The 72,089-nt window shown below is 43.5% G+C and overlaps 3 protein-coding genes across 9 annotated transcripts in view; 1 reads left to right on the forward strand and 2 right to left on the reverse strand.

The window, feature by feature from the left end:
- Positions 1 to 12,797: 12,797 nt before the first annotated feature.
- On the reverse strand, positions 12,798 to 14,467 carry LOC115191210 (immediate early response gene 2 protein). The gene has a single exon (XM_029749147.1). The coding sequence runs from the start codon at positions 14,265 to 14,267 to the stop codon at positions 13,659 to 13,661; it is 609 nt and encodes a 202-aa protein (XP_029605007.1). The 5' UTR covers positions 14,268 to 14,467; the 3' UTR covers positions 12,798 to 13,658.
- A 4,350-nt stretch (positions 14,468 to 18,817) lies between these two features.
- Positions 18,818 to 57,600, forward strand: LOC115191191 (syntaxin-10). 2 transcript variants are annotated; one of them, XM_029749126.1, is made up of 9 exons: positions 18,818 to 18,894; positions 21,295 to 21,370; positions 22,708 to 22,801; positions 39,251 to 39,345; positions 42,465 to 42,527; positions 42,658 to 42,759; positions 42,947 to 43,053; positions 43,805 to 43,899; positions 55,474 to 57,600. In XM_029749126.1, the coding sequence occupies exons 1-9, from the start codon at positions 18,860 to 18,862 to the stop codon at positions 55,548 to 55,550; spliced, it is 744 nt and encodes a 247-aa protein (XP_029604986.1). In that variant the 5' UTR covers positions 18,818 to 18,859; the 3' UTR covers positions 55,551 to 57,600. The 2 variants fall into 2 exon arrangements, with proteins under 2 accessions (XP_029604986.1, XP_029604985.1); XM_029749125.1 differs by lacking the exon at positions 55,474 to 57,600 and adding an exon at positions 54,450 to 55,454.
- A 7,565-nt stretch (positions 57,601 to 65,165) lies between these two features.
- Positions 65,166 to 72,089, reverse strand: part of LOC115191195 (nucleus accumbens-associated protein 1) — a 15,406-nt gene continuing 8,482 nt past the window's right edge. For 5 of the 6 annotated variants that reach the window (XM_029749136.1, XM_029749132.1, XM_029749131.1 and 2 more), the window contains exons 6-9: positions 69,152 to 69,271; positions 68,697 to 68,868; positions 68,443 to 68,540; positions 65,166 to 68,277 (exon numbers count right to left, since the gene is read on the reverse strand). In XM_029749136.1, the coding sequence (XP_029604996.1) occupies positions 67,958 to 68,277; positions 68,443 to 68,540; positions 68,697 to 68,868; positions 69,152 to 69,271 (710 nt within the window). In that variant the 3' untranslated portion in view covers positions 65,166 to 67,957. The remainder of the gene's footprint in view (positions 68,278 to 68,442; positions 68,541 to 68,696; positions 68,869 to 69,151; positions 69,272 to 72,089) is intronic. The other variant, XM_029749135.1, reaches the window with a different exon arrangement.

The following is a 72,089-nucleotide window of genomic DNA, read 5'->3' on the forward strand; positions in this document are numbered from 1 at the left end:
TCCCCAAGAGCTCTCCACTAGCTGTCTAGTCTCTCTGTCTTTCTGATTCTCCATCACATGTTTAGCATTGAGCTGCTTGCTTTACCAAGCCAGAGGAGAACATTCTAGAAACATTTTAGAATCTCTAAGACTTTCTAGAAACTCTAGTCTAGACTCTAGAAGCTCTAGTACATTCTAGAGCATTCTTTAGAGAGGTTAGCTAACATGATTGTATCCAGATGTTTTGGATTAAAACATATTTATTTTGCTATGATTGCAGTTCATAACTCGTAAAACTCGTAAAATGATAGATACTATATAGAGATATAAAAGTTTATATATTATAGAGAGAAAAACATACTTTTATTTACTTCAAACACTCTAGCTACGAAGCTAGAGCTCAGAAACTCTCCATTGAAATCAGCTACACAGATTCAAATTGCACTTTGTCACTGTAGCTCCACACAATATCCCACTACAAACTCTATGCAGATCTATCCAACATTCATTTCTCCTTTACCATTATAGTGCAGAGTAGTTGTGCCATTATAAATAAATAACAATACGTAAGTGAGCGCATAGAAATAGAATGTGTAGAACAGGCCTCCCAATTCAAGTCAATGATGGCATATCTACAGATTATATTTCTATGGGTCAGATATAGTGTCAGATAGTGTATATACAACATTTTAATATAGATGGATAGAAGTATATAGATAGAGGGTATGCCCACATCGTTTTGCTTTTGCACAATCACTCACAATATCCTTATCCTTCATAGCACATCTTTCCTTTATTTTTTACCCTCCTGCAGTGTTTTGTCCTCTCCTGCTCCCTCTATCGTTCTCCCAAGCTGTCCAATCCCATATACCACCCCTGCCCTCCGTATAGGTAGGTCCAGAGAGAGAAGGGGGGGCCTACATATACCACCCCTGCCCTCCGTATAGGTAGGTCCAGAGAGAGGGGGGGGGGGGGGCTACATATACCACCCCTGCCCTCCGTATAGGTAGGTCCAGAGAGAGGGGGGGGGGCCTACATATACCACCCCTGCCCTCCGTATAGGTAGGTCCAGAGAGAGAGGGGGGGGGGCTACATATACCACCCCTGCCCTCCGTATAGGTAGGTCCAGAGAGAGAGGGGGGGGGCCTACAAATACCACCCCTGCCCTCTGTATAGGTAGGTCCAGAGAGAGGGGGGGGCCTACATATACCACCCCTGCCCTCTGTATAGGTAGGTCCAGAGAGAGGGGGGGGGGGCCTACATATACCACCCCTGCCCTCCGTATAGGTAGGTCCAGAGAGAGAGGGGGGGGCCTACATATACCACCCCTGCCCTCCGTATAGGTAGGTCCAGAGAGAGGGGGGGGCCTACATATACCACCCCTGCCCTCTGTATAGGTAGGTCCAGAGAGAGAGAGGGGGGCCTACATATACCACCCCTGCCCTCCGTATAGGTAGGTCCAGAGAGAGGGGGGGGCCTACATATACCACCCCTGCCCTCCGTATAGGTAGGTCCAGAGAGAGGGGGGGGCCTACATATACCACCCCTGCCCTCCGTATAGGTAGGTCCAGAGAGAGAGGGGGGGGGGGGACCTACATATACCACCCCTGCCCTCCGTATAGGTAGGTCCAGAGAGCGAGGGGGGACCTACATCAGAGTGGTGTACCTACATCAGAGGGTTGTTTATCTACCCAGAAACCCCAGTGCCTCAGTGCCTTCTGTTTTCAGAGTCACATCTACCCTTCCCAGCTCGCCCCTCACCATCCCCCTCGGCCCCTCCTGTGGTTGATCAACATCAACCACACTACGCCTTAAAGAGTCCTAGTCGCTGTCTGTGGGCAGGTAGCAGTTGGGAGCAAGGCAGTAGGGACTGGGCTTTGCTTAGTTGGTTGGAACATTTAGTAAAGCGCAGGAAGAGAGGGCAATGGAAACTACTTTTGATATGGCGGCCATTTTGGGGATCTCCTTCGCCCAGTTTCACACAGTGTAGTGAGATACTGTAATTACAGGGGCGAAAAGGCAATGATTTGTTTACTTCTCAGGTGTCTCTAGAGATAGATAGCTAGATAGATAGAATCTACACTATATAATAGGCACGCTAAGGCAGTTAGTCAGTTATATCATATAATATGATATACATTTATAAAATCACATGAAAAAATATAGGCCTAGGGTTTGAGTTTCTGTATGGTTTGTTATCTGGCATGGGCATTTGTAATGTCTTCCCTTCTCCCCTTAACCTCCATTACAGACCACCTACCATTCATCATGAATCTGCCGCTGAAAACTACTTGCACTTGACACTGTGGGTGTCCGCTGATCAGGCAGGAAACTGACTATTCCATTTCGGCTCAACAACACCAACATGCTTGTCCAGAATTGTAACTGCGGATCCAAAATGGCCGACATCGACACACAACACTGCCGTTGAATTAAAGCATGTTGTGTGGATTGTGTGCTCCAACCATTATAAAATGAATGACCATTTTAAGGGGTTTATTTTGTTTATAAAAAAAAAAATCCAGAAGATTTGTGAAAAGGAGGATTTAGGAAGTTTCTAGTTTACTCTCAATCATTCATCCATCCTACGTTCCTATCCATTTCTTTTTTGTCTTTCCTTTCTATTTCTGATGTGACTTCTTGATCGACTCATCCGTTTGTCTCTCGTTCTCTCTATCATTTTTTCCTCCTCTTTGAGACAACAGACGTCCTCCGAAAGCCAATCCAAGCCCATTCACTCAATCAATCAACTGTTGTGCGTTTGTGAAATGATGTAAATGATTGGTGTGTGAGGCTAGTGTGTGTTGAACCAGAAATAAGGGCTCTCCTAACAAACTAAAGGGGTTTCATGTGCAGGTACAGTAGTGCTGCCAAAAGTCATCTGTATGTATCTCAAACCATACAGTGGTGTGGTCTCCCCTTGTACAGCACTAGGTGTGTGCATGCGTGTGTGTTGGGGTCAAAGGGTTAGAGGTCAAAGGTCAGGGTGAGAGAGTCTACGTGGGTGGGGGGGGGGGGGGGCAGAGCAGGGGGTACGTTCCGCTGAGGTGAAACGTTCTGGAAAAGAACAGATAGAAATGTAATGAATAGAGCTGACACGACACCCTTTTCTGTCAGACTGACAAGCATATCCGCTCTACTTGATGCATTTCTATCTGAATGTTTTCTGTAACATTTGCACCCTCCTGAACAGACCCCGGTTAGAAGTAGTGTCACAAGTCACATTATTTCACAAATGGCACTGGAACGTTCTTGGTTCATTTTCTAGCTCCGCCTTCTTCCGCTTGCCAATACAGCCTTCATTATGATGTCATCAGCTGCCATTTTCTCATTGACCTCCACCTGCATCCCCCAGCTCATTTTGGAGTGGAGGGTCACCAACCTCATCAGGGATGGGTTTACTGGCATGACAGTGAGACATTCCTCTGTGTCTGTGTGTTGTGTTCGTGTGTGTTTGCTACGTGTGTGTGCTTGTGCGTGAGTGCGTGAGTTCACACCTCATCTACAGTAAGTTATCTTCAGTGCCTTACACTGTACAGTAGGAACCAAATCTTCTTTGTAGATAGACAACACACACAGCACTGAATAACGCTTTCATAATGTTTCCATAATGTTTTCTCTCCAACTGTACTCTTTTCTCCATCCAGTATTGCCTCACCTCACCTACCATCCTATTCCTTCTCTCTCTGTGATCGACGAGTAAGGTCTGGAGGGAGGGCATGGGTGAATGAATAGGTGATCGTTGTGTTGGGTCTGTCATCATTCTCTTTCTCTCTCTGTACATTTGCTCTGTAAACTCTTCTTGTGTACATCTTCCATAAACTTTCTGAAACAATCAGACCATGTCCATCTATTTTCTCTTTTATTGCCGCTCAATTTATTTTTCAACATTTACATTTCAATCATTTAGCAGATGCTCTAATCCAGAGCGACATAGTGTCTACAACATCACTCCCACTCTTCAATTGTGCTTGAAGTCTCACTCAAGTAATGTCCATGTACATGTTCTACCATGCATGAACACAAGGTGGTGCACTCGTGCTTTAAACAGAGTGTACATTGGTCGACATAACGTAACATTCAAAGGCCTATGTGTATGTTGTCATTACATTGTTTTCGCAGGAGAACGGGTGAGTATCGTGTGTGTGCATGTGCATGTTTGGAGGCTTCAGTGAGTCTATGTGGACGTGTGTGTGTGTGTGTGTGTGTGTGTGTGTGTGTGTGTGTGTGTGTGTGTGTGTGTGTGTGTGTGTGTGTGTGTGTGTGTGTGTGTGTGTGTGCGTGTGTTTACGTGACAACACACACACAGCGACAACACCAAGATTCTTGACGACCGTGGGTGTGATTGATTCCCTAGAGATGTGTGGAGCGTCTTCTACTGTCACCATGGAAACCCTCAAGGCCCGTCACTCTTCATTCCATACAGTCTCCCAACCATCACATTATAATATCACAATACCATCAATTTGTCCCATAGACACTGATATGAAATCCGTTTTCAGTGTTATCCTCCTTATGGTGAAGCATAGGAGTGAGGTGGGGTGAATCTACAGTAGAAACCATACCATATCAGTCCAGTGCCACAGTAGAGAACCATACAGGACAGGAGTCATTTTAGGAAGCAAGAAGAGAAAATACACTACATAACTACATGGCAATTTAAGATAAAAAGAGAAGTATTTAAATAACAGATTTGCATGTGCAATGTGCATGCCACTACGTGGGGTTAAATAAGTCAACTTCAGGAATAAAATGAAAAAATAATATAAAGAGAAAAAATAAAGTATATATATGTATAAATATATATAGATAGATGTTTTTAAGAGCAATGTGTTCCTTTTTCTTCTATTTTTAAAAACAAAAAACTGGAGAAAAAAACTTGGACAAAAAAAATAGATAGAAAATCTTTAAAAAGAAGAAGAACTTTGGTGATGTAATCAAAGAATGTTTTTGTTTGTTACTTGCCAGTTATTTCACTAAAGAGGGGGAACTGCGACGGCGGGGCGGTAGACGATTTAACACTTTAAACAAAATGTTGAAACATTACATGACAACAACAAATATGAATAAAAGATATATAAAAGATAAACATGGAATGAAGGAATACATTTTTCCTTAATTAAAGAAAAACAAAAATCCCTTGATTGAGAGTCTTGAGAGCTGCCTGATGATTCTGGTTATGATGTTACCCGTTTATTCCGGCTATGAAATCTCTTTTTCTCTCGCTCTCTCTATCTCTCTGCTATTTCTACCAGTGCATTTTGTTACTCCGAACAGAACTCTTCCTAAGGAACCTGAATAAAACCAGAGAGAATGCATTCTACCTACCCTCTGACTCCTTAATGTGTCTGTGTATAGCACACACACACACACACACACACACACACACACACACACACACACACACACACACACACACACACACACACACACACACACACACACACACACACACACACACACACAGAAAATGCATTCAATCTATCCTCTGTATCCTTCCTTAATCTGCGTATAGAACACACACTGAACGATTTCAACCTATATCCTCTGTTTCCTTCCCTTCTTCCTTGGTTCCTTCTTATCCTCAAGACAGGAATGGTTTGGTTTATGGGAAGTCCAAAATACACACACACACCTATAGAGTATGGTACTTCCTCACATTGTTCAGCACACACACACACAAACACACCTATAGAGTATGGTACTTCCTCACATTGTTCAGCACACACACACACAAACACACCTATAGAGTATGGTACTTCCTCACATTGTTCAGCACACACACACACACACCTATAGAGTATGGTACTTCCTCACATTGTTCAACACACACACACACACACCTATAGAGTATGGTACTTCCTCACATTGTTCAGCACACACACACACACACCTATAGAGTATGGTACTTCCTCACATTGTTCAGCACACACACACACACACACACACACACACCTATAGAGTATGGTACTTCCTCACATTGTTCAACACACACACACACACACACACACACACACACCTATAGAGTATGGTACTTCCTCACATTGTTCAGCGCACACACACACACACCTATAGAGTATGGTACTTCCTCACATTGTTCAACACACACACACACACACCTATAGAGTATGGTACTTCCTCACATTGTTCAGCACACACACACACACACACACACACACACCTATAGAGTATTGTACTTCCTCACATTGTTCAGCACACACACACACACACACACCTATAGAGTATGGTACTTCCTCACATTGTTCAACACACACACACACACACCTATAGAGTATGGTACTTCCTCACATTGTTCAGCACACACACACACACACCTATAGAGTATGGTACTTCCTCACATTGTTCAGCACACACACACACACACACACACACACACACACACACACACACCTATAGAGTATGGTACTTCCTCACATTGTTCAACACACACACACAAACACACCTATAGAGTATGGTACTTCCTCACATTGTTCAGCACACACACACACCTATAGAGTATGGTACTTCCTCACATTGTTCAGCACACACACACACACACACCTATAGAGTATGGTACTTCCTCACATTGTTCAGCACACACACACACACACACACCTATAGAGTATGGTACTTCCTCACATTGTTCAGCACACACACACACACACCTATAGAGTATGGTACTTCCTCACATTGTTCAGCACACACACACACACACCTATAGAGTATGGTACTTCCTCACATTGTTCAGCACACACACACACACACCTATAGAGTATGGTACTTCCTCCCATTGTGCAGCACACACACACACACACCTATAGAGTATGGTACTTCCTCACATTGTTCAGCACACACACACACCTATAGAGTATGGTACTTCCTCACATTGTTCAGCACACACACACACACACACACACCTATAGAGTATTGTACTTCCTCACATTGTTCAGCACACACACACACACACCTATAGAGTATGGTACTTCCTCACATTGTTCAGCACACACACACACACACACACACACCTATAGAGTATGGTACTTCCTCACATTGTTAAGCACACACACACACCTATAGAGTATGGTACTTCCTCACATTGTTCAGCACACACACACACACACCTATAGAGTATGGTACTTCCTCACATTGTTCAGCACACACACACACACACCTATAGAGTATGGTACTTCCTCACATTGTGCAGCACACACACACACCTATAGAGTATGGTACTTCCTCACATTGTTCAGCACACACACACACACACCTATAGAGTATGGTACTTCCTCACATTGTTCAGCACACACACACACACACCTATAGAGTATGGTACTTCCTCACATTGTTCAGCACACACACACACACACCTATAGAGTATGGTACTTCCTCACATTGTTCAACACACACACACACACACACCTATAGAGTATGGTACTTCCTCACATTGTTCAGCGCACACACACACACACACCTATAGAGTATGGTACTTCCTCACATTGTGCAGCACACACACACACACACCTATAGAGTATGGTACTTCCTCACATTGTGCAGCACACACACACACACACCTATAGAGTATGGTACTTCCTCACATTGTGCAGCACACACACACACCTATAGAGTATGGTACTTCCTCACATTGTGCAGCACACACACACACACACCTATAGAGTATGGTACTTCCTCACATTGTTCAGCACACACACACACACACCTATAGAGTATGGTACTTCCTCACATTGTGCAGCACACACCCATTCAGTGAGGCTTCCCCAACCACCTTTTGCGTTGTGACTCCACAACCCCCACCCACCAACACACTCCCTCTCTTCTTCCTTCCTCACGTTTTATTGACATCGTCCCTCCTTTCTTCCCCCTCTCCCTCCTTCATCCTGTAATGTCCTTCCTTCTCTCCTGTCCTTTTTCTCCCCCTCTCCAGTCTTCCCCCCCCCTTCCTAATACGTAGGCGCTCGTTGGACAGTTACCTCAGTGTACACTCACACACACAGCACAGCACAGCACAGCACAGCGGGGGAAGCCACGAGTGATGTCACAGTCATAGAACATAAAGTATTCACAGCTTTGTCCACTCACTCTTTCTCTTATCTTCTAGGTCATTTACTCTCTCTTTCACATACTCGCAATCTCTCCTGTCAATAAATCGATCTCTTCTCCCCCTGCCTCTCTCTTACCCTCTCTCTCTCTCTCTCTCTCTCTCTCTCATACTGTACATGCACACACACATTCAGAATATCTCCCTCTATCAATAAATCTCTCCCTCTCAAATTCAAAATAAAAAAAGGTGCTATCTAGAACCCAAAAGGATTCTTCAGCTGTCCCCATAGGAGAACCCTTTGAAGAATCCTGGTTGGTTCCAGGTAGAAACCTTTTGGGGTTCTAGATAGAACTTTTTTACTTTGAATATGAGATGGAGAAAGAGAGCGAGATTTATTGATAGAGGGAGAGATTATAAATGTGTGTGTGCATGTATATGAGAATGAACGAGAGAGAGAGAGAGACAGAGAGAGAAGGAGAGAGACAGAGGGGGAGAATATATTTATTGATAGGAGAGACTGCGAGTGAGTATGTGAAAGAGAGGGTTCTTTGGAACCAAAAAAGATTACCCTATGGGGGACAGCCGAATAACCCTTTTGGAACCCTTTTTTCTAAGAGTGTGGCATGAACGACACACACACACACACACACACACACACACACACACACACACACACACACACACATCTCCCTTCCCCCTCCCAGTCCCACTGTTCCAGATGTGTTGAGTGTTTCTGCCCTGCAGCAGTCGAGTCTTAAAATACACTCCACCTACGCATTCCACCACTGCGCCCCCCGCCTCTACACTTCACTTCCTGTTTCTCTCACTCTTCCCGCTCTGCTCCGCCCAACTGCCTGCCTGCCTTGGCACTCATCTACATCACACATAATCACCACACAAAGAACATAGCAAATACACACACTCAAATGAACTCATACACCCTGCACAGTCACTCACACACACACACACACAGTCACAGTCAGTCACTGCGCAAACTGTTAGGATTCATACATACTCATAGACTTACTCACATAAACACACATTCTGTCTCTATCTGTCACATATGTGCGCACACAGTCACCACTGTACAAAGAAGACAACACAGTCTGCATGGTGCAACGGCAAACACATAAACTCACGTACTGTTACTATATCATAGTCATATTAACTCACATACTGTTACTATATCATAGTCATATAAACTCACTCACTGTTACTATATCATAGTCATATTAACTCACTCACAGTTACTATATCATAGTCATATAAACTCACATACTGTTACTATATCATAGTCATATAAACTCACTCACAGTTACTATATCATAGTCATATTAACTCACATACTGTTACTATATCATAGTCATATTAACTCACATACTGTTACTATATCATAGTCATATAAACTCACATACTGTTACTATATCATAGTCATATAAACTCACATACTGTTACTATATCATAGTCATATAAACTCACATACTGTTACTATATCAAAGTCATATTAACTCACATACTGTTACTATATCATAGTCATATTAACTCACTCACTGTTACTATATCATAGTCATATAAACTCACATACTGTTACTATATCATAGTCTTATAAACTCACTCACTGTTACTATATCATAGTCATATTAACTCACATACTGTTACTATATCATAGTCATATTAACTCACATACTGTTACTATATCATAGTCATATTAACTCACATACTGTTACTATATCACAGTCATATAAACTCACATACTGTTACTATATCATAGTCATTTAAACTCACATACTGTTACTATATCATAGTCATATTAACTCACATACTGTTACTATATCATAGTCATATTAACTCACATACTGTTACTATATCATAGTCATATTAACTCACATACTGTTACTATATCATAGTCATATAAACTCACATACTGTTACTATATCATAGTCATATAAACTCACATACTGTCACTATATCATAGTCATATTAACTCACATACTGTTACTATATCATAGTCATATAAACTCACATACTGTCACTATATCATAGTCATATTAACTCACATACTGTTACTATATCATAGTCATATAAACTCACATACTGTCACTATATCATAGTCATATTAACTCACATACTGTTACTATATCATAGTCATATTAACTCACATACTGTTACTATATCATAGTCATATAAACTCACTCACTGTTACTATATCATAGTCATATAAACTCACTCACGGTTACTATATCATAGTCATATAAACTCACATACTGTTACTATATCATAGTCTTATAAACTCACTCACTGTTACTATATCATAGTCATATTAACTCACATACTGTTACTATATCATAGTCATATAAACTCACATACTGTTACTATATCAGTCATATAAACTCACATACTGTTACTATATCATAGTCATATAAACTCACATACTGTTACTATATCATAGTCATATTAACTCACATACTGTTACTATATCATAGTCATATCAACTCACATACTGTTACTATATCATAGTCATATAAACTCACATACTGTTACTATATCATAGTCATATAAACTCACTCACGGTTACTATATCATAGTCATATCAACTCACATACTGTTACTATATCATAGTCATATAAACTCACATACTGTTACTATATCATAGTCATATAAACTCACATACTGTTACTATATCAGTCATATAAACTCACATACTGTTACGATATCATAGTCATATAAACTCACACTGACAGTCATCAGGGTGCTAAGAAGAGGAATGGTGAGTGGTAAAGTAATCATGACACACACACACACACACACACACACACACACGATCCTTATACACTGAGTGTACAAAACATTAAGAACACCTTCCTAATATTGAGTTGCACCCCCTTTCACCCTCAGAACAGCCTCAATTCGTTGGGACATGGACTCTACAAGGTGTCGAAAGGGTTCTACAGAGATGCTGGCCCATGTTGACTCCAATGCTTCCCACAGTTGTGTCAAGTTGGTTGGATGTCCTTTGGGTGCTGGGCCATTCTTGAAACACTCGGGAAACTGTTGAGCGGCAGGTAGCCTAGCGTTTAGAGCGTTGGGCCGGTAACCGAAAGGTCACTGGTTTGAATCCCCAAGACAACTAGGTTAAGAATTTGTCTGTGCCCTTGAGCAAGACACCTAACCCTAACTGCTCCTGTAAGTCTCTCTGGAGAAGAGCATCTACTAAACTAATAAAATGTTCAGCGTTAAAAACCCAGCAGTGTTGCAGTTCTTGACACACTCAAGCCTGGCACCTACTACCATACCCTGTTCCAAGGCACTTCAATATTTTGTCTTGTCCGTTCACCCTCTGAATGGCACACACACACAATGCATGTATCAATTGTCTCAAGGCTTGAAAATCCTTCTTTAACCTGTCTCCTCCCTTCATCTACACTGATTGAAGTGGATTTAACAAGTGACATCAATAAGGGATCATAGCTTCCACCTGGATTCACCTGGTCAGTCTGTCATGGAAAGAGAAGGTGTTCCTAATGTTTTGTACACTCAGTGTATATCACAGCATGCATAATCCTTTTATATTATCCATGAAAAGAAGGGCAGGGTGGGCGGTGTAACAATGATGCACATCACATCCTGATGCGTACATCATCCCCTCCCTCACCCCAGAGATGAGACCACGCGTCACTGCAGATCTTAATATAGCCGTCGGCTGGCTGGGAGATAAAACACGTCACTGTCCATGCCTCTCCGTAGTATTGTACTTCACATCATAGTGTACATCTGAAATGACACCATATTCCCTATATAGTCCAACACATGTGTCACACTCGTCGATAAAGATGGACCAAGGCGCAGCGTGTGTTGAGATCCACATCTTTTATTTTCAGTGAAACTTCAAAAAAAAAACAATAAACCAACAAGGAACCGTGAAAGCAGTGGAGCAACATGCACAACACAAAAACAATATCCCACAACCCAGGTGGGAACAATGGAGAACTTAAATATGGTCCCCAATTAGAGACAACGACAATCAGCTGCCTCTAATTGGGAACCATACAACAAAAAACAAACATAGATATAGGAAAACTAGAACACCCCCCTAGTCACACCCTGACCTACAACACCATAGAGAACCCAGAGGGCTCTCTATGGTCAGGGCGTGACAACATGCTGATGTGGCTATAGTAGGCTTACATATTGTATAATGATTTCAACCCATCCGTCATGGTAGTAAGGCCTACTGATCTATAGAGATAAATAGGACATAGGCTCTAAAGAGTGCATTTTGTCAATGCACTGCGAGTTAGTTGGTCATGATGAATGATGATTCAGGATTGTTACACAATTTAGAGCCCTTGAGCAAACCAAATGAACGGCTCCAGCTATTTATATATTACATAACTCCCATTAAACCTCATGTAACTGTCAATTAAGGTTATGAGAGGAAGTGAATCAGAAATATGTCACAATGAACCGGATATTGGTTTGTGTGTGTGTGTGTGTGTGTGTGTGTGTGTGTGTGTGTGTGTGTGTGTGTGTGTGTGTGTGTGTGTGTGTGGCAGCGGCTCTACCTACTCGTATTATAACCATTTGAGCCTGAGGAGTATTGCCTAATGCGGACCTGGACCACATATTGGGAAATATCTGTGTGGTTCTGTGTTATCTATCAGCTAACTCTATTTGCCCAAGATAAATGAGACCTGTCGGTGTGCAAGCTTTTCAATACTATTAGACGAGAGAGAAATAGAAAACCAGATCAACAAATAAATACATTTTTAGAATGTTTATTACAACTCTGATATAGATTTGATGTCATAGTAAAAAAATAAAAGAATCTAGATATAAAAATAGCTTATTTCACAGTTCATACAACATTTCATGTAGGCTACTTCTCTGTAGTTATTATCACATTTGCATTGTCAGTGCAGTATATTGAACAGGGGAGACTGGTGTCACTACTAAACTTTGTTTATATGTTACATATGCCATTTGACAATGTGACACTGTATGTTGAGCACCATTTCAGTACAGTCTCTGGCACAATCCCATTCATAGTCATTGATCAAAGTCCAGTGGGTGAATGTGTGCCCTCCCCAGCAGAGTGGGTTATTTCCCGGTGTGTCTCTGTGTGTTGACTGTTGACACGTCAACTTTAAACATCTGTTATCAGTGTCGTGCTTTATGAGTCATCCCTCCATGAGCTATGCGTCAGGAACTAACTGCCCTGGAACTTTTCCACTGAAACACTTTTTCTGTCTCTGAGTTTCACCACTTCCTCAAACTTTCCAAACACAGTCACTGAAATCTGCTCGAGTCTGGTCTCGTTCTAGTTTGTGAGTTGATCTTGCTCTCTCTCTGTTTCTTCTTTCTCTTGTTCTCGTCGAGCCACGGCTGAGACCCAGTTCTAGGGTGTAGCCTAACCTGGTCGCCGTGAGGCCGGAGACATCGCACCCTGGCCCCGATAATCCCATTGTCCCGCGGGCTCGCCAATGTAGGTCAACTTCCTCCTGACCCGTCACGTCCTTTAAACCTGGATTTAAACCGGCCTCTCCACCGGTTACCGGAGGTTAAGATCAGTTAAATCATAGCCTACCAACAACAAAGCTCCATTCAGAGCCGTTCTCACAGTTCAGAATGCTGCAATGGCCCGGTTTGAGTTTAGGGACAGGGTGGTGAAAGCGTCCCCGGCGCGGCAGCAGGTCCTTCGGCCGGTTCTAGGCACCCTCTCCTCCCCCAGCTCCAGTGAAAGTCTCGCCCTCTTGCTGGGGAGGAAATCGGGCGCGACGGACACCTTCCCCCGGCGTTTCCTGGAATGCCTGTCTGGGCTCACAGGGCTCCGGTTCTCTTTGTCCTCTACCGTCTTCTTCCCAATAAATGTCCTGGTCTTGCATGCGCCCTGAGCGGCCTCGGAGTCACTAGACATGGGCTCCTGGATAGTTGTGGTCAGCGGCGACTCAGGCTCTGGCTCGACCTGTGACACCTCCACCTCGACTTGTTCCTCACTGGCAGTAGTATCCATCGCATCGTCCTCTGGTGTGACCGGGACCAGGTGTGCGGTTCCCAGCTCCTCTCTCTCCTTGGCCAGGCAGGCGGAGTGGTACAGGTCCCGGGCGGAGCGCATGACCACGGAGAGCAGCAGGCTCCGGTGTAGCCTCATACCTCCTCGCTGTGCTCGGGAGGCGTACAGTTTACTAATGGACACTGCCATGATCCGTTTGGCTTCAGCGCTCACGTCCATAGTTCCTCTTCTTGGTAGATAACCGTCAATTACGCACTGTTCGGTTAACCCTTGGAACAATAACTTAGAGCGTCAAGCTTTAGAATACTAGTCGATACTATTCATACAATAGTATTCTATCTATAAATGAATCTGTACTTGTGTGTTGAGTTCTTCCTTGGTTTACAACTGTCACCAGCTGGTGCACAACAAGATAATGAGAAGTCCAGAGTAACAGGGCGGTGTTATATTTCCACTCTGACGTCATGAGGTTCGAGCTGCTTCATTCCTCCTTGGTGACAGGATAAACACGCCCTGCCCAGACCTTCCTGCTCAAGCTCAGTTTCCTGCAGTAGATACCATATGGCTGTCTACCTTACAGCATTACATGTATGTAACCTAGGCTACCTCCTATTGTAGCAACCGGTTATAAGTAAGCGTTTCCCGGTATAGTCTACACCTGTTGTATTCGGCGCATGTGACAAATAACATTTGATTCTATGTTGTACCTGTGTTGTTGGAAACGCAGAGATCAATATGCTGTTTGGGATTTCAAGAAACTCAATAAAAATAACAAGATGTTATTCTAGTAAATTCATTGTAATAATAATATACTAGACTACCTGTGTTGTTGGAAACACAGCTAGCCTATGTCATCACCAATATGCTGCGTGAGACTTCAAGCAACTCAAAATCAAAGTAAATAACATATAACCTGTCTATTCATATAGAATACGATTTTATTATAGTCAATTTATATGAAGCTGACATAGAATAGAATAGAATTGAATAGACTTCATTAATTGTTGTCAGTGCAGCAACATAAAAACAGATAGTGATCCTACAGTAGAAAACAACAACATGAAATGTCCCTAATATTCCAAACATTTTGCTCTGTTCCCGTTTAGAGGACTATTGTGGTGTTGTTGTTTTCTATCAAACCCTGCAATATGAATCAAGGTTCAGTTACACTATAATTAGCAATTCTCAGAAGTCTGTGGGTGGTAAAATATGTAGCTGTCTCCGTGTTTGCAGGGAGTTTCTGTTAGAGTTTTTTTTCTCCCTCTCTATATTTTTTCTATCAACGTCACCCTCAAACATCCATATATGGCCCATCCGCCCTGGCTGTGAGTTCCCCAGGGGCGCGCAGTGGAAAAGCCATGACGTGAACGCGCAGCCACGTAACCGCAGCGCACAGCGGCACTTCCCCCATCTAGACCCAGCGTTCATCAACGCACAGCGGCAGCATCGCAGCCGTATCGTCATCGCCACAGCTTCCAAATATGGAATTGTCACCGGTACAACAGCACAGCGCCAGTACCTTGCGCGTCGGGGCTGCAGATGTGCTTGGTTTACTAGGAAGAGGCATGATTGAGGTTAAACAGCAGCTGTCAGTCTAGTTTCTAGAGCTGCGATAAGAGGTCATAACGTCTATAAATAGAACTCGGGGGAAATCTGTGACTCAGTAAACTCCAATCTATTATTTGTTCTCTGACTGTTGACTGTCTGTGTGACTGTTCCTTTGTTCTCCTATTGCTTTCATTCTTCTAATTGGATTCAAGTACTAATGTGGGCTGTGTGGGATAGTCTTGTGACCTTCTGAACATTGATACGACTCACTGTACACTTAATAGAATTACACATCTCTATGGCACACACATTCTATTATACTCAGAGGTGGAAATGGAAAAAAGTAACTCTGGGAACCCACCAATGTAGCCTAGTAAAATCCTTGAATGCACCTGAAAAAGCTCATTTCACATGTTAGAATGGTTTCGCTCCCAGACCTGGTTCGGGTTTCCCCACCTCTGATTGTAGGTAGGCCTGTAGATGTGTAATAATACATTATAGACATAGTCTGTTCCACTAAAGACTTGTTCTAACTTGTCATTCCCCAAAACAAAACATCTTGATCATCCAGTGAGTCAGTCAGGGTTCATGTCAAGTGATGATTTCTCCATTGGACTTGGATCCAGCAAGGTGCCAGCCCAGAAGTGTGTGTGTGTGTGTGTGTGTGTGTGTGTGTGTGTGTGTGTGTGTGTGTGTGTGTGTGTGTGTCTAGTGGACTCGGATCCAGCAAGGTGCCAGTCCAGAAGTGTGTGTGTGTTGTGTGTGTGTGTGTGTGTGCGTATGTGTGTGTGTGTGTGTGTGTGTGTGTGCGTGTGTGTGTGTGTGTGGGTGTGTGTGTGTGTGTGTGTGTGTGTGTGTGTGCGTGTGTGTGTGTGTGTGGGTGTGTGTGTGTGTGTGTCTAGTGGACTCGGATCCAGCAAGGTGCCAGTCCAGAAGTGTGTGAGTGTGTGTGTGTGTGTTTGTGTGTCTAGTGGACTCGGATCCAGCAAGGTGCCAGTCCAGAAGACCAAGAATAAACATTTGTCGGAAAAACCATTTAACTGTGTCAAGATTTCCATCCCACTGCATGTAAAAATAGTCTGCTATGTGTGTGTTGTGAATGGCACCCTATTCCCTATAGTGCACTACTATAGGTCCTGATCAAAAGTAGTGCACTATATAGGGAATAGGGCACAATTTGAGACACAGACATTTATTGTTTTCCGGCCTTAGTGCATTCCATCCACTGAGTGAGTGATGGCTTATGTTGGACGTGCAATGTGTGTGCGTGTGTGTGACGTTTGTGATCTGTGAATTTTCACAGTGTAAAAGGGGGAGGAAAGGGGAGTAGGGGGGAGAAAGGGAGGAAACAGGACAGAGACAGAAAGGAAGGGAGGGAACGGGGTGTGGGAGAGGAAGAGAAAATATAATGGACAGGGTAAAGGGGAGGAGTCAGAACAGAGGGCAAAAAGGGGAAGGGGAGGAGACAGAACAGAGGGTATGAGAGACAGACCCTGAGGAAAGGGAGGGATAGGTAGAGAGAGAGAGAGAGAGATGTATGATCATATGTATGACCATATGGCAAATGAATGACCATATTAGAGTAACATATTTTCCTCAGATTACACAGACCCACAAAGAATTTAAAAAAACAAATCCAATTTTGATAAACTCCCACAGCTATTAGGTGAAATACCACAGTGTGTCATCACAACAGCAATATAGAAAAGGGATACCAGTGAAGAACAAACACCATTGTAAATACAACTCATATTTATGTTTATTTATTTTTCCTTTTGTACTCTAACTATTTGTACATCATTACAACACTGTGCATAGCCATATTCCTTTGACACTCTTGTGAGTGTAATGTTTACTGTTAATTTCTGATTGTTTATTTCTATTTTGTTTTATCTATTTCACTTGCTTTGGCAATGTCAACATATGTTTCCTATGCCAATAAAGCCCTTTGAATTAAATTGAGAAAGAGAGAGCTGGAACGATTTTATGTGGGGGAAGAGGTGTTGGACTCAACACATTTTGGCTCAGTCAGAGATCTTGGTTCTTTCATAGACAAGTCTGTCATTGGCCAATTCTTACACAATGTCCCTCCTGTCAGCAATACAATTTGCTTTAATTTCAATAAACTTAAAGGTCCAATGCAGCCGTTTTAATCTCAATATCAAATAATCTCTGGGTAACGATTCAGTACCTTACTGTGAATATTTTCAATTAAAATGGTCAAAAACAAACAAAAATAGCTTCTTAGCAAATATCAATTTCTCAAGCAAGAATTTTGCTAGGACTGTCTGAGAGTGGTCTGAGTGGGGAAGGGGAAACTGAAAATTAGCTGTTATTGGCAGAGAGCTTTGGAACTGTTTGTTATTAGTCTATTAACTCATTTACCGCATGGTGATGTCACCAGGTAGGCCATAATTCCATCCCACCAAAACAGGCTGACATTTCAGGCAGTCTTTTCAAACAGCTCTTACTCTAAAAGGGCATTATCACAATTTTCACAGTATTATTACAACCACATATTGCGAAAATATATATAAAGCACAGTAAAATCACGTTTTTGACTGCACTGGCCTTTAAATCACGTTTTTGACTGCACTGGCCTTTAAATCACGTTTTTGACTGCACTGGCCTTTAAATCACGTTTTTGACTGCACTGGCCTTTAAATCACGTTTTTGACTGCTCTGGCCTTTAAATCACGTTTTTGACTGCACTGGCCTTTAAATGAAATAAAAGTATGTTAGTGTTAGGATACCACTATTCCTGAAAGAATGTGTTTCCTCATAAAGCAATTGTTAATTCTATATGATGAGGTGGACTAGCATAGAGCAGGGCATGCATGAATGACAAGCTAATGTTTCTCTGATCTTGTGATTATTCATTTAATATTGCTGTGTTGTTCAATATGTATAAATACTACAGTACTGTACTACACTTTTTGGAGCAGGTGTATACATGCAACTGTAAAGGGCATGCATCCCTTATTCAGGGGATGCCTGGATTTAGGAGCACTTAACCATTAAGTCATGCTGTTCTATTCTATTCTATTCTATTCTGAATGAATATATAATATGCATTTACATCTCTGTTATATCATTACAAAAGCAGATATGTACAATCCTGACTGTCTAGCTTTGACACAGTACCAAATGACAGTACGGTCCATGGCCACGTGACAGCGGCGCTACGTAGAGGCGCATTGTACTGGCGTCGTGCTCCGGGCCCCCAGTGCGCATGCGTCAGGTCTGGCGTTGAGGTATCCAATATGTCGCTGGAAGATCCGTTCTTCGTAGTCAAGGGGTAAGGAAGGGTTTCTAAATAAACTGTCAACCAACTTCTCTACCGTTTACTTACAGGACAAGTTGGATGTATATGACGTTTGGGGTAGTTTCGTTTGATAACGTGGCGTTTAGAAGTTATCACCCTGTCTGTGGCAAGCTAATGCTACAAGCTAGATTCGCAATCAACGTGCGGGTTAATGTTGACATTAAGTTAGCGACTTCGCGTTGAGGTGTCGTTGAAATCTAGTCTTCGTGTCAAAAAGGTTTCCTTTAAAGTTGGGTTGCCAGTTTGGGTCTATTGCAACGGGGCAGTTGACGGAGTGTTGTGAAATTGACAGGGATGTGCGGAGTGTCCACACAGATTTGTTTGGGTCAAGTTAGAGCGTTACTTATCCGCGTTACCTAGAAATGTAGGCTAACGTTACATGCCGTGTTAGAAGCTTTGATGGCACGTGTATTTGTTTGTGTTTTTGTGTGAGAGAGATTGTGTCTGGAGTAGAGGGCATGCAGCTTCGCCAGCTTGTGACATTTGTATCATCAACCACATAGCTAAAATGGGATCAGTGAATAGATACATTTCAGTATCAAATTGTATTAGTCACATGGGCAGCATACCACCCTGCATCCCACTGCTGGCTTACTTCTGAAGCTAAGCAGGGTTGGTCCTGGTCAGTCCCTGTATGGGAGACCAGATGCTGCTGGAAGTGGTGTTGGAGGGCCAGTAGGAGGCAGTCTTTCCTCTGGTCTAAATGATATCCCAATGCCCCAGGGCAGTGATTGGGGACGCTGCCCTGTGTAGGGTGCCGTCTTTCGGATGGGACGTTAAATGGGTGTCCTGACTCTCTGAGGTCATTAAAGATCACATTGCACTTATCGTAAGAGTAGGGGTGTTAACCCTGGTGTCCTGGCAAAAATTCCATCATGGCCACCTAATTGTCCCCAGCTTACAATTGGCTCATTCATCCCCCTCCTCTCCCCTGTAACTATTCCCCAGGTCGTTGCTGCAAATGAGAATGTGTTCTCAGTCAACTTACCTGGTAAAATAACGGTAATAAAATAAATATACAACAGGTGTAGACCGTACAGTGAATGCTTACTTATGAGCCCCTAACCAACAATTCAGTTTAAAAAAAAATAGTCTGGGTATCCATTTGATTAGATGTTCAGGAGTCTTATGGCTTGAGGGTAGAAGCTGTTTAGAAGCCTCCTGGACCTAGACTTGGCGCTCTGGTATTGCTTGCCGTGCGGTAGCAGAGAGAACACTCTATGACTAGGGTGACTAGGAAATAGGTTTTGTCGTGCCCTCTCCACTACTGTCTTGGTGTGCTAAGACCATGTTAGTTTGTTGGTGATGTGGACACCAAGGAACTTGAAGCTCTCAACCTGCTCCACTACAGCCCCGTCGATGAGAATGGGGGCGTGGTCTGTCCTCTTTTTCCTGTAGTCCACAATCATCTCCTTAGTCTTGGTTACGTTGAGGGAGAGGTTGTTGTCCTGGCACCACACTGCCAGGTCTCTGACCTTCTCCCTATAGGAGGTCTTGTCGGTGATCAGGCCTACCACTGTTGTGTCATCAGAGAACTTGATGATGGTGTTGGAGTCGTTCCTGGCCGTGCAGTCATGAGTGAACAGGGACTACAGGAGGGGACTGAGCACGCATCCCTGAGATGCCCATGTGTTGAGGATCAGCGTGGCGGATGTGTTGTTGCCTATCCTTATCACCTGGGGGTAGCCCGTCAGGAAGTCCAGGATCCAGTTGCAGAGGGAGGTGTTTAGTCTCAGGGTCATTAGCTTAGTGATGAGCTTCGTGAGCACTATGGTGTTGAACGCTAAAGCTGTAGTCAATGAATAGCATTCTCACATAGGTGTTCCTTTTGTCCAGGTGGGAAAGGGCAGTGTGGAGTGCAATAGAGATTGCATAATCTCTATTGCTACGGGTCGGTAGTGATTTAGGCAGGTTACCTTAGTGTTCTTGGGCAGAGGGACTATGGTGGTCTGCTTAAAATATGTTGGTATTAAAGACTCGGACAGGGAGCGGTTGCTACATTGTTTTAGCTAACATCGTTAAATATAACATAGCATTTTTCACTGTCTCTTTAACAAGGACTTGTTTAAAGTGTGTGTCAGGGAAATGCAGAAAGGTCTTGTTAAAAGTGTGTGATGTGTATTTTTATGATGTGTATCTAACCCAGGGCTCTCCAACTCTGTTCCTGTAGAGCTACCATCCTGTAAATGATCATTCCAAGCCTAATCTAGCACACCTCATTCTAACTAGGCAAGTCAGTTTATAAGAACAAATTCTTATTTACAATGATGGCCAAACCCGGATGACGCTGGGCCACTTGTGCGCCACCCTATGGGACTCCAGATCACGGCCGGTTGTGATACAGCCTGATCTAACCGTTGTGTGTTGTCTCAGGGAGGTCCAGAAGGCGTTGTCTCGTGCCAGGAGCCTTTACGAACGCTGGGAGGAGCTTCTGGAGGAGGGCACTCAGGTACACACACACACACACTGGACACACACGCCTCTTAACTGCATTTCTACTGTGCAGCCACAGCATGTAAAACAACAGCTTGGAATGTGTGCAGCCACAGCATGTAAAACAACAGCTTGGAATGTGTGCAGCCACAGCATGTAAAACAACAGCTTGGAATGTGTGCAGCCACAGCATGTATAACAACAGCTTGGAATGTGTGCAGCCACAGCTTTTAAAACATCAGCTTGGAATGTGTGCAGCCACAGCATGTAAAACAACAGCTTGGAATGTGTGCAGCCACAGCATGTATAACAACAGCTTGGAATGTGTGCAGCCACAGCGTGTAAAACATCAGCTTGGAATGTGTGCAGCCACAGCGTGTAAAACATCAGCTTGGAATGTGTGCAGCCACAGCATGTAAAACATCAGCTTGGAATGTGTGCAGCCACAGCATGTAAAACATCAGCTTGGAATGTGTGCAGCCACAGCATGTAAAACATCAGCTTGGATTTTGTGTGCAGCCACAGCATGTAAAACATCAGCTTGGAATGTGTGCAGCCACAGCATGTAAAACATCAGCTTGGATTTTGTGTGCAGCCACAGCGTGTAAAACATCAGCTTGGAATGTGTGCAGCCACAGCGTGTATAACATCAGCTTGGAATGTGTGCAGCCACAGCATGTATAACATCAGCTTGGAATGTGTGCAGCCACAGCGTGTATAACAACAGCTTGGAATGTGTGCAGCCACAGCGTGTAAAACAACAGCTTGGAATGTGTGCAGCCACAGCATGTAAAACAGCAGCTTGGAATTTGTGCAGCCACAGCATGTAAAACAGCAGCTTGGAATGTGTGCAGCCACAGCATGTATAACAGCAGCTTGGAATGTGTGCAGCCACAGCGTGTAAAACAACAGCTTGGAATGTGTGCAGCCACAGCGTGTAAAACAACAGCTTGGAATGTGTGCAGCCACAGCATGTATAACAGCAGCTTGGAATGTGTGCAGCCACAGTGTGTAAAACAACAGCTTGGAATGTGTGCAGCCACAGTGTGTATAACAACAGCTTGGAATGTGTGCAGCCACAGCGTGTATAACAACAGCTTGGAATGTGTGCAGCCACAGCATGTAAAACAACAGCTTGGAATGTGTGCAGCCACAGCATGTATAACAATGGCTTGTCATCATCAATCTCTGACTTACTAGTGTAGCCTGTTCAGTCCCTACCTACCTGATATATACTCTTACTGTTATCTGTAACTGTACTCTATAATGTACTCTATAATGTAAAGCATTTACTTTTCACTGTGTTCGGTCTCATGTTTGACATGCCTAAATGTTTTTTTGTTTGTTGTGCAGGTGAGCAAAGATGAGCTGGACTGGAGCACCAATGAACTGAGGAACTGTCTCAGAGCCATAGACTGGGACCTGGAGGACCTGAGTGAAACCATCAGTATCTTTTTCTGTCTTTATTAACATAACGCTTACACACACACAGAGAGAACGAGGGAAAGAATGGAAGATGACAGAGTATGCTAGATGAGGGCACTTCCATGTAAAAGGACCAATGAGCACCAACGTCAACTTCATAGGATCACATCGAATGTTATTTGTCACATGTGCTGAGTCCAACAGGTGTAGACCTTACCGTGAAATGCTTACTACAAGCCCTTAACCAACAATGCAGTTCAAGAAATGGAGTTAAGAAAATATTTACTAAATAAACAAAAGAAATTCATACAAATTAACACAATGAAATAACAATAATGAGGCTATATACAGGGGGTACCGGTACCGAGTCAATGTGTGTAGGGTAGAGGTTAGTTGTAAGTAATTTATACAAGACTTGATTCTTCGGTACCGCTGCCGTGTGGTAGCAGAGAGAACAGTCTACAACTTCGGTGACAATTATTTGGGCCTTCCTCTGACACCGTATATAGGTCCTGGATGGCAGGGGGCATATCAAATTGGGTGTAAATTTAAAGCTAAGAGTCTGTATTTTGGGGAAATGAAGGCATCTATACATCTTTTACCCATTTTCCATCTTAGAGCGGAGATCCCGCTAGTGGTGAAATCGGAGCACGCCAAATTCAAAATACAAAATCGTAATATTAAACATTCATGAAAATACAACTGTCATACATGATTCTTTAGCTTAGAATCTTGGTAATCGAACTCCGTTATCAGATTTCAAAAAGGCTTTACGGCGGTAGCATAGCATTCGATTGTCTGAGTACAGCGTTCCACAACAACATCCTTTTCAAACCAGCACAGGTGACACAAAAATCACAAAATGGTGATAAAATAAATCACTTACTTTTGAAGATCTTCCTCTGTTTGCAATCCCAAGGGTCCCAGCTACATAATGAATGATCGTTTTGTTCGATAAAGTCCTTCTTTATATACCAAAAACTCAGATTAGGTGGTGCCATTGAATTCAATAATCCAGTCCTTCAACATACATACAAAGGATTCCAAAAAGTTACCAGCAAAGTTCGTCCAAACGAGTCAAACAATGTTTTTTATTAATCCTCAGGTTGTCTAATATCTAAATAAACGATAATATTTCAGACGGAGATCGCTATGTTCAAAGGAAAATAACTAAGAGCGCGTTCACGCACGCAAAAAGACTACTTTTGCCCTGGCGCTCAACTTTTAACGACTACAAATACTTCTTCATATCCTAGCTGAGTAACAGGCAGTTTACTTTGGGCACGTCAGAAAGGCGGATATTCAGGAAACTAGCCTTACTCGCAGAGGTTAAAAATGTTGCATAATTAAAGGCTTTGATTTCTGTATAAACCGATGGAAAAGGGGTCTTTAGAAAACATCTACCTGAAAAAGTCTTAAAGGTATCAGAAATACATCAAAACACAGTAATGTTAATGTAAAGGCCACTGCCAACCCATATCAACACATATATTTAATTTAGGAGAAATTCTTTGCCCTATGTACATTTAAGGTTATTTATTGCCTTTTGCCTTGTAATTCCGTTACCAAAAACCTACATACAGTGCCTTAGGAAAGTATTGAGGCCCCTTGACTTTCTTTACATTTTGTTACATTACAGCCTTATTTTAAAATTGATTAAATAAAACAATTTCCTCAGCAATCTACACACAATACCCCATAATGACAAAGTGAAAACATTTTATTTTTTTAAAGGTTAGCAAATGTATTAAAAACAAACTGAAATATCTTATTTACATAAGTATTTAGACCTGTTGCTATGAGACTTGAAATTGAGCTCAGGTGCATCCTGTTAACATTGATCATCCTTGAGATGTTTCTACAACTTGATTGGAGTCCACCTGTACTAAATTCAACTGATTGGACATGATTTGGAAAGGCACACACCTGTCTATTTAAGGTCCCACAGTTGACAGTGCATGTCAGAGCAAAAACCAAGCTATGTGGTCAAAGGAATTGTCTGTAGAGCTCTGAGACAAGATTGTCGGCAAAGATCTGGGGAAGGGTACCAAACAATTAATGCAGCATTGAAGGTCCCCAAGAACACAGTGGCCTCCATCATTCTTAAATGGAAGAAGTTTAGAACCACCAAGACTCTTCCTAGAGCTGGCCGCCCGACGGGGGGGAGAAGGGCCTTGGGCAATCGGGTGATCAGGCCTTTATGGTAGAGTGGCCAGGCGGAAGCCTCTCCTCAGTAAAACGCACATGACAGCCCGCTATGAGTTTGCTAAAAGGCACCTAAAGGACTCAGACCATGAGAAACAACATTTTCGCGTCTCATGAAACCAAGATTGAACTCGTTGGCCTGAATGCCAAGTGTCACGTCTGGAGGAAACCTGACACCATCCCTACGGTAAAGCATGGTGGTGGCAGCATCATGCTGTGGGGAGGATTTTCAGCGGCAGGGACTAGTCAGGATCGAGGCAAAGATGAACGGATCAAAGTACATAGAGATCCTTAATATAAATCTGCTCCAGAGCGCTCAGAACCTCAGACTGGGGCGAAGGTTCACCTTCCAACAGGACAATGAGCCTAAGCACACAGCCAAGCTTTGAGACAAGTCTCTGAATGTCCTTGAGTGGCCCAGCCAGAGCCTGGACTTGAACCCGATCGAACATCTCTGGAGAGACCTGAAAATAGCTGTGTAGCGACGCTCCCCATCCAACCTGACAGAGCTTGAGAGGATCTGCAGAGAAAAACGGGAGAAACTCCCCAAATACAGGTGTGCCAAGCTTGTAGCATCATTCCCAAGAAGACTTGAGGCTGTAATCACTGCTGAAGGTGCTTCAACAAAGTACTGAGGAAAGGGTCTGAATACTTATGTAAATGTGATATTCCAGTTTATTTTTAATAAATGTGCAAACATAACTAAAAAAAACATTTTTTGATTTGTCATTATATTGTTTGTAGATTGATGAGGGGAAACATTTTTTTTCATACATTTTAGAATAAGGCTGTAACCTAACAAAAATGTGGAAAAAGTCAAGGGGTCTGAATACCTTACGAAGGCACTGTATCTTTAAAGATATTTCCTCACTTCCTCACGAGGAGGGAGGATGATGAAAGTTCACAGAAGTAACAAGTATTTGTAAGTCGCTCTGGATAAGAGCGTCTGCTAAATGACTTAAATGTAAATGTAAAGTAAAGGTAGACCTACCAATTTAGTTAGTGATTTTACTGATATCAGTTTTGTTTTGGAATTGTTATGTGATTAAAACTCGTTATTCCGTTACCAAATTCGTAACGGAATTGCTGCAACTGAAATTGCTAAAATGAGAAATTATAATAGTCACAAACCACAGTTGGGTCACCTGCTACTGTCCTCCCTTCCACTGACATACTGTTATGTTCAGCTCATAGTGTCTCCTGTTACTGTCCTCCCTTCCACTGTCATACTGTTATGTTCAGCTCATTGTCTCCTGTTATTGTCCTCCCTTCCACTGTCATACTGTTATGTTCAGCTCATAGTGTCTCCTGTTACTGCCCTCCCTTCCACTGACATACTGTTATGTTCAGCTCATTGTCTCCTGCTACTGTCCTCCCTTCCACTGACATACTGTTATGTTCAGCTCATTGTCTCCTGTTATTGTCCTCTCTTCCACTGACATACTGTTATGTTCAGCTCATAGTGTCTCCTGTTACTGTCCTCCCTTCCACTGGCATACTGTTATGTTCAGCTCATAGTGTCTCCTGTTACTGTCCTCCCTTCCACTGGCATACTGTTATGTTCAGCTCATAGTGTCTCCTGTTACTGTCCTCCCTTCCACTGACATACTGTTATGTTCAGCTCATAGTGTCTCCTGCTACTGTCCTCCCTTCCACTGGCATACTGTTATGTTCAGCTCATAGTGTCACCTGTTATTGTCCTCCCTTCCACTGACATACTGTCCTCCCTTCCACTGACATACTGTTATGTTCAGCTCATAGTCTCCTGTTACTTTCCTCTCTTCCACTGACATACTGTTATGTTCAGCTCATAGTGTCTCCTGTTACTGTCCTCCCTTCCACTGACATACTGTTATGTTCAGCTCATAGTCTCCTGTTACTGTCCTCTCTTCCACTGACATACTGTTATGTTCAGCTCATAGTGTCTCCTGTTACTGTCCTCCCTTCCACTGACATACTGTTATGTTCAGCTCATAGTCTCCTGTTACTGTCCTCTCTTCCACTGACATACTGTTATGTTCAGCTCATAGTGTCTCCTGTTACTGTCCTCCCTTCCACTGACATACTGTTATGTTCAGCTCATAGTGTCTCCTGCTACTGTCCTCCCTTCCACTGACATACTGTTATGTTCAGCTCATAGTCTCCTGTTATTGTCCTCTCTTCCACTGACATACTGTTATGTTCAGCTCATAGTGTCTCCTGCTACTGTCCTCCCTTCCACTGACATACTGTTATGTTCAGCTGATAGTGTCTCCTGTTACTGTCCTCTCTTCCACTGACATACTGTTATGTTCAGCTGATAGTGTCTCCTGTTACTGTCCTCTCTTCCACTGACATACTGTTATGTTCAGCTCATAGTGTCTCCTGTTACTGTCCTCCCTTCCACTGACATACTGTTATGTTCAGCTCATAGTCTCTCCTGCTACTGTCCTCTCTTCCACTGACATACTGTTATGTTCAGCTCATAGTGTCTCCTGTTACTGTCCTCCCTTCTACTGACATACTGTTATGTTCAGCTGATAGTGTCTCCTGTTACTGTCCTCCCTTCCACTGGCATACTGTTATGTTCAGCTCATAGTGTCTCCTGTTACTGTCCTCCCTTCCACTGGCATACTGTTATGTTCAGCTCATAGTGTCTCCTTATACTGTCCTCCCTTCCACTGACATACTGTTATGTTCAGCTCATAGTGTCTCCTGTTACTGTCCTCTCTTCCACTGACATACTGTTATGTTCAGCTCATAGTGTCTCCTGTTACTGTCCTCTCTTCCACTGACATACTGTTATGTTCAGCTCATAGTGTCTCCTGTTACTGTCCTCTCTTCCACTGGCATACTGTTATGTTCAGCTCATAGTGTCTCCTGCTACTGTCCTCTCTTCCACTGACATACTGTTATGTTCAGCTCATAGTGTCTCCTGTTACTGTCCTCCCTTCCACTGACATACTGTTATGTTCAGCTCATAGTCTCCTGTTATTGTCCTCTCTTCCACTGACATACTGTTATGTTCAGCTCATAGTGTCTCCTGCTACTGTCCTCCCTTCCACTGACATACTGTTATGTTCAGCTGATAGTGTCTCCTGTTACTGTCCTCTCTTCTACTGACATGTTCAGCTCATAGTGTCTCCTGTTACTGTCCTCCCTTCCACTGACATACTGTTATGTTCAGCTGATAGTGTCTCCTGTTACTGTCCTCTCTTCCACTGCCATACTGTTATGTTCAGCTCATAGTGTCTCCTGTTACTGTCCTCTCTTCCACTGACATACTGTTATGTTCAGCTCATAGTGTCTCCTGTTACTGTCCTCTCTTCCACTGACATACTGTTATGTTCAGCTCATAGTGTCTCCTGCTACTGTCCTCCCTTCCACTGACATACTGTTATGTTCAGCTCATAGTCTCCTGTTATTGTCCTCTCTTCCACTGACATACTGTTATGTTCAGCTCATAGTGTCTCCTACTACTGTCCTCCCTTCCACTGACATACTGTTATGTTCAGCTCATAGTGTCTCCTGTTACTGTCCTCCCTTCCACTGACATACTGTTATGTTCAGCTCATAGTGTCTCCTGTTACTGTCCTCCCTTCCACTGACATACTGTTATGTTCAGCTCATAGTGTCTCCTGTTACTGTCCTCTCTTCCACTGTCATACTGTTATGTTCAGCTCATAGTGTCTCCTGCTACTGTCCTCTCTTCCACTGACATACTGTTATGTTCAGCTGATAGTGTCTCCTGTTACTGTCCTCTCTTCCACTGACATACTGTTATGTTCAGCTGATAGTGTCTCCTGTTACTGTCCTCTCTTCCACTGACATACTGTTATGTTCAGCTCATAGTCTCCTGTTATTGTCCTCTCTTCCACTGACATACTGTTATGTTCAGCTCATAGTGTCTCCTGTTACTGTCCTCTCTTCCACTGACATACTGTTATGTTCAGCTCATAGTGTCTCCTGTTCCTGTCCTCCCTTCCACTGACATACTGTTATGTTCAGCTCATAGTCTCCTGTTATTGTCCTCCCTTCCACTGACATACTGTTATGTTCAGCTCATAGTGTCTCCTGTTACTGTCCTCTCTTCCACTGACATACTGTTATGTTCAGCTCATAGTGTCTCCTGCTACTGTCCTCCCTTCCACTGACATACTGTTATGTTCAGCTGATAGTGTCTCCTGTTACTGTCCTCTCTTCCACTGACATGTTCAGCTCATAGTGTCTCCTGTTACTGTCCTCCCTTCCACTGACATACTGTTATGTTCAGCTGATAGTGTCTCCTGTTACTGTCCTCTCTTCCACTGCCATACTGTTATGTTCAGCTCATAGTGTCTCCTGTTACTGTCCTCTCTTCCACTGACATACTGTTTTGTTCAGCTCATAGTGTCTCCTGTTACTGTCCTCCCTTCCACTGACATACTGTTATGTTCAGCTCATAGTGTCTCCTGCTACTGTCCTCTCTTCCACTGACATACTGTTATGTTCAGCTCATAGTGTCTCCTGTTACTGTCCTCTCTTCCACTGACATACTGTTATGTTCAGCTCATAGTGTCTCCTGCTACTGTCCTCCCTTCCACTGACATACTGTTATGTTCAGCTCATAGTCTCCTGTTATTGTCCTCTCTTCCACTGACATACTGTTATGTTCAGCTCATAGTGTCTCCTGCTACTGTCCTCCCTTCCACTGACATACTGTTATGTTCAGCTCATAGTGTCTCCTGTTACTGTCCTCTCTTCCACTGACATACTGTTATGTTCAGCTCATAGTGTCTCCTGCTACTGTCCTCTCTTCCACTGACATACTGTTATGTTCAGCTCATAGTGTCTCCTGTTACTGTCCTCTCTTCCACTGACATACTGTTATGTTCAGCTCATAGTGTCTCCTTTTACTGTCCTCCCTTCCACTGACATACTGTTATGTTCAGCTCATAGTGTCTCCTGTTACTGTCCTCTCTTCCACTGTCATACTGTTATGTTCAGCTCATAGTGTCTCCTGTTACTGTCCTCTCTTCCACTGACATACTGTTATGTTCAGCTGATAGTGTCTCCTGTTACTGTCCTCTCTTCCACTGACATACTGTTATGTTCAGCTCATAGTGTCTCCTGTTACTGTCCTCCCTTCCACTGACATACTGTTTTGTTCAGCTCATAGTGTCTCCTGTTACTGTCCTCTCTTCCACTGACATACTGTTATGTTCAGCTCATAGTGTCTCCTGTTACTGTCCTCCCCTCCACTGTCATACTGTTATGTTCAGCTCATAGTGTCTCCTGTTTCTGTCTTCCCCTCCACTGACATACTGTTATGTTCAGCTCATAGTGTCTCCTGTTACTGTCCTCCCTTCCACTGACATACTGGTATGTTCAGCTGATAGTGTCTCCTGTTACTGTCCTCCCTTCCACTGACATACTGTTATGTTCAGCTCATAGTGTCTCCTGTTTACTGTCCTCCCTTCCACTGCCATACTGTTATGTTCAGCTCATTGTCTCCTGTTACTGTCCTCTCTTCCACTGACATACTGTTATGTTCAGCTCATAGTGTCTCCTGTTACTGTCCTCCCTTCCACTGACATACTGTTATGTTCAGCTCATAGTGTCTCCTGTTACTGTCCTCTCTTCCACTGACATACTGTTATGTTCAGCTCATAGTGTCTCCTGTTACTGTCCTCTCTTCCACTGACATACTGTTATGTTCAGCTCATAGTGTCTCCTGTTACTGTCCTCCCTTCCACTGACATACTGTTATGTTCAGCTCATAGTGTCTCCTGTTACTGTCCTCTCTTCCACTGACATACTGTTATGTTCAGCTCATAGTGTCTCCTGTTACTGTCCTCCCTTCCACTGACATACTGTTATGTTCAGCTCATAGTGTCTCCTGTTCCTGTCCTCTCTTCCACTGACATACTGTTATGTTCAGCAGATAGTGTCTCCTGTTACTGTCCTCCCTTCCACTGGCATACTGTTATGTTCAGCTCATAGTGTCTCCTGCTACTGTCCTCTCTTCCACTGACATACTGTTATGTTCAGCTGATAGTGTCTCCTGTTACTGTCCTCTCTTCCACTGACATACTGTTATGTTCAGCTCATAGTGTCTCCTGTTCCTGTCCTCCCTTCCACTGACATACTGTTATGTTCAGCTCATAGTCTCCTGTTATTGTCCTCCCTTCCACTGACATACTGTTATGTTCAGCTCATAGTGTCTCCTGTTACTGTCCTCTCTTCCACTGACATACTGTTATGTTCAGCTCATAGTGTCTCCTGCTACTGTCCTCCCTTCCACTGACATACTGTTATGTTCAGCTGATAGTGTCTCCTGTTACTGTCCTCTCTTCCACTGACATGTTCAGCTCATAGTGTCTCCTGTTACTGTCCTCCCTTCCACTGACATACTGTTATGTTCAGCTGATAGTGTCTCCTGTTACTGTCCTCTCTTCCACTGCCATACTGTTATGTTCAGCTCATAGTGTCTCCTGTTACTGTCCTCTCTTCCACTGACATACTGTTTTGTTCAGCTCATAGTGTCTCCTGTTACTGTCCTCCCTTCCACTGACATACTGTTATGTTCAGCTCATAGTGTCTCCTGCTACTGTCCTCTCTTCCACTGACATACTGTTATGTTCAGCTCATAGTGTCTCCTGTTACTGTCCTCTCTTCCACTGACATACTGTTATGTTCAGCTCATAGTGTCTCCTGCTACTGTCCTCCCTTCCACTGACATACTGTTATGTTCAGCTCATAGTCTCCTGTTATTGTCCTCTCTTCCACTGACATACTGTTATGTTCAGCTCATAGTGTCTCCTGTTACTGTCCTCCCTTCCACTGGCATACTGTTATGTTCAGCTCATAGTGTCTCCTGCTACTGTCCTCCCTTCCACTGACATACTGTTATGTTCAGCTCATAGTGTCTCCTGTTACTGTCCTCTCTTCCACTGACATACTGTTATGTTCAGCTCATAGTGTCTCCTGCTACTGTCCTCTCTTCCACTGACATACTGTTATGTTCAGCTCATAGTGTCTCCTGTTACTGTCCTCTCTTCCACTGACATACTGTTATGTTCAGCTCATAGTGTCTCCTTTTACTGTCCTCCCTTCCACTGACATACTGTTATGTTCAGCTCATAGTGTCTCCTGTTACTGTCCTCTCTTCCACTGTCATACTGTTATGTTCAGCTCATAGTGTCTCCTGTTACTGTCCTCTCTTCCACTGACATACTGTTATGTTCAGCTGATAGTGTCTCCTGTTACTGTCCTCTCTTCCACTGACATACTGTTATGTTCAGCTCATAGTGTCTCCTGTTACTGTCCTCCCTTCCACTGACATACTGTTTTGTTCAGCTCATAGTGTCTCCTGTTACTGTCCTCTCTTCCACTGACATACTGTTATGTTCAGCTCATAGTGTCTCCTGTTACTGTCCTCCCCTCCACTGTCATACTGTTATGTTCAGCTCATAGTGTCTCCTGTTTCTGTCTTCCCCTCCACTGACATACTGTTATGTTCAGCTCATAGTGTCTCCTGTTACTGTCCTCCCTTCCACTGACATACTGGTATGTTCAGCTGATAGTGTCTCCTGTTACTGTCCTCCCTTCCACTGACATACTGTTATGTTCAGCTCATAGTGTCTCCTGTTTACTGTCCTCCCTTCCACTGCCATACTGTTATGTTCAGCTCATTGTCTCCTGTTACTGTCCTCTCTTCCACTGACATACTGTTATGTTCAGCTCATAGTGTCTCCTGTTAATGTCCTCCCTTCCACTGACATACTGTTATGTTCAGCTCATAGTGTCTCCTGTTACTGTCCTCTCTTCCACTGACATACTGTTATGTTCAGCTCATAGTGTCTCCTGTTACTGTCCTCTCTTCCACTGACATACTGTTATGTTCAGCTCATAGTGTCTCCTGTTACTGTCCTCCCTTCCACTGACATACTGTTATGTTCAGCTCATAGTGTCTCCTGTTACTGTCCTCTCTTCCACTGACATACTGTTATGTTCAGCTCATAGTGTCTCCTGTTACTGTCCTCCCTTCCACTGACATACTGTTATGTTCAGCTCATAGTGTCTCCTGTTACTGTCCTCTCTTCCACTGACATACTGTTATGTTCAGCAGATAGTGTCTCCTGTTACTGTCCTCCCTTCCACTGACATACTGTTATGTTCAGCTCATAGTGTCTCCTGTTACTGTCCTCCCTTCCACTGACATACTGTTATGTTCAGCTCATAGTGTCTCCTGTTACTGTCCTCCCTTCCACTGACATACTGTTATGTTCAGCTCATAGTGTCTCCTGTTCCTGTCCTCTCTTCCACTGACATACTGTTATGTTCAGCTCATAGTGTCTCCTGTTCCTGTCCTCCCTTCCACTGGCATACTGTTATGTTCAGCTCATAGTGTCTCCTGCTACTGTCCTCTCTTCCACTGACATACTGTTATGTTCAGCTGATAGTGTCTCCTGTTACTGTCCTCTCTTCCACTGACATACTGTTATGTTCAGCTCATAGTGTCTCCTGTTACTGTCCTCTCTTCCACTGACATACTGTTATGTTCAGCTCATAGTGTCTCCTGTTACTGTCCTCCCTTCCACTGACATACTGTTATGTTCAGCTCATAGTGTCTCCTGCTACTGTCCTCTCTTCCACTGACATACTGTTATGTTCAGCTGATAGTGTCTCCTGTTACTGTCCTCTCTTCCACTGACATACTGTTATGTTCAGCTGATAGTGTCTCCTGTTACTGTCCTCTCTTCCACTGACATACTGTTATGTTCAGCTCATAGTCTCCTGTTATTGTCCTCTCTTCCACTGACATACTGTTATGTTCAGCTCATAGTGTCTCCTGTTACTGTCCTCTCTTCCACTGACATACTGTTATGTTCAGCTCATAGTGTCTCCTGTTCCTGTCCTCCCTTCCACTGACATACTGTTATGTTCAGCTCATAGTCTCCTGTTATTGTCCTCCCTTCCACTGACATACTGTTATGTTCAGCTCATAGTGTCTCCTGTTACTGTCCTCTCTTCCACTGACATACTGTTATGTTCAGCTCATAGTGTCTCCTGCTACTGTCCTCCCTTCCACTGACATACTGTTATGTTCAGCTGATAGTGTCTCCTGTTACTGTCCTCTCTTCCACTGACATGTTCAGCTCATAGTGTCTCCTGTTTACTGTCCTCCCTTCCACTGCCATACTGTTATGTTCAGCTCATTGTCTCCTGTTACTGTCCTCTCTTCCACTGACATACTGTTATGTTCAGCTCATAGTGTCTCCTGTTACTGTCCTCCCTTCCACTGACATACTGTTATGTTCAGCTCATAGTGTCTCCTGCTACTGTCCTCTCTTCCACTGACATACTGTTATGTTCAGCTGATAGTGTCTCCTGTTACTGTCCTCTCTTCCACTGACATACTGTTATGTTCAGCTGATAGTGTCTCCTGTTACTGTCCTCTCTTCCACTGACATACTGTTATGTTCAGCTCATAGTCTCCTGTTATTGTCCTCTCTTCCACTGACATACTGTTATGTTCAGCTCATAGTGTCTCCTGTTACTGTCCTCTCTTCCACTGACATACTGTTATGTTCAGCTCATAGTGTCTCCTGTTCCTGTCCTCCCTTCCACTGACATACTGTTATGTTCAGCTCATAGTCTCCTGTTATTGTCCTCCCTTCCACTGACATACTGTTATGTTCAGCTCATAGTGTCTCCTGTTACTGTCCTCTCTTCCACTGACATACTGTTATGTTCAGCTCATAGTGTCTCCTGCTACTGTCCTCCCTTCCACTGACATACTGTTATGTTCAGCTGATAGTGTCTCCTGTTACTGTCCTCTCTTCCACTGACATGTTCAGCTCATAGTGTCTCCTGTTTACTGTCCTCCCTTCCACTGCCATACTGTTATGTTCAGCTCATTGTCTCCTGTTACTGTCCTCTCTTCCACTGACATACTGTTATGTTCAGCTCATAGTGTCTCCTGTTACTGTCCTCCCTTCCACTGACATACTGTTATGTTCAGCTCATAGTGTCTCCTGTTACTGTCCTCTCTTCCACTGACATACTGTTATGTTCAGCTCATAGTGTCTCCTGTTACTGTCCTCTCTTCCACTGACATACTGTTATGTTCAGCTCATAGTGTCTCCTGTTACTGTCCTCCCTTCCACTGACATACTGTTATGTTCAGCTCATAGTGTCTCCTGTTACTGTCCTCTCTTCCACTGACATACTGTTATGTTCAGCTCATAGTGTCTCCTGTTACTGTCCTCCCTTCCACTGACATACTGTTATGTTCAGCTCATAGTGTCTCCTGTTACTGTCCTCTCTTCCACTGACATACTGTTATGTTCAGCAGATAGTGTCTCCTGTTACTGTCCTCCCTTCCACTGACATACTGTTATGTTCAGCTCATAGTGTCTCCTGTTACTGTCCTCCCTTCCACTGACATACTGTTATGTTCAGCTCATAGTGTCTCCTGTTACTGTCCTCCCTTCCACTGACATACTGTTATGTTCAGCTCATAGTGTCTCCTGTTCCTGTCCTCTCTTCCACTGACATACTGTTATGTTCAGCTCATAGTGTCTCCTGTTCCTGTCCTCCCTTCCACTGGCATACTGTTATGTTCAGCTCATAGTGTCTCCTGCTACTGTCCTCTCTTCCACTGACATACTGTTATGTTCAGCTGATAGTGTCTCCTGTTACTGTCCTCTCTTCCACTGACATACTGTTATGTTCAGCTCATAGTGTCTCCTGTTACTGTCCTCTCTTCCACTGACATACTGTTATGTTCAGCTCATAGTGTCTCCTGTTACTGTCCTCCCTTCCACTGACATACTGTTATGTTCAGCTCATAGTGTCACCTGTTCCTGTCCTCTCTTCCACTGACATACTGTTATGTTCAGCTCATAGTGTCTCCTGTTACTGTCCTCCCTTCCACTGGCATACTGTTATGTTCAGCTCATAGTGTCTCCTGTTTACTGTCCTCCCTTCCACTGGCATACTGTTATGTTCAGCTCATAGTGTCCCCTGTTACTGTCCTCTCTTCCACTGACATACTGTTATGTTCAGCTCATAACTGTTTCTTTGTCTTTCTGTTGTCTGGTGGTCAAACCAAGAGTGTTAAAACAGTCGGAGTCTGGAAAACCCCTCCCCCTCTCTCTCCAGTTAATGTCACCTCTCCCAGCTCTTACAGACACCTACCCATGAGCCTCTTCTCTTTCCATTTACTGTAACCAGCATCCTCATCCGCTGAGCACCGACCTACACCAGACGTCCATGGACGTTGAAGAGTAGTTTAAATTTGGTTAGTCCAGCCTGGCCTTGATTTCAACGTCCACAGACAGACGGACCGGACTGGACCAAATCTGAACCTATTAAAGAATTATGTTTGGATAGTACAGTCCAATACAAAATAATAGTGGAGTACAGTAAAGAAAAGTGTACTGTATTGCACTCTACTGTACTGTATTGCACTCTACTGTACTCTACTGTACTGTATTGCACTCTACTGTACTGTATTGCACTCTACTGTACTGTACTGTATTGCACTCTACTGTACTCTACTGTACTGTATTGCACTCTACTGTACTCTACTGTACTGTATTGCACTCTACTGTACTCTACTTTACTGTATTGCACTCTACTGTACTGTATTGCACTCTACTGTACTCTACTGTACTGTATTGCACTCTACTGTACTCTACTGTACTGAACTGTACTGCACTCTACTGTACTCTACTGTACTGAACTGTACTGTACTCTACTGAACTGTACTGTACTCTACTGAACTGTACTGTACTGTACTCTACTGTATTGTACTGAACTCTACTGTACTGAACTCTACTGTACTGAACTCTACTGTACTTTACTGAACTCTACTTTACTGTACTCTACTTTGCTGTACTGAACTGTACTGTATTGTACTCTACTGTACTGAACTGTACTTTACTCTATTGTACTGTACTGAACTCTACTGTACGCTACTGAACTGTACTGTATTGTACTCTACTGAACTGTACTTTACTCTGCTGAACTGTACTTTACTCTACTGTACTGAACTCTACTCTACTGTATTGTACTCTACTCTACTGTACTGAACTGTACTGAACTCTACTGTACTTTACTGAACTGTACTGTACTGAACTCTACTGCGTTGTACTGAACTCTACACTGCTTTGGTCTGCTGCGGTGTGATGTCTAAACTTGTGAAACATGAGGAGAATGACATCCATAATTATGCAGTTTCTGTGTAGTATAGGGGACCCATGATTTAATTCCGTTACCGAGTGTAAATCTTGGGCCAGTAACTGAAAGGAGAGGAGAGACTTTGTGGAGCGGACACGGCAGGCCGTACAGGTAACACGGTGTAATATCACTACCTGTCTATCACCGCCAGGTAGCCTAGTGGTTAGAGCGTTGGGCCAGTAACTGAAAGGAGAGGAGAGACTTTGTGGAGCTGACACGGCAGGCCGTACAGGTAACACGGTGTAATATCACTACCTGTCTATCACCGCCAGGTAGCCTAGTGGTTAGAGCGTTGGGCCAGTAACTGAAAGGTTGCTGGATTGAATCCCCGAGCTGACAAGGTAAAAATCTGTCCTGCCACTGAGCAAGGCAGTTAACCCACTGTTCCCTGGGCGCCGTGGACGTGGATTATGGCAGCCCCCTGTACCTCTGATTCAGAGGGGTTGGGTTAAATGTGGAAGACACATTTCAGTTGAAGTTGTACAACTGACTAGGTATCGCCCTTTCCCTACCTCTATAACTGAAAAGAAAAGGGGATTTCTGCAGCTACATTTGATTGGATTAAATCTACGGTGTTGTTGTAGCTACTGTAGCTAACACTGTGGTGTTGTCGCTACTGTAGCTGACACTGTTGTTGTCGCTGCTGTAGCTGACACTGTGTTGTTGTAGCTGACACTGTGTGTTGTTGTAGCTGCTGTAGCTAACACTGTGTGTTGTTGTAGCTGCAGTAGCTGACACTGTGTGTTGTTGTAGCTGCAGTAGCTGACACTGTGTGTTGTTGTAGCTGCAGTAGCTGACACTGTGTGTTGTTGCAGTAGCTGACACTGTGTTGTTGTAGCTGCAGTAGCTGACACTGTGTTGTTGTCGCTGCAGTAGCTGACACTGTGTGTTGTTGTTGCTAACACTATTGTTGTCGCTGCTTTAGCTGACACTGTGTGTTGTAGCTAACACTGTGTTGTTGTAGCTGCTGTAGCTAACACTGTGTTGTTGTCGCTGCTGTAGCTGACACTGTGTGTTGTTGTCGCTGCTGTAGCTGACACTGTGTGTTGCTGTAGCTGCTGTAGCTGACACTGTGTTGCTGTAGCTGCTGTAGCTGACACTGTGTGTTGCTGTAGCTGACACTGTGTGTTGTTGTATCTGCTGTAGCTGACACTGTGTGTTGTCGCTGCTGTAGCTGACACTGTGTGTTGCTGCTGTAGCTGACACGAGTGTAAATCCACTTCACTTACTGTAGTTCAATAACCAACTCAAGGTGTGATGTCATAGCTGACCCCATTCTTTCTGCAGATATCTTTGAATGTTAATTCTGAGCAGGTATTTAAGAGTTTTTGGAAAACGTGGTCGCATAAAAACCTGAGGGAGATTTTACCGTGATTCCGTTACCAAAGTTTACATCTGCACAGTTCTTCCACTAAATTAGTTTTTGTAAAATGTTCTGTGTAAATTGTTAAATGTAGTGCTTGTGCATAGAGTTGTAAGGTTGGTTAAACGTTGAAAGGTTTTTTGTTTGGCATGCATTTTTTAAGTGAAAAAACTGAGTCTAAGCGGAATTGCCCATGAGAGAGAAGGGAATGAAAGATGGGGAGGTGGGTTAGAGATATGGAACTGTCCTTCCTCATAGAAAGAGGGATGAGGCTTGTGTGTTTCTAAACATAGATATTACACACACTTCCACACGAAAGAAGGTGTGAGAGATGGTGGGGTGGTAGTGATAGTCAGTCCTTCCTTATAGAAAGAGGGGAAGATATATAGTCTGTCCTTCCTTATAGAAAGAGGGGGAGATATATAGTCTGTCCTTCCTTATAGAAAGAGGGGGAGATATATAGTCTGTACTTCCTTATAGAAAGAGGGGGAGATTTATATGTGTGTGTAGAGCGTAGGCCTGTGTGTGTGTGTGTGTGTGTGGTTACAGGTGTTCAAAAACAAATCTCTTGAGTCCAAAGGGGGGTCACTGCCCCCCTCCGGGCCTCCCCCCGCCGTACTCGGCAGAACCACATTCCTAACAATTCCTGAGGAGAACCCTGAGATCTGTGTGTGTTGAGCCTTGACCCTCTCCCAGGTATCGTTGAGTCCAACCCGGGGAAGTTCCGCCTGGGGGAGAATGAGCTGCAGGAGAGGAGAGACTTTGTGGAGCGGACACGGCAGGCCGTACAGGTAACACGGTGTAATATCACTACCTGTCTATCACCGCCAGGTAGCCTAGTGGTTAGAGCGTTGGGCCAGTAACTGAAAGGAGAGGAGAGACTTTGTGGAGCGGACACGGCAGGCCGTACAGGTAACACGGTGTAATATCACTACCTGTCTATCACCGCCAGGTAGCCTAGTGGTTAGAGCGTTGGGCCAGTAACTGAAAGGAGAGGAGAGACTTTGTGGAGCGGACACGGCAGGCCGTACAGGTAACACGGTGTAATATCACTACCTGTCTATCACCGCCAGGTAGCCTAGTGGTTAGAGCGTTGGGCCAGTAACTGAAAGGAGAGGAGAGACTTTGTGGAGCGGACACGGCAGGCCGTACAGGTAACACGGTGTAATATCACTACCTGTCTATCACCGCCAGGTAGCCTAGTGGTTAGAGCGTTGGGCCAGTAACTGAAAGGAGAGGAGAGACTTTGTGGAGCGGACACGGCAGGCCGTACAGGTAACACGGTGTAATATCACTACCTGTCTATCACCGCCAGGTAGCCTAGTGGTTAGAGCGTTGGGCCAGTAACTGAAAGGAGAGGAGAGACTTTGTGGAGCGGACACGGCAGGCCGTACAGGTAACACGGTGTAATATCACTACCTGTCTATCACCGCCAGGTAGCCTAGTGGTTAGAGCGTTGGGCCAGTAACTGAAAGGTTGCTGGATTGAATCCCCGAGCTGACAAGGTAAAAATCTGTCCTGCCACTGAGCAAGGCAGTTAACCCACTGTTCCCTGGGCGCCGTGGACGTGGATTATGGCAGCCCCCTGTACCTCTGATTCAGAGGGGTTGGGTTAAATGTGGAAGACACATTTCAGTTGAAGTTGTACAACTGACTAGGTATCGCCCTTTCCCTACCTCTATAACTGAAAAGAAAAGGGGATTTCTGCAGCTACATTTGATTGGATTAAATCTACGGTGTTGTTGTAGCTACTGTAGCTAACACTGTGGTGTTGTCGCTACTGTAGCTGACACTGTTGTTGTCGCTGCTGTAGCTGACACTGTGTTGTTGTAGCTGACACTGTGTGTTGTTGTAGCTGCTGTAGCTAACACTGTGTGTTGTTGTAGCTGCAGTAGCTGACACTGTGTGTTGTTGTAGCTGCAGTAGCTGACACTGTGTGTTGTTGTAGCTGCAGTAGCTGACACTGTGTGTTGTTGCAGTAGCTGACACTGTGTTGTTGTAGCTGCAGTAGCTGACACTGTGTTGTTGTCGCTGCAGTAGCTGACACTGTGTGTTGTTGTTGCTAACACTATTGTTGTCGCTGCTTTAGCTGACACTGTGTGTTGTAGCTAACACTGTGTTGTTGTAGCTGCTGTAGCTAACACTGTGTTGTTGTCGCTGCTGTAGCTGACACTGTGTGTTGTTGTCGCTGCTGTAGCTGACACTGTGTGTTGCTGTAGCTGCTGTAGCTGACACTGTGTTGCTGTAGCTGCTGTAGCTGACACTGTGTGTTGCTGTAGCTGACACTGTGTGTTGTTGTATCTGCTGTAGCTGACACTGTGTGTTGTCGCTGCTGTAGCTGACACTGTGTGTTGCTGCTGAAGCTGACACTGTGTTGCTGTAGCTGACACTGTGTTGCTGTAGCTGACACTGTGTGTTGCTGTAGCTGACACTGTGTGTTGCTGTAGCTGACACTGTGTGCTGCTGTAGCTGACACTGTGTGTTGTCGCTGCTGTAGCTGACACTGTGTGTTGCTGTAGCTGCTGTAGCTGACACTATGTGCTGCTGTAGCTGACACTGTGTGTTGTTGTAGCTGACACTGTGTGTTGTTGTAGCTGCAGTAGCTGACACTGTGTGTTGTTGTAGCTGCAGTAGCTGACACTGTGTGTTGTTGTAGCTGCAGTAGCTGACACTGTGTGTTGTTGTAGCTGCAGTAGCTGACACTGTGTTGTTGTAGCTGCAGTAGCTGACACTGTGTGTTGTTGTAGCTGCAGTAGCTGACACTGTGTGTTGTTGTAGCTGCAGTAGCTGACACTGTGTGTTGTTGTAGCTGCAGTAGCTGACACTGTGTGTTGTTGCAGTAGCTGACACTGTGTTGTTGTAGCTGCAGTAGCTGACACTGTGTGTTGTTGTTGCTAACACTTGTTGTCGCTGCTTTAGCTGACACTGTGTGTTGTTGTCGCTGCAGTAGCTGACACTGTGTGTTGTTGTTGCTAACACTATTGTTGTCGCTGCTTTAGCTGACACTGTGTTGTCGCTGCTGTAGCTGACACTGTGTGTTGCTGTAGCTGCTGTAGCTGACACTATGTGCTACTGTAGCTGACACTATGTGCTACTGTAGCTGACACTGTGTGTTGTTGTAGCTGACACTGTGTGTTGTTGTAGCTGCAGTAGCTGACACTGTGTGTTGTTGTAGCTGCAGTAGCTGACACTGTGTGTTGTTGTAGCTGCAGTAGCTGACACTGTGTGTTGTTGTAGCTGCAGTAGCTGACACTGTGTGTTGTTGCAGTAGCTGACACTGTGTTGTTGTAGCTGTAGCTGACACTGTGTTGCTGTAGCTGACACTGTGTGTTGCTGTAGCTGACACTGTGTGTTGCTGTAGCTGACACTGTGTGTTGCTGTAGCTGACACTGTGTGTTGCTGTAGCTGACACTGTGTGTTGCTGTAGCTGACACTGTGTGTTGTCGCTGCTGTAGCTGACACTGTGTGTTGCTGTAGCTGCTGTAGCTGACACTATGTGCTGCTGTAGCTGACACTGCGTGCTGCTGTAGCTGACACTGCGTGCTGCTGTAGCTGACACTGCGTGCTGCTGTAGCTGACACTGCGTGCTGCTGTAGCTGACACTGCGTGCTGCTGTAGCTGACACTGCGTGCTGCTGTAGCTGACACTGCGTGCTGCTGTAGCTGACACTGTGTGTTGCTGTAGCTGCTGTAGCTGACACTATGTGCTGCTGTAGCTGACACTGCGTGCTGCTGTAGCTGACACTGCGTGCTGCTGTAGCTGACACTGTGTGCTGCTGTAGCTGACACTTTGTGCTGCTGTAGCTGACACTGTGTGTTGTTGTATCTGCTGTAGCTGACACTATGTGCTGCTGTTGCTGACACTGTGTGTTGTTGTATCTGCTGTAGCTAACACTGTCAGTTCTGTGTAGGAGATGAAGGATCAACTCTCCAGTCCCTCTGTTGTGGCCCAGGCAGAGAAGAAGAACAGACAGGTTGGTTTGCCTGTCTACACACTATTTCTCTCTCTCACACTACACACCTTTATTTTGATACACGTTGACTTATGCAGGCATCTCCTCTGTCTCACACGTTGTAACATCAGTTGGTCTCTGTCTATCTCAGGCTTTGATGGGTACGTCTGGGCAGGACAGGTCTGATGGTCTGGAGTCTCACCTGGTGTCAGCCAACTCCAGATACATCCAGGATCAACAGGAACAACAGCAGGTAGGGTGGAGGGATGGAAGAAGGTTAGCGTGAAGGTTTCTGTGTCTGGTTGATATTTAAGGAACAAGATGATGGTTCATGTGATGATGGGTCAGGGCTGAGCTGTGGTTTGGACGTGAAGCTACGGTTGGGGTTAGGAGGAGGATGATGATGATGATGATGATGATGATGATGGTGTTCTCCACAGTTGATCATGCAGGACCAGGATGAGCAGTTGGAGCTGGTGACAGGAAGCATCAGAGTACTGAAAGACATGTCAGGACGCATCGGAGATGAACTAGACCAGCAGGCTGTGTGAGTACACACACACACACATACATTTGGCGGTGAGGGTCAAGGGGAGAAATGGGAAGGGACCTGCTGCCCTTAAGTGATCACACCTCCCTCCCTCTTCCACTAGTTATCCTGACTTAAATAGCCGCCTCATATGTGTGTGTAAGGAAAGGAGATACCTAGTCAGTTGTACAACTGAATACATTCAACTGAAATGTGTCTTCCGCATTTAATCCAACCCCTCTGAATCAGAGAGATGCTGCCTTTAATCCACGTCATCGGCGCCCGGGCAGCAGTTGTTGTTGAGCGTTAACTGCCTTGCTCAAGTGTGGTTTTAAAGGGTCAAGGAGCCTCTGTGTGTACTGAACGTTTACATGGGAATTCCATTGTTGTCATGTAATCTCACAGTATACTTCCCATGCTGAGACGTGTGTGTTTGAAGGGTTCAGTGAGTGTGTACTTTGTGTGTTCATTGTTTGTGATTCTCCTGCATGTTCCAGTATTTTAGGGGTGTTTTAGACAGTTTACTGTGTGTGTGTGTGTGTGTGTGTGTGTGTAAGCAAGCAGCAGGTAGCCTAGTGGTTAAGAGCGTTGGGCCAGTAACCAAAAGATCACTGGTTTGAATCCCTGAGCCGACTAGGTGAAAAATCTGTTTGTGTCCTTGAGCAAGGCACTTAACCCTAATTGCTCATGTAAGTTGCTCTGGATAAGAATGTCTGTTAAATGACTCAAATGTGTGTGCCTAACACCTATTTTGTCCTGTATGTTCCAGTATGCTAGGAGAGTTTGGAGAGGAGATGGACCAGACGGGTTCTAGGATGAACTCTGTCCTCAAGAAGATGGAGAAAGTCTCCCACATGACCAGCAGTGAGTTAACACAGACACATGTCTGTCAGTTGTTCTCTCTCACACACATAGATGACAGGTACAACACCAAGTCACCCTCCCTCTCTTTACCTCAATATCTCTCTTCTTCTCCCTTTCTCTCTCTCTCTCCCTCTCTCTACCTTAATATCTCTCTCTCTCTCTTCCCCTGTGTCTCCCCCCCTCTCTCTCTCTCTTTACCTTAATATCACTCTCTCTCTTCCTCTCCCTTTCTCTCTCTCTCTCCCCCTCTCTCCCTCTCTTTACCTCAATCTCTCTCTCTCTCTCCCTCTCTTTCCCCGATATCTCTCTCTTTCTCTCTCCCTCTCTATCTTTACCTGAATATCACTCTCTCTTTCTCTCTCTTCCTCTGTCTCCCTCTCTCCCTCTCTCTCTCTTTCTGTCTTCCTCTCTTCCTCTCTCTCCCTCTCTCTCTCTTAGTCAAGTTTCACATTCAAATTCAAGCTGCTTTATTGACATGAAAAACAATGCGTCTATATTGCCGAAGCAACAATGTATACAATATACAGTGTAATAAAATAATGAATAATAATAATAATAAAATGGTAGTAAATAATACAAATAAAGAAAAGAATACCATGGTAACAGTCAATAGTAGAAATCTAATAAATATAAAAGGCTAAACATGGAAAATGAAACGATAACTAACTTATAACTGTCATCCTCCCCATTACATCAGTACTACAACTACCACCATCATTACTACCACCATCATTACTACCACCATCATTACTACCACCATCACTAAACTGATATCATTACCATCAACCTACTACCATCAGCATTACTACTACCACCATCATTACTACTACCATCACCCCTACTACCACCATCATTACTACCACCATCACTAAACTGATATCATTACCATCACCCTACTACCATCAGCATTAGTACTACCACCATCACTAAACTGATATCATTACCATCACCCTACTACCATCAGCATTACTACTACCACCATCATTACTACTACCATCACCCCTACTACCACCATCATTACTACCACCATCACTAAACTGATATCATTACCATCACCCCTACTACCACCATCATTACTACCACCATCACTAAACTGATATCATTACCATCACCCCTACTACCATCAGCATTACTACTACCACCATCACTAAACTGATATCATTACCATCACCCTACTACCACCATCATTACTACCACCATCACTAAACTGATATCATTACCATCACCCCTACTACCACCATCATTACTACTACCATCACCCCTACTACATCATCATTACTACTACCACCATCACTAAACTGATATCATTACCATCACCCTACTACCATCATCATTACTATTACCACCATCACTAAACTGATATCATTACCATCACCCCTACTACCACCATCATAACTACTACCACCATCATTACTACCACCATCACCCCTACTACCACCATCATTACTACTACCACCATCATTACTACATCATCATTACTACCACCATCACTAAACTGATATCATTACCATCACCCTACTACCATCATCATTACTACTACCACCATCACTAAACTGATATCGTTACCATCACCCCTACTACCACCATCATTACTACTACCACCATCACTAAACTGATATCATTACCCTACTACCATCATCATTACTACTACCACCATCACTAAACTGATATCATTACCATCACCCTACTACCATCATCATTACTACTACCACCATCACTAAACTGATATCATTACCATCATTACTACTACCATCATCATCATTACTACCACTACCATCACTAAACTGCTATCATTACCATCACCCCTACTACCACCATCATTACTACCACCATCACTAAACTGATATCATTACCATCACCCTACTACCACCATCATTACTACTACCACCATCACTAAACTGATATCATTACCATCACCTTACTACCACCATCATCATTACTACCACCATCACTAAACTGATATCATTACCATCACCCTACTACCACCATCATTACTACCACCATCACTAAACTGATATCATTACCATCACCCTACTACCATCTGCATTACTACTACCACCATCATTACTACTACCATCACCCCTACTACCACCATCATTACTACTACCACCATCATTACTACCACCATCACTAAACTGATATCATTACCATCACCCCTACTACCACCATCATTACTACCACCACCATCATTACTGCTACCATCACCCCTACTACCACCATCATTACTACCACATCACTAAACTGATATCATTACCATCACCCTACTACCACTATCATTACTACTACCACCATCACTAAACTGATATCATTATCATCATTACTACTACCACCATCATTACTACCACCATCAATAAACTGCTATCATTACCATCACCCCTACTACCACCATCATTACTACTACCACCATCACTAAACTGATATCATTAACATCACCCTACTACCATCATCATTACTACTACTACCACCACCATCACTAAACTGATATCATTACCATCACCCTACTACCACCATCATTACTACCACCATCGCTAAACTGATATCATTACCATCACCCCTACTACCACCATCATTACTACCACCATCACTAAACTGATATCATTACCATCACCCTACTACCATCATCAATACTACTACCACCATCATTACTACCACCATCACTAAACTGATATCAATACCATCACCCCTACTACCACCATCATTACTACTACCACCATCATTACTACTACCATCAATAAACTGCTATCATTACCATCACCCCTACTACCACCATCATTACTACTACCACCATCACTAAACTGATATCATTAACATCACCCTACTACCATCATCATTACTACTACTACCACCACCATCACTAAACTGATATCATTACCATCACCCTACTACCACCATCATTACTACCACCATCGCTAAACTGATATCATTACCATCACCCCTACTACCACCATCATTACTACCACCATCACTAAACTGATATCATTACCATCACCCTACTACCATCATCATTACTACCACCATCATTACTACCACCATCACTAAACTGATATCATTACCATCACCCTACTACCATCATCATTACTACTACCACCATCACTAAACTGATATCGTTACCATCACCCCTACTACCCACCATCATTACTACTACCACCATCACTAAACTGATATCATTACCCTACTACCATCATCATTACTACTACCACCATCACTAAACTGATATCATTACCATCACCCTACTACCATCATCATTACTACTACCACCATCACTAAACTGATATCATTACCATCATTACTACTACCATCATCATCATTACTACCACTACCATCACTAAACTGCTATCATTACCATCACCCCTACTACCACCATCATTACTACCACCATCACTAAACTGATATCATTACCATCACCCTACTACCACCATCATTACTACTACCACCATCACTAAACTGATATCATTACCATCACCTTACTACCACCATCATCATTACTACCACCATCACTAAACTGATATCATTACCATCACCCTACTACCACCATCATTACTACCACCATCACTAAACTGATATCATTACCATCACCCTACTACCATCTGCATTACTACTACCACCATCATTACTACTACCATCACCCCTACTACCACCATCATTACTACTACCACCATCATTACTACCACCATCACTAAACTGATATCATTACCATCACCCCTACTACCACCATCATTACTACCACCACCATCATTACTGCTACCATCACCCCTACTACCACCATCATTACTACCACATCACTAAACTGATATCATTACCATCACCCTACTACCACTATCATTACTACTACCACCATCACTAAACTGATATCATTATCATCATTACTACTACCACCATCATTACTACCACCATCAATAAACTGCTATCATTACCATCACCCCTACTACCACCATCATTACTACTACCACCATCACTAAACTGATATCATTAACATCACCCTACTACCATCATCATTACTACTACTACCACCACCATCACTAAACTGATATCATTACCATCACCCTACTACCACCATCATTACTACCACCATCACTAAACTGATATCATTACCATCACCCCTACTACCACCATCATTACTACCACCATCACTAAACTGATATCATTACCATCACCCTACTACCATCATCATTACTACTACCACCATCATTACTACCACCATCACTAAACTGATATCAATACCATCACCCCTACTACCACCATCATTACTACTACCACCATCATTACTACTACCATCACCCCTACTACCACCATCATTACTACCACCATCACTAAACTGATATCATTACCATCACCCCCACTACCACCATCATTACTACCACCATCACTAAACTGATATCATTACCATCACCCTACTACCACCATCATTACTACCACCATCACTAAACTGCTATCATTTCCATCACCCTACTACCATCATCATTACTACTACCATCACCCCTACTACATCATCATTACTACTACCACCATCACTAAACTGATATCATTACCATCACACTACTACCATCATCATTACTACCACCATCACTAAACTGATATCATTACCATCACCCTACTACCACTATCATTACTACTACCACCATCACTAAACTGATATCATTATCATCATTACTACTACCATCATCATTACTACCACTACCATCACTAAACTGATATCATTATCATCATTACTACTACCATCATCATTACTACCACCACCATCACTAAACTGCTATCATTACCATCACCCCTACTACCACCATCATTACTACCACCATCACTAAACTGATATCATTACCATCACCCTACTACCACCATCATTACTACCACCATCACTAAACTGATATCATTACCATCACCCTACTACCATCATCATTACTACTACCATCACCCCTACTACATCATTTCTACTACCACCATCACTAAACTGATATCATTACTATCACCCTACTACCATCATCATTACTACTACCACCATCACTAAACTGATATCATTACCATCACCCCTACTACCACCATCATTACTACCACCATCACTAAACTGATATCATTACCATCACACTACTACCATCAGCATTACTACCACCATCACTAAACTGATATCATTACCATCATTACTACCACCATCATCATTAGTACCACCATCACTAAACTGATATCATTACCATCACCCTACTACCATCATCATTACTACCACTACCATCACTAAACTGCTATCATTACCATCACCCCTACTACCACCATCATTACTACCACCATCACTAAACTGATATCAATTCCATCACCCTACTACCACCACCATTACTACTACCACCATCACTAAACTGCTATCATTACCATCACCCCTACTACCACCATCATTACTACTACCACCATCACTAAACTGATATCATTACCATCACCCTACTACCACCATCATTACTACTACCACCATCACTAAACTGATATCATTACCATCATCATTACTACTACCACCATCACTAAACTGATATCATTACCATCACCCCTACTACCACCATCACTAAACTGATATCATTAACATCACCCTACTACCATCATCATTACTACTACTACCACCACCATCACTAAACTGATATCATTACCATCACCCTACTACCACCATCATTACTACCACCATCGCTAAACTGATATCATTACCATCACCCCTACTACCACCATCATTACTACCACCATCACTAAACTGATATCATTACCATCACCCTACTACCATCATCATTACTACTACCACCATCATTACTACCACCATCACTAAACTGATATCAATACCATCACCCCTACTACCACCATCATTACTACCACCATCACTAAACTGATATCATTACCATCACCCTACTACCATCATCATTACTACTACCACCATCATTACTACCACCATCACTAAACTGATATCAATACCATCACCCCTACTACCACCATCATTACTACTACCACCATCATTACTACTACCATCACCCCTACTACCACCATCATTACTACCACCATCACTAAACTGATATCATTACCATCACCCCCACTACCACCATCATTACTACCACCATCACTAAACTGATATCATTACCATCACCCTACTACCACCATCATTACTACCACCATCACTAAACTGCTATCATTTCCATCACCCTACTACCATCATCATTACTACTACCATCACCCCTACTACATCATCATTACTACTACCACCATCACTAAACTGCTATCATTACCATCACCCCTACTACCACCATCATTACTACCACCATCACTAAACTGATATCATTAACATCACCCTACTACCATCATCATTACTACTACTACCACCACCATCACTAAACTGATATCATTACCATCACCCTACTACCACCATCATTACTACCACCATCGCTAAACTGATATCATTACCATCACCCCTACTACCACCATCATTACTACCACCATCACTAAACTGATATCATTACCATCACCCTACTACCATCATCATTACTACTACCACCATCATTACTACCACCATCACTAAACTGATATCAATACCATCACCCCTACTACCACCATCATTACTACTACCACCATCATTACTACTACCATCACCCCTACTACCACCATCATTACTACCACCATCACTAAACTGATATCATTACCATCACCCCCACTACCACCATCATTACTACCACCATCACTAAACTGATATCATTACCATCACCCTACTACCACCATCATTACTACCACCATCACTAAACTGCTATCATTTCCATCACCCTACTACCATCATCATTACTACTACCATCACCCCTACTACATCATCATTACTACTACCACCATCACTAAACTGATATCATTACCATCACACTACTACCATCATCATTACTACCACCATCACTAAACTGATATCATTACCATCACCCTACTACCACTATCATTACTACTACCACCATCACTAAACTGATATCATTATCATCATTACTACTACCATCATCATTACTACCACTACCATCACTAAACTGATATCATTATCATCATTACTACTACCATCATCATTACTACCACCACCATCACTAAACTGCTATCATTACCATCACCCCTACTACCACCATCATTACTACCACCATCACTAAACTGATATCATTACCATCACCCTACTACCACCATCATTACTACCACCATCACTAAACTGATATCATTACCATCACCCTACTACCATCATCATTACTACTACCATCACCCCTACTACATCATTTCTACTACCACCATCACTAAACTGATATCATTACTATCACCCTACTACCATCATCATTACTACTACCACCATCACTAAACTGATATCATTACCATCACCCCTACTACCACCATCATTACTACCACCATCACTAAACTGATATCATTACCATCACACTACTACCATCAGCATTACTACCACCATCACTAAACTGATATCATTACCATCATTACTACCACCATCATCATTAGTACCACCATCACTAAACTGATATCATTACCATCACCCTACTACCATCATCATTACTACCACTACCATCACTAAACTGCTATCATTACCATCACCCCTACTACCACCATCATTACTACCACCATCACTAAACTGATATCAATTCCATCACCCTACTACCACCACCATTACTACTACCACCATCACTAAACTGCTATCATTACCATCACCCCTACTACCACCATCATTACTACTACCACCATCACTAAACTGATATCATTACCATCACCCTACTACCACCATCATTACTACTACCACCATCACTAAACTGATATCATTACCATCATCATTACTACTACCACCATCACTAAACTGATATCATTACCATCACCCCTACTACCACCATCACTAAACTGATATCATTAACATCACCCTACTACCATCATCATTACTACTACTACCACCACCATCACTAAACTGATATCATTACCATCACCCTACTACCACCATCATTACTACCACCATCGCTAAACTGATATCATTACCATCACCCCTACTACCACCATCATTACTACCACCATCACTAAACTGATATCATTACCATCACCCTACTACCATCATCATTACTACTACCACCATCATTACTACCACCATCACTAAACTGATATCAATACCATCACCCCTACTACCACCATCATTACTACCACCATCACTAAACTGATATCATTACCATCACCCTACTACCATCATCATTACTACTACCACCATCATTACTACCACCATCACTAAACTGATATCAATACCATCACCCCTACTACCACCATCATTACTACTACCACCATCATTACTACTACCATCACCCCTACTACCACCATCATTACTACCACCATCACTAAACTGATATCATTACCATCACCCCCACTACCACCATCATTACTACCACCATCACTAAACTGATATCATTACCATCACCCTACTACCACCACCATTACTACCACCATCACTAAACTGCTATCATTTCCATCACCCTACTACCATCATCATTACTACTACCATCACCCCTACTACATCATCATTACTACTACCACCATCACTAAACTGCTATCATTACCATCACCCCTACTACCACCATCATTACTACCACCATCACTAAACTGATATCATTACCATCACCCTACTACCACCACCATTACTACTATCAATATCACTAAACTGATATCATTACCATCACCCCTACTACCACCATCATCATTACTACCACCATCACTAAACTGATATCATTACCATCACCCTACTACCACCATCATTACTACCACCATCACTAAACTGATATCATTACCATCACCCTACTACCATCATCATTACTACTACCACCATCACTAAACTGATATCATTACCATCACCCTACTACCATCATCATTACTACTACCACCATCACTAAACTGATATCATTACCATCACCCTACTACCATCATCATTACTACTACCACCATCACTAAACTGATATCATTACCATCACCCCTACTACCACCATCATTACTACCACCATCACTAAACTGATATCATTACCATCACCCTACTACCACCATCATTACTACCACCATCACCCCTACTACATCATTTCTACTACCACCATCACTAAACTGATATCATTACCATCACCCTACTACCATCATCATTACTACTACCACCATCACTAAACTGATATCATTACCATCACCCCTACTACCACCATCATTACTACCACCATCACTAAACTGATATCATTACCATCACACTACTACCATCAGCATTACTACCACCATCACTAAACTGATATCATTACCATCATTACTACCACCATCATCATTACTACCACCATCACTAAACTGATATCATTATCATCATTACTACTACCATCATCATTACTACCACTACCATCACTAAACTGCTATCATTACCATCACCCCTACTACCACCATCATTACTACCACCATCACTAAACTGATATCAATTCCATCACCCTACTACCACCACCATTACTACTACCACCATCACTAAACTGATATCATTACCATCACCCCTACTACCACCATCATCATTACTACTACCACCATCACTAAACTGATATCATTACCATCACTCCTACTACCATCATTACTACTACCACCATCACTAAACTGATATCATTACCATCACTCCTACTACCATCATCATTACTACTACCACCATCACTAAACTGATATCATTACCATCACCCCTACTACCACCATCATTACTACTACCACCATCACTAAACTGATATCATTACCATCACTCCTACTACCATCATTACTACTACCACCATCACTAAACTGATATCATTACCATCACTCCTACTACCATCATTACTACTACCACCATCACTAAACTGATATCATTACCATCACCCTACTACCATCATCATTACTACTACCACCATCATTACTACCACCATCACTAAACTGATATCATTACCATCACCCCTACTACCACCATCATTACTACTACCACCATCACTAAACTGCTATCATTACCATCACCCTACTACCATCATCATTACTACTACCACCATCACTAAACTGATATCATTACATCATCATTACTACCACCATCACTAAACTGATATCATTACCATCACCCCTACTACCATCATCATTACTACTACCACCATCACTAAACTGATATCATTACCATCACCCTACTACCATCATCATTACTACCACTACCATCACTAAACTGATATCATTACCATCACCCCTACTACCACCATCATTACTACTACCACCATCACTAAACTGCTATCATTACCATCACCCATACTACCATCATCATTACTACTACCACCATCACTAAACTGCTATCATTACCATCACCCTACTACCATCATCATTACTACTACCACCATCACTAAACTGATATCATTACCATCACCCTACTACCCATACCACTACTATTTGGAGTGATATTAAGTAAGTTACTGCTTACTATGCAGATGTTATTATTCAGTGGCCTTCAGGCTATGGCAGGCAAGTACATATTAGCATCTCTAGCCTATACACTGGTGATTTTGACGTGTGTGTGTGTGTTCTCTCAGGTAGGAGACAGTGGTGTGCCATCGGAGTACTGGTGATTTTGATGTGTGTGTGTGTGTGTTCTCTCAGGTATGAGACAGTGGTGTGCCATCGGAGTACTGGTGATTTTGATGTGTGTGTGTGTTCTCTCAGGTAGGAGACAGTGGTGTGCCATCGGAGTACTGGTGATTTTGACGTGTGTGTGTGTGTGTGTTCTCTCAGGTAGGAGACAGTGGTGTGCCATCGGAGTACTGGTGATTTTGACGTGTGTGTGTGTGTGTGTGTGTTCTCTCAGGTAGGAGACAGTGGTGTGCCATCGGAGTACTGGTGATTTTGACGTGTGTGTGTGTGTGTGTGTGTTCTCTCAGGTAGGAGACAGTGGTGTGCCATCGGAGTACTGGTGATTTTTGACGTGTGTGTGTGTGTGTTCTCTCAGGTAGGAGACAGTGGTGTGCCATCGGAGTACTGGTGATTTTGACGTGTGTGTGTGTTCTCTCAGGTAGGAGACAGTGGTGTGCCATCGGAGTACTGGTGATTTTGATGTGTGTGTGTGTGTTCTCTCAGGTAGGAGACAGTGGTGTGCCATCGGAGTACTGGTGATTTTGATGTGTGTGTGTGTTCTCTCAGGTAGGAGACAGTGGTGTGCCATCGGAGTACTGGTGATTTTGACGTGTGTGTGTGTGTGTGTGTGTGTTCTCTCAGGTAGGAGACAGTGGTGTGCCATCGGAGTACTGGTGATTTTGACGTGTGTGTGTGTGTTTGTTCTCTCAGGTAGGAGACAGTGGTGTGCCATCGGAGTACTGGTGATTTTGACGTGTGTGTGTGTGTTCTCTCAGGTAGGAGACTGGTGTGCCATCGGAGTACTGGTGATTTTGACGTGTGTGTGTGTTCTCTCAGGTAGGAGACAGTGGTGTGCCATCGGAGTACTGGTGATTTTGACGTGTGTGTGTGTGTGTGTGTGTTCTCTCAGGTAGGAGACAGTGGTGTGCCATCGGAGTACTGGTGATTTTGACGTGTGTGTGTGTGTGTGTGTGTGTGTTCTCTCAGGTAGGAGACAGTGGTGTGCCATCGGAGTACTGGTGGTCATCATGGTAGTTGTTCTCATCCTCTTCTTCACCCTCTGAGTACGGACCTCTCTTCACTCTACCACACTCACCCACTCCTTCCTGGGGATGAACGATGGACGATGAAGGGATGGATGAAGGCAGCGATTAAGGAAACAGGGAATCCAATCCTTTTCTTTCCTTTCTCACAGAGGGAAATTCAGTCTCTGAATTATCTTTCTATTACTCGTCACTTTCTCTCACTGTGTCTCACTGTCTCTCTCTCTGTGTTTCTGTCTATCCCCGTTTCCCTCCTCTTTCCCACCTCTCACCACCCATATCAGAGGAGTGAACAGCAGTGAGATGACGGTTACATTATATTATATATTCAGGCAAAGCTAAGATGTCTCTTTTATGTGTGTGAATTATGGTACAGACTTGGAATGATGGGGATGAGGGAGATGTCAATGTTGCCTTATCTATTTTTATACGTCTATGAGATGGTCTTCATCCCAAATAGAACCCTATTCCCTACATAGTGCACTACCTAGGATTGGTGAAATCACCTAGATCCTAGATCAGTTGTTAGGTCAACTTCTACCTTGTTCCAAATCATCTGGCCTGTTGGAATAGCTTTATCATAGGAGGTAGAAGTTACCCCTAGACACGTTTTATGTAGTTTCCCCTTTATGGATAAAGGATTTGAGGCTAGTGATCTGATCCCACACTAACAGTTGGAGTTCTGGGTTGCTGGGCAGGAAATTAGCAGAACAACAAGTTAATTTGAAGCTCTTTCGCCCCCTAGCGGACATTTATGGCCATGTCCACATTTCATAATGTGAGATACCACACTGACATGATGGCCCGGTTTCAGTGTTTTGGGGGAGTGCTGATTTAGGATCAGTTTTTCCTCCTACTCTGAGACGCTTTATGAATATGTCCCTGAGATGCATTTTATAATAATGTGTAAATAAATATAAATGTAATGCAGACTTATTTAGCCTTTCTCAAGACACATCTCTCTATGTGAGAGTTTCCTGCCAGGTGTCTTTTGGTTGGCACTGCCACCTTGGTCCCAATGGTACCCGTTTGTGTGGGATCGTTGGTTTAATCTGTTCATTTGCGATTGGTTGTGTATTTAGGGCTCCCGAGTGTCACTACAGATCCTGGTTCGATTCCAGGCTGTATCATAACCGGCCGTGATTGCGAGTCCCATAGGGCGGCGCACAATTGGCCCAGCGTCGTCCGGGTTAGGCCGTCATTGTAAATAAGAATTTGTTAACGGACTTGCCTAGTTAAATGTATTTACATTGTACTGATTGAATCACTCAAGTATTTTTCCGTGATCAGTTTGAAAGGTTGTAGCTCTGTTCCACTGAAAACTGTCTGTACTGGTTTCCCTCTATCACATTCTCCAATGATCTTCCACTGATTTATTAGGAACTCTCTCAGGGTGCATTGACTGGTACAATAGGCCCTGTTCTAATGCCTCCTTCACCTATTCCTCAAGGAAATCACCAATGATCTAACAATCTGGTTGGTCAAAGGACGCAGTGGAAAGTAGCCTAAATTCCACCTATCCAACTTTGTCAGATCAGTGATTGTGCACAAACAAGGTTGGGTTTGAACAGGGCCTGATTCTTCCAAGCCAAAAAGGTAAAAGTTAGCTAGCGTTTATCCACTTCAATGAAGAACTATTCATTTCACCAGTGCCAATTCTCATGCTATGGAAATGACTTACCATTCAGGAGTTATTGCTAGATGCCTCGTGGGAAGAATGTATTGTGTAAATATCATACGAAATGGCCACCTTCCTGCTTTTGTTTGCAGTGCACACATTTCCATGTTGTAGAATGGGAGTTTAGAACTGTTTTGTGAGCGCAGTAAACATTGGTGAAAGGTTGGTTTCATTGAATTAGTGACCTCACTCATCTCTTTATTTCAAGCTCTACTGTTGCAATGTTTTCCAAAGTCTATCAATTCTATTTGCCTCTTAACCCAAAAAACATCAAGTAAACACTCCTTTTTTTATGTAGCCCATCCGAAAGACTGTATGACAAATGGTTTGCCGTCATTGTAGTTTCTTGGTGAAAATCAACACTTGTTCTTAATAAATCATATGCTTTTAAAGTGTTTGACTCTTAGTGCATTTTAGTTCTGAAGGGATAATGTATCTCCACTGCTGGTGTTGAGGTAGTTCAGTGAGCAACCTTGGCTGGGATTCAAGCCCATCGGCCCATGTTCCCTCAACTGGAAATGACCTTCAAATATTACGCTGATCTGATTGAATGATTCAAACCTAGGGGTGGTGCATTTCAGTTGAAGACCTACCCTATATTCCAGAATACTTTCCATGCCATAAAGAGAGCTGTCCTGAGTAGTGTAGCGCTGGAAAAAGCGTGTGAAATGTTTGCGTCAAGCATACCAGAAACAAATAGCTATAAACACCATTTGACATGTCCAGACCGTAAACAGTACAGCCACAGAACGAGACATACGTGAAGCATCCAACAGGCTGTGGTACAGCTGTTGGAGGTCTGTACATATCACAAAGACGAGTACAACCAGAGATGGGTGGCTTTGGTACAAGTACATAAGATTGAATCCACTGGATAAGACAAGCCAGGAATGTTTGTTATAAATGTGGTATACATGCCTCAGTTGTGACTCCTAACTATTTCCAAACCATGAAGACGACAAAAAACTACACGTATTTGTTACAAACCTTTTATTAAGATATTCAGATTGTTTTTCATAATTTCTGTCTTTTTTACAGTAGTTAATGTGCAATGATCTTTATTACTGGGTCACAGTTAGGATTTCACAAAGTTATTGGCACTTGGAACAGGGAAACAACACTGGCATGTACATGGGTAGGGATCAGGAAGAGGGGGGGGTAACATGGGATAGGGTCGTCGGGAGGAGCATCATATCTTTGACAACACTACTGCATTAGGTTGTTTTTTATATTTTAGTCTGGGGTTTAAAAAAAAATCATTTCAGTATAATAACTCATGCTGCAAGTGAACAATCAAATTTCAATAGTGCTTCTATGTATTGTAAGAATGTACAGTTTAATATAGTGTGAGAAGAAAGATCTGCAACGGGGAAAGACCGACGGCACCAGAGACAGGAAACCAAATCAAAAAGAGAGGAGACATTCTCGGTTGCTGTCATATCTCTCTATGTAACTGAGGTAATAACTTTCACAAAGCATCCCACTTCACAGCCAATACCTTGACTGTATTCTATTCATTCCATGTCAATATGAGACTTGAGCTATTTTAAATGTTCTGGTCTGTCTGTACCCTTAACGTCTCCTGGGTCGTATTCATTAGGGCGCACCGTAGCGAAACGTTTTGCAACGGGGAAAAAAACCCAGGAGTGTCTCTTAGACAAGTTCATGCAGTCCCTCCCCGTTTTCAGTCCGTTCTGTGCCTAATGAACACGACCCCGGTACTTATGAGGTTAGTAACGGTCTGAGGCTATGGCTGACGGCATAGGAGGTAAACTGTATGTGTAGTTGTAAACACATTGAAACGGGACACTTTCAGTGAGCAGCCATGCTGTGTGTGTGGTTTGTGTATCTCTGGTGCGTCAGGGTCCTTATAAGGAGCGGTAATACTAGTAAATGTATCTCTGGAATAGACGTTTAGAAGATTGCTGTCAGTCAGCGATTGCAGAGAAAAGCACAGATTGGAGCCAGACCTGGGATCAAATACTTCATCTGGGATTGATTGAGCTCACCTGGCTTAATGGACCCAATAGAATTGTCCTAAAACGGCATACCCGGCCCATCAGATTCTCCAGGAGCTCCAAAGTATTTAAGATTTAAAATACTTGAACCCAGGTCTGATTTTAACTGCAAGGATACAAGGATTGGCAGGCCACAATGCAAGCAGAAATGGCCTTGTCCCTTACCACTGGTCTAAGGTCAGATCTTGTTTATCCCCATCATGTTTAAAATTAGGATTGGTAATCTGGTTCTAGAGCTGTGGTAAAGGGGTTAACTTCTACCTATAGCCTGCCATGCAGAGAGGACCGGTTGGGGAGGGAGGGGCTACCATAGTAATAGAATGGCTTCCCACCCCCTCTCCAGAGAAGAGATGTACAGTCTTGGTCACTAGGAACCAGGGTGTGACCTGACCAGGGGGATAACCTCCCTCCGCATTGGTTGGTTGGTCACCACCCCCCAGAACCTGCCCGGGAGGGGAGGGAGAACAGCAACAACAAATTAACACCAAATGAAAAGGAATAATAGAAAATACAGAAATAAAGGAAACTACAAAAAAAATCCTCACAAAGAGTTGATTCCCCCCCATTCATTCCCACACCGATTCATTAGTAGACGGCGTAGCAAATCTTTTTGCAACGGACAAAATTTCGCAACAAAAACTAGAGCTTCCTATTGGACAAATTCGGGTAGTCCCTCCACGCTTGTCAGTTTTCCACCGTTTGGTGCCTAATGAACACAACCCTGGATCCTTCGAAATAGAACGGGCTTGGAACCGCTAACCCCCTCAAACTCAACTCTGGACCTGGAAGCCAGTTCCACTGAATGTTTTCATTGTTCCCCTCTAAAACCAGGGACTGATTTAGACCTGGGACACCAGGTGTGTGCAATTAATTATTAGGTAGAACAGGAAACCAGCATGCTCGGGACAGCGTAGGGTAAGAATCGAGTACGCCTGCCTAACCCATTATGCCATCATTGACTTGAATGGGGAGGTCCGTTCTATAGATTCTATTTCTATGCCTGGATCACACTTCTGCCACCAAATACCACTCCCCAGACCGTTCTAGAGGGACTAAATAGAGAACGTGTTGACAAGGTGCCGAGGCGTTGGCTAGCGGTCTCTACTATACCGGACCGTTAGCGCTCACCCAAAGGTGCTTTAGTAAAGATTATTTCACCCTCTCTATTTCCCTTTTATTCGTCTGTGGTGCCGACTGTAACCAGGTAGCGACAAGAAGCAACCCAGTGAACACAAGACATTGAAATTGCGTATTATAAACATCATTTCAATGTCTTTTGCTAATGGGAAGACAGACGGGTAGATACATGGAGCATGATGAAGAAAAGAAGCATTGTATTCCTGTCAGGATATAGGCTATGAATAAGTATTTACTTGTCGCTGTGTATTGACTCCAGCAGAGCTTACGTTAGCTATGGGGATCAACTGACAAAATATTTGGTCTTAAACACAATGGGGACTCCATCCCCAAAGCAAATACTGACATGTCTTTTTGAATGTAGAATTAAAGAATACAAGACAAGTCGAGACAAAGCAACGCTCAACCACTAACATTTCAAGTGATGTAACATTATGCTGCCCTCTATCGGTAGGATGGTGGTAATACCAGGCAGCACAAGAAGTCTCTCTGAGATGTTGTACCAACACCAGGTGGGCGAGCACTTTATGAGCATCACAATCCAGCTATTCTCTTGTGGACAGACAATTTTCGGCAATAATGTTACTTCTGGGTAACCGAGATTTACAATCCAACCACCATTTCCATGGCTGGCACAGTTGTCATTATAAACCGTTTAGCAGATGCTTTTATCCAAAGCGATTTACAGTCATGCGTGCATACACTTTACGTATGGGTGATCCCGGGAATTGAACCCACTATCCTGGCATTGCAAGCGCCATGCTCTAACAACTGAGCTGGACCACAAGAGCCAAGCACAGGTCAAGTCAAGGCGGAAGCTAATTTAACTTCCAGGGAATTCTGGATTTCAAGGAAATGTACAAGAACATAAAAAAATGTCTGATGGATATTATAAATGGTTATTCCTAGTAAGGAATTTACGAGATATAGTCCCTTAGGAGAGACTGGCATACCAGCTAGTGGTGCTCCAACAGTCCATCATCCGTCTGTCTGTCTGTAAACCAACCAACCCTGTCTCCCTTCCATTACAGCACAATGCAGTTTCAGTACGGTATTCACCCCTTCTCGTGTCCAGCATCAAAACTGCCCCTCCCCTTCCATTACAGCACAATGCAGTTTCAGTACGGTATTCACCCCTTCTCGTGTCCAGCATCAAAACTGCCCCTCCCCTTCATTACAGCACAATGCAAAAATATGTGGATCTCTTTCCCTAGCTATTTTACACTTTCAGAGTTCGACCTCCTCTTAATGACAGAACACTTGGCAAGTTTGTAAAACGTGTTAGTTAATGTTTGAATTAGTAATCAGGACCTAAAACACTACAGTACATAGCTTCTCTTAGCAACACTAGTATTTACACACTAGTGTTGCTAGGAATTTGCTTGCAAAGAAATGGAATAGTCAGCCGGAAGTGAAATAAAATTACATTTCAACTTACTCTGCCGATTGTCTGTAGATTTGGTCCTTATGCAGGGGGGAAATTAAGCAAAAAACATTTAGTAGAACATAACTTAAACCCTGTCCAAACATGGGTCTGTCGTCCCACTTCCTCTCTGCTTACCTCACGTCAAAATAAAAGTCTGGCACGTGCGCCATACCTGCACAAAAAAAAGCAAGCACTTGTGAGGGGCTTTTATTTTGACATGAGGTAAACAGAGAGGACCTGAAGTCCCTGAGGAACTGCATGGGGTCTACAAACAGACCTTTAATTATAGGTTCCATCCCCCCCTGCATAAAGACCAACCCTACGGACAAAGTTAAAACTGACTTGACTTCTGGCTTCCGGTGGACTCTTCCGTTTTTTTGCAAGCTAATTCCTAGCAACGTTAGTATGTAAATACTAGCGTTGGTAAAAGCAGCTATACAGTACACTATTTAAAATCTGTAGAAATAAAAACATTGGTAAGTATAAACAGAAAAACAGCAACGTAATAATAACATTTCCTACAAAGCTCTCTTCTAAAATATGGTCTCTAGTATTTTTTAAATGTCATTTCTGGCCCCGCGAAAACAACTTCCAGCCGCATTTCGAAATTGTGTGCTTGGCCAGTGTTTCTACATGATTCCTCACTCACTCGTCCTCCTTATCCTCGTCCCCCCTCTCAGTAGCATTGGACTTGATAAAAGTAATTTAAAAACAGACAAACATGGTTGCATCCCAAATGGAATCCTATTCCCTATTTAGTGCACTACTTTTGACTACGGCCCATATGGTATCCCATAGGACTCTGGCTAAAAGTAGTGCACTATATAGGGAATAGGGTGCCATTTTGGGACATAACCACAGACACCCCTGGCCCCCTAGCCTGGAAATCAAGTCTAAATCCCAAATAGCACCCAATTCCCTAAAGATATTGCACTACTTTTGACCAGAGCCCTATGACCCTGGTCAAAAGTAGTACAGGGAATAGGGGATTGATTTCCAGGCTGTCTGCCTGACGACTCACTACATACCTCAGTCAGACAGCCATCGTTGAAGTCGGTTGTGGTGACATCACAATGAGGGGTGTTGTACAAAACAAAGTCATTACCGATTGGAGCATCTCAAAGCCAATGACACATTTTGAAAATGCAGCTTTACCCACGTGTGTTCTGGCTATGTCCCAACCCATCGGTTTCTGGGACCAATCAGAACTGTTTGAATGTGTTTGCGTTCTAGAAATCGTCAGATTCATGGCGTAGCGTTTGGCCGAAGCAAGGAGTCTGGGTAGCCAGGAAAAGGCTACGTCACCCCGCCCCTTACATAAAGAAACAACAAAATATTTATCTTTGTTGCAAAAAGGCCATGGATCTTCTCCCTCTCTTCAGTTGTCTTGACTGCAGTTAAGTACCAGAGGCCTGCCACAATGGCTCCTACGTCCTCAGACTTTAAACAAGCAGGAAGAAAGAAAAGCACCCTTCCCTCCATCCCAAGAGGTAGGGTAACAACCATGTATCTAGGAACGTATAGAATAGCACCACTCTCTCTCTCTCTCCTTCCCTCCCAACTCCCAGTCCCTCCCATCTTCCCGCTCAAGTCTAGGGATTTCACATAAAAATAAAGTCAGTTAACTTGGAATAACAACAATCTTATTAGTATAAACATCTAAAATGGACTGTCTCTCTGTATTAATATTTAGAGAGACTATCGACAGGGAAATGTAGACCATCTTCAACATCATCCTAGTCTTAGTCATCACTGCACTTTTAGAAACAGACACATTGTCAGCCTGCAGTCTCCTAAAGGGAATGGACGCCTGGTTGGTTGGTTAGACACATGCATTGCCCGATGCAGAGACATATATACACAGTACCAGTCAAAAGTTTGGACACACCTACTCATTCAAGATTGTTGGAAAAGCATTCCAGGTGAAGCTGGTTGAGAGAATGCCAAGAGTGTGCAAAGCTGTCATCAAGGCAAAGGGTGGCTATTTGAAGAATCTCAAATATATTTGGATTTGTTTAACACTTTTGGTTATTACATGATTCCATATGTGTTATTCTGATGTCTTCACTATTATTCTACAAATAAGGAAAAGCCCTGGAATGAGTAGGAGTCCAAACTTTTGACTGGTACTGTACACACACACACACACACACCAGCTAACATGCTTGGTCATCCACACGACTGTCACGCCATCACACAGGCAAGAAAGGACACACCTGGACCGACACACACCAAGTCATCCTATCAGGCAGTCCCATCTGTTGTTTAGACAGTTACCACACCAAACACCCCCCTCCTCCTGCCAAACAAACATTCACACACACACACACAGACACGAGTCATTCACATACACAACACGGCCGCCATTTGCAGACATTTAGCTTACATCCTAAACGCCACCCTATTACCTACATAGTGCACTACTTCCTTTGAGACAGAGCCATAGACCTGGGTCATAAAGTGGAGGCTGAATTGAATCAGAATAAAGTGAAGCAGTGAAGCTGAATGAGATCAGGACTCTGAATGGGATGTAATGGTTTGTTTAGTGAACAGTTGATGCTCCCTCCCCTCCCCCCCCTCCCTCCCTTGAGCCAGCCAGTGTTTCATCTATATTCATTTAGCTGCGGTGGCCCACCACTCCTACATTATTGCCACAGAGGCAAAATATGTCATTTTATTTTAAATATATATATTCCTGCAAGACACGCTTTTAAATGGACAGTTGTTGGCTCAATGACTGGAAGTCTATGGGAACAGCTAGCATGTCATTGTGCTAATGCCAGTAGCAATGCTGTGTGTGTGTCTATAGGCTTCCTTCCTCTCCAGACTAGTACTGTATGTCTCTCCTACTGAGTCAGACAAACAGTCTCCTCTCCTTCTCCACCGCCGCACATACCACACACACACACTGCTGGCAGAGCCGCGTACCCAAACCACCCACACACACCAACATGACATGCGCATTCACCACTCCAAAACCCAGACACACACACACGTATGCAGCACATAGAACCAGACACACTCACCCTGGCACAGACATGCGCATTCCACACACACAGTCTAAGGCGTTAGCGTGAAGAGCTAGAACTTAACACGCATGACTCCATATATGGCAGCAGAGAGAAATGGGGAGAAACTGCACGCACACACACACACACACACCAGTACGCATGCATGCTTTTATACAGAGCCAACCAAGCGTCCCATCCTCCCTCCCTCCCTCTCTCTCTCTCTCCTCCCTCCAGAGACAGACTGTCCTCCTCTCTGTCTCTCTGTTCTGTCAGCCACTCACTCTTTTTTCCCGTTAAGGCAGCGCTTGACAAATGCATTAAAAAAAAGTGCAAATTTCTCATCCTACTCACTTCTCTCTTTCTCTCTGTCAGTGATAGAACTTGAAGTCCCCAAGGATCATACCATGTGGTTAACAAAAGGAGGGGTGGGCTCCAGACCCCCCCACCCCCCCAGGCCAAATGGAAAGGTCCACTGGAAGCTCTAGTAGTGCCTTCCCATTACACTTTTAAACCTTGGGCTCTTCTTTGACAGTTAGCCTTTTATAGAAACACTCCAAAACCTCTCTCTCTATATATACACACACATCTTAAACTACAAACGTAAACAACAAATGGCCTGTTTTAAAAGCCAGGCCTAAAAGCAGATACTTAGATAGCTCTGATCTAAAATAACAATGGTAGTTTCCAGATATAAAAACAACTCCATGGCTTTCTTTTGGTTGGTTGGTTGAAAGGGGGAGTTACAATGACAATGTTAAGCCTATATTTGACCCAGGTTTATTTTATAGTTGTTTGTTCTATACTCTGTTTAGGTTCACAGTCAGAGGGTGGGGGAAGTGTTACGATTGATTAACCCTCAACTCCAAAGCAGTGTGTGTGTGTGTGTGTTTTAGTGTGCGTTTCTACCCAAAACACACAACAGACCAAGCCTGACAATCACAACAGAACCCACCGCCGGCGCTGACACCAACTGCATTACAAGGTGCTTCACTAACCTAGCCTGGGTGCCAGTCTGTTTCTACTCCCTTGTCAACTCCTTATGGAAGTGTCACGCAATGAGTTACAAGGTGGCGGCAAGATCCTACAAAACAGATCTGGGACCAGGCTATCACTAACAACTGTGTCTATAGCATTAGCATGTCTATCCTCACTTCTGCTCAGAGTACAAACCCCTTGAGCACTGATCTGGGATCAGCTTGCCCTCCCCAAACCCTAACCTTGACAACTAGCGGGAAAATGCAAACATGACCATAGATCAGTGTTTAGGGGCAACGGGTTCTTCCTCCTTGACACACCATGATTCTACTGTATGATGGGATACTGGCGGTGGCGTCATTGGCTCCCTACTGGTACTGTGATAGATGGGAACTGCCACAGTCATCTTTCATCCAATCACTGATGAGCTGTAGCTAGAATGACAGTTGGTCGTTATTCAAGGCTTGTCACGGTCCATCTCCTCTCTGTAGTTTCTCACAAGGTGTGTTCAACAGAGCTTTACAGGGATGTTTATAGGCTGGCAGTGTGCTGCTGCTGGATCAGTCTGGGTGCACCGGAGTGTGTGTGTGTGAGTGAGTGAGAGATGCAGCATCACACACACCAGAGTGATGGATGAATGAGTCAGCCAAGCGTGTGTGAGCACACTCCGTCTGGGTTCTCACTCTCTGCTGCATGTGACAACACACACTTCTGTCACCATCCACACACACTGACACACATAGTGTGTGTCGTATTACTTTAATTGGCACCATTGTATCCGCCCAGGATGCATATGGATTAGTCCTCCAGGGTACTTCAATCCGTGTGTGTGTGTGTGTGTGTGTCATGAATGCCTCTTAGCAGGATACACCAACCCTCCCTCAGTCCATAACGAAACCAAATATAGAATAGGTCCACCCTGTGTACACTACACACATCTAACATAATGCCTCTACAACCCAGCCCCTACACCCTAGCCCACAGCTTCATGCTTGGTCAAATGGAGACGACTCTAGTATTTGGATAAGACTTGTATTATAGTATTATAGTGCAAGACAAGTACATTATTCAGTTATTACTTGCTTAATAGTGCGAGACAACAAATGTCACTTTCCTTCGAAATGTGAATATGGGCGTGAGCTGACATGATTTTAACACGGTCCCTTACTCCTCTCTCTCTACACAGAATTCAGTAGACGTATAGGAAATCATACCGCATCATCAACATGGATACCAGATCAGAGCATCTTCTTCCTCGTCCAGTCACCAACTGTTCAACCATCTTTCAGTAACACGACTCCTCTGCTTTTCAGGGAGTCTTGGCAACAAGTCAAAGGTCACACACACGGACAGAAAAACTATGAGAAGAGTCACAAATTAAAAGTGAAAAAGTAGAAATGAAAACAGCCCTCTAAAATGGGGGGGAAGAGGGTTGGGGGGGGGTCCAAAAGTCCTGCCAATATACAGAATACATATACCTATTTCAACCATTAAGCCTTTACGTAACCCCCCCCACAAATATCAACCCCCTCCCCATAAAATAGCCTTCAGTAGGACTTCCAGAGTCTCTATATAAACTGGTGAATACAATCTAATCAATCAATCGATCGAATACAATCTACTGTCCACAGACAATACATACAGGTGACTTGACAACGCTTCACGACCGATACATTCATTATCAAAACAGTGTTATTAGACCGTCAAAACCAGCCATTACTACCCCACTCAACCCCGACCGCCATCCACCCCAAAAGGTCCCTCCTCCTAGGGAATGTGTTTCAGCGATATGGAAAGGAGAAAGGACCTTTGCCAACCAAAAAAAAAAAAACCATTAAAACAAGAAAATATTCTACAATGGGGATCAGGGAATATTCCTAGGTTAAGCCCCCCCCTTACATTACAAACCTCCCCCGTCTTTCTTTCTGCACCTCTATCCCTCCATCTTTTCATCTCTCTCCCGCCCAAAAGGGGGCAGACACTATGTACATGGGTCCGGGACGGCGAGAGAGAACAAGGGATGTAACAGATGGATATAATAAATGAAATTCCAAGTATTAAGGGAAGAGATTAAGATATGGAAAAGTGACATTAAAAAACAAACTAAAACTGAGGGAGGAAGTATCGCCGGGAGCAATGATCAAAGACCATCGACCAATAAGATCACAATAAGCCCACTCACTTTAAAACAAAGTGCTGCCGTCTCCGCCCACAACGCCTTGTAACCCCTCCCCCGAAGAAGGTCCCGCATCGCTATTGGCTGCAGCCGCCTCTTCTGCCAGGGAGTTGGGGTCGAACCCATGCTCCGCCCCCAGGGCGTCGGCCTCCATCTTGACGGCGTCTGATTGGAGGAAAGCGGAGTAGGCATCACCCTCGGCCATGAGGAGCTTGAGCTTCGGGATCCAGGACTTCCTGACGACCCGGCGGGCATTAGTGCACATGTCAGCCGCGATGGCGTTCATCTCGCTCTCCTTGAAGCTCGGCGCAAAGTTCTGGCAGTAAACTGTTGAGGGGAGAGAGACAGTTAGGTGCTGCGGACAATATAGATGCACTGGAATGATGTGAAGAAATGCAGATATATGACTACAACACGGTGTAGCACTGAGTGTGTGAGGCTTGTCCGGTGTGTGTGAAAGCAAAGCTGTGCACTGGAGTGTGTGACACTCACACTTGACGGCGTGCAGTACTCTGCTGTCCAGGGGCTTGCGGCTGGGGTCGTTGGTAGAAGAGCGGATCCCCGTCCCACAGCTGTTAGCTAGAGTACTCCTGAGAGGGGATGGAAAAGATACACAGTATCATTTACTGTATGTCAGAACAAACAAATATTATGCTGCCTGAAGCGCATGCACCGATGCACAAAAGCAAGCACACAAAATGTACACGCTTCCAACGGTCAAACAAACACACACACCCTCCCCTCACCTGTCGAAGAAAGAGGCCAGCAGCCTCCTCAGTAGGACCTTGTGCCGCGTGCCGGCGCTGACGTGACAGTTCATGAGCTGGGCGCGGGAGATGAACACGGAGGTACCCGTCACCAGCTCCAGCCTCTCTGCAGGGTCACCCTCCTCGTACAGCCGCGGGTGGCAACGGTTACCTGCACCAACCAATCAATCCATTCAAATGTATTACAGCCTTTTTCACATCAGCTGCAGGTGGCAGCGGTTGCCAATCAAGTGTTTTTACAGTAACAGTAGCCTGGTCTAAACGCAGGTGGCAGCCAGCTATGAATAAATGAATGACTGAACTCAGAATGTCAACGTGTATAGAGTTGCCTCAGACATGCGAGTACAACAGTACATTTCAACTATAGTATTACTTTAGAAAAAGAAAACGGCCAGTATAATATTACAACCTAAATGAAGTGTGTGTGTGTGTACCTATCTGGGTGATGAGTTCGGCAGGTAGCGAAGCCAGGTCCTGGCGTAGCCTCACCCCCCTGCCACCCCGGGTCTCTGCCGTGAGGTGCTCCGGTAGGGACTCCACACGCTCACCCGCTACTGTGGTGGTACAGAGAGGGCACACGTTACGCATGAATACACACAGCAACATTAAACACGCGGCTACATTAACACACATATACACTGAACAAAAATAGAAAACGCAACATGTAAAAGTCCCATGTTTCATGAGCTGAAATAAAAGATCCCAGAAATGTTCCATACGCACAATTTTTTTTTATCTCAAATGTATTTATACCTTGTTAGTGAGCATTTCTCCTTTGCCAAGATAACGGTCAGGTGGATGAATTGTGGCATATCAAGAAGCTGACTAAACAGCATGATCATTACACAGGTGCACCTTGTGCTGGGGACAATAAAAGGCCTCTAAAATGTGCAGTTGTGTCACAACACAATGCCATAGATGTCTCATGTTGAGGGAGCGTGCTAATTGGCATGCTGACTGCAGGAATGTCCACCAGAGCTGTTGCCAGAGACTTTAATGTTAATTTCTCTAAGCCGCTTCCAACATCGTATTAGAGAATTTGCCAGTATGTCCAACCGACCTCACAACCGCAGACTGTAATGTTGTGTGATGGCGAGCGGTTTGCTGATGTCAACAGAGTGCCCCATGGTTCTGGTGGGGTTATGGTATCGGCAGGCATAAACTACGGACACACGAACACAATAGCATTTTATTGATTGGTAATTTGAATGCACAAAAATACCGTGACGAGATCCTGAGACCCATTGTGCGGCCCATTTAATTTTAGGTATCTGTGACGAACAGATGCATATCTGTATTCCAAGTCATGTGAAATCCATAGATTAGGAGTTAATTTATTTACTTCAAACTGTCTGATTTTCAAGCCCTATTGACCCTGCTTTGTAGTATATACATATAGTTGAAGTCGGAAGTTTACATGCACTTCGGTTGGAGTCATTAAAACTTGTTTTCAATCACTCCACAAAAGTCTTGTTAACAAACTATAGTTTTGGCAAGTCGGTTAGGACATCTACTGTGTGCATGACACAAGTCATTTTTCCAACAATTGTTTACAGATGATTTCACTGTATCACAATTCCAGTGAGTCAGAAGTTTATATACACTAAGTTGACTGTGATTTTAAACAGCTTGGAAAATTCCAGAAAATTATGTCATGGCTTTAGAAGTTTCTGATAGGCTAATTGACATCATTTGAGTCAAGTGGAGGTGTACCTGTGGATGTATTTCAAGGCCTACCTTCAAACTCAGTGCCTCTTTGCTTGACATCATGGGAAAATCATAAGAAATCAGCCAAGACCCCAGAAAAAAAATTGTAAACCTCCACGTCTGGTTCATCCTTGGGAGCAATTTCCAAACATCTGAAGGTACCACGTTCATCTGTACAAACAATAGTATGCAAGTATAAACACCATGGGACCACGCAGCTGTCATACCGCTCAGGAAGGAGATGCGTTCTGTCTCCTAGAGATGAACGTACTTTGGTGCAAAAAGTGCAAATCAATCCTGGAACAGCAGCAAAGGACCTTGTGAAGATGCTGGAGGAAACAGGTACAAAAGTATCTGTATCCACAGTAAAATGAGTCCTATATCAACATAAACTGAAAGGCAACTCAGCAAGGAAGAAGCCGCTGCTCCAAAACCGCCATAAAAAGCCAGACTATGGTTTGCAACTGCACATGGGGACAAAGATCGTACTTTTTGGAGAACTGTCCTCTGGTCTGATGAAACAAAAATAGAACTGCTTGGCCATAATGACCATCGTTATGTTTGGAGGAAAAAGGGGGAGGCTTGCAAGTCGAAAAACACAATCCCAACCATGAAGCACGGGGGTGGCAGCATCATGTTGTGGGGGTGCTTTGCTGCAGGAGGGACTGGTGCACTTCACAAAATAGATGGCGTTGTGAGGAAGGAAAATGATGTGGATATATTGAAGCAACATCTCAAGACATCAGTCAGGAAGTTAAAGCTTGGTCACAAATGGGTCTTCCAAATGGACAATGACCCCAAGCATACTTCCAAAGTTGTTGCAAAATTACTTAAGTACAACAAAGTCAAGGTATTGGAGTGGCCATCGCGAAGCTCTGACCTCAATCCTATAGAAAATGTGTGGGCAGAACTGAAAAAGCGTGTGTGAGCAAGGAGGCCTACAAACCTGACTCAGTTACACCAGCTCTGTCAGGAGGAATGGGCCAAAATTCACCCAACTTGTTGTGGGAAGCTTGTGGAAGGCTACCCGAAACATTTGACCCAAGTTAAACAATTCAAAGGCAATGCTACCAAATACTAATTGAGTGTATGTAAACTTCTGACCCACTGGGAATGTGATGAAAGAAAAAAAAGCTGAAATAAATAATTCTCTCTACTATTATTCTGACATTTCACATTCTTAAAATAAAGTGGTGATCCTAACTGACCTAAGACAGTTTTTACTAGGATTAAATGTCAGGAATTTTGAAAAACTGAGTTGAAATGTATTTGGCTAAGGTGTATGTAAATTTCCGACTTCAACTGTGTGTGTGTATGTATGTATGTATGTATGTATGTATGTATGTATGTATGTATGTATGCATGCATCTTTCTGCTCTTTCAAAGACCTGACGTTCCAATGAAGATCGCATCCCCTCCCAGATAACATATATAATATAGAACTGTTATGTTACCATTATTTAACCAGAAAAGTAATTGAGAACACATTCTGTATTTAATTTCTCTCATTCCTTCACTATGACAAATAACCTATATCTTATTTTCTTTCCCATATGAACTGTACCTCAGTAAAATCTTTGAAATTGTTGCGTTTATATTTTTGTTAAGTGTACCAAACATTAGGAACACCTGCTCTTTCCATAACACAGACTGACCAGGTGAATC

Source organism: Salmo trutta, unplaced genomic scaffold (assembly GCF_901001165.1).
Source record: "Salmo trutta unplaced genomic scaffold, fSalTru1.1, whole genome shotgun sequence".
NCBI lineage: Eukaryota > Metazoa > Chordata > Actinopteri > Salmoniformes > Salmonidae > Salmo > Salmo trutta.

Excerpts from the sequence above, each read along its gene's own strand:
- LOC115191210 (XM_029749147.1), bottom strand. The coding sequence starts at position 14,267 with ATGGACGTGAGCGCTGAAGCCAAACGGATCATGGCAGTGTCCATTAGT.
- LOC115191191 (XM_029749125.1), top strand. The coding sequence starts at position 18,860 with ATGTCGCTGGAAGATCCGTTCTTCGTAGTCAAGGG. Across the intron at positions 21,371-22,707 it reads TTCTGGAGGAGGGCACTCAG|GTGAGCAAAGATGAGCTGGA; the intron begins GTACACACACAC and ends TTTGTTGTGCAG. Across the intron at positions 39,346-42,464 it reads GGACACGGCAGGCCGTACAG|GAGATGAAGGATCAACTCTC; the intron begins GTAACACGGTGT and ends AGTTCTGTGTAG.